This window comes from Cornus florida, unplaced genomic scaffold, assembly GCF_030987335.1.
Source record: "Cornus florida cultivar Cherokee Brave unplaced genomic scaffold, ASM3098733v1 CherokeeBrave_3.0.0_Hap2_Chr05, whole genome shotgun sequence".
Classification (NCBI taxonomy): Eukaryota; Viridiplantae; Streptophyta; class Magnoliopsida; order Cornales; family Cornaceae; genus Cornus; species Cornus florida.
This window is the reverse complement of record NW_026775575.1, coordinates 72,941,607-73,013,695: the sequence shown is the minus strand read 5'-3', so window position 1 is coordinate 73,013,695 and position 72,089 is coordinate 72,941,607. Positions and strand designations below refer to the sequence as shown.

The window sequence follows — 72,089 nt, the reverse complement described above, 5'->3', positions numbered from 1 at the left end:
TTGTGCTTCAAACTCCGAATGACAAACTGTTTGAAGATTTGGAAGGCTGATTTAGAGCTATAAAAACTTTATGTTTTGGTGGAGATCCAATTCTCAAGTCTGGTTGGTCGAAATTGAAGATCAAGCCAGAAACTCATTGCTGCCAGGCAGTTCTAAGCACCTCTAATAAGAAGATCATAACTCTCTGCTCCAAACTCCGAATGACAAACTGCTTAAAGATTTGGAAAGCTGATTCAGAGCTCTAAATCTTTCATGTTATGATGGAAGTCCAGTTCTTGAGTTTGTTAGGTCAAAAATGGCAACAAAAGTCAGGTTCCACTGCTGCCAAGCTTCAGCATTGAGCACTTTGCATTCAAAATTTCATCAAAAACATCATTCTTGCTTCTTTTAAGCCAATGAACCTGAAAATAAACAAAAATGCACAAATGAAGATAATCTGCATAATAAAATCAAATAATGGACTTAACTAATGCAATTTAGGGTGCTTGAATATGCAATATTCGGCGCTTATCAGTGTCTTTGACACTCTTCCCACCACTTCATGGGCTGCCACGGAGCTAGTTAACCGGCGCCTTCATCACATTTGCCAACCCGTTGCCAAGGTCACCTACCCCCATGTGGTGCGGCTCTTCTTCCAGAATCTTAATTGCCCCGAAGAGCCGCCGATCACTCTCACCACATCCATTGATGGCATCCCTTTTTCCTTCACTCTTGCTGACATGGTGGCAGTCTCTGGCTGTCCTCTGGAGTGCCCCGATGACATTGTCAATCGTGAGAATCTCCCTTTATATGAGGAGCTGGATACTTTAACTGTGGAGCAGGTTGTCGCTGCCATTTGCAACGTGGATGACCCTCATCGACCTCGGAGCTTTACCCTCAAATCCACCCTTCCGGAGCAAGTTTGGTTCCTTGACTCCATTCTCAAGCATAATGTTTACCCCTTGGCACACAGCACCGAGCGCCGAGGCCTGATGTTGCAAGCCTTGTATGCCATGGACCAAGGCAAATGGTTCTCTGTCCCAGAACTCATTTGGAACACATTTATGCGATTTTGGGACGAGTATATCAACGCACGGCAGCAGCGTCTTAAAAATCGGCCTTTGCCATTACCATTCTTTGTTATCAAGCTCTTGAAGCACAAAGGCTTTATTGTTCCTCCTCATAAACCAAGGGGCAAAAAGATTCAAACTTTTACTCTCCGCCGGTGGACCAATGTTCTAAGCCATTCTCGGAACCCTCGGCTCGCTGCTCCTCCTTTGCCCCACTCTCCATCTCCTTCTTTTTCTGAGGATGACCCCATGGCGGAAGACGCTGAAAGGGATGAGCCTCCTGTTGATCTTCCGCCAGACCAGGCCTTCATCCGAGCTAGTCTTGCCCGTATTCATGAGCGGATGGATTGTTTTGAGATTTATTTGGCCGACTACACTCGGACTGTGCGTGAGGACTACTTCCGTGCCGAAGAAGACCGTCGTCTTGCTGCAGACGACCGCCGTGTTGCTGCGGAGGACCGTCGCGTGGCACAGGAGAACCGGCGTGAGACTCAATCTCTCCTCAATGCCATCTTTGCCCGTTTTCCCCCGGCCCCGTAGATAGTTGCCAGTGTTGGACTTTATCATTTTGTTTCGTATTTGTGTATGTTTCCTTTCTGTTTTTGTTTTACTTCTCAACTTTAGGATTGTGCTATGCACAAGTTGCTCTGGTTCAACATGATTGACTTTCAATTCCTTTTGTAATTATGTTATTATGAATGAAAATCCTTTAGCACTTCTGTTATCTTCTTTTCAACAATTTTCCGTCCATATTTTACTGTTTGTTACTATTTTTGTCGTTGTTCTGCCTTTCTTCGTGTCCCATTACAGGTGGCACATTTCAAGTTTGGGGGAAGCATTTTGCGCTTTTATATAACTGGAAACCTTTGCCTTCGTCGCTCCACTTGGTATTTTTGTTCCTTTTATCCCCTATGCCCTTTATTTATCCATCTTTGTCTTCCACATTGAGGACAATGTGTACTTCCAGTTTGGGGGTGCAAGTTGCATTGTTGGTTCCATATTTTTGCTAAGTAATGACAGTATAATTTGAAACTTGTCGGAGATAAAGTATATGTTTAATACCGTGTATATAGAAGCAATTGTGAATTTTTTGAAAATAAAGAAAAATGTGAATTTAAAGTGATCACGTGGATTCAAATTAGTCTATATAAATGTCTCAATTAGATTCTCACTGGATTTTACACTCTTTTATGCTTCACAATGCACAGATGCACATTGGAAACTTAACCGTGAGGCATGTAACTTGATTAACCGTGATCTTGACCTAGTTAATCTGAATTGATGAACCTAATAGATGGATACCTTTGGTGTGAAAAAAAGAAGAAGAAGAAGAAGAAGAAGAAAAATAAAATAATGACCAGTTTAAGTTTGTAGCCTTTCCAACTTGAGTTATTAAGTCCTAGGAGTGTCTCTACACTCAGCACCCTAAAGCCATCTGGTTTAGGAGTTGTTGGCCTAACGCTTGCTATATGGGTTGGTCAGAAAGCTTAAAAGACTTAGACATTGCACGGTCATTCAAAAATATTTTTATAAATATGGTTCGTTGGAGTTCGTAGCCTTGCCAATTCGAGCTATTAAGCCCTAGGAGTGTCTCTACACTCAGCACCCTAAAGCCATTTGGTTTGGGAGTTGTTGGCCTAACGCTTGCTATATGGGTTGGTTAGAAAGCTTAAAGGATTTCAGCATTGCACAACCATTTTATGTATCATTTTTGAGTTAAAATAAATTGTCAATAAGCAACAAAGTTGTTTTGTAAATAAATTCATGCCTTAGGGACTTCATTTAAAAGGGAATTCAATGATTTGAAGACTTGTGTCTTGAAATTGGAAAAAGAAAGTAAAAGCCGCATGTTGTGAATCCAATCCACTTTCACTAAAGCTAGAGTTGATTTCCAGTCAAGAGATGACAATTGAGTTATTTATATAGACTAGGATGTTGATGCATGTATATTGAAATGTGTTTAGCCAATTTTTGTATCAATGCTTCATATATGCATGGTAGTCTACTCAATGACCCCGTCTCCAGTCCTGTGTTTGTTTCGAGTTATATTTGAGCTATATTTATATTTCATTTTGCCATAGTTGATTTTGTGATAGCATTCCCATTGTTGTCATTTCATTGAGTATTTCATTTTAATTTTGCTAAGGGACTAGCAAAATGTAAGTTTGGGGGTGTGATAAGCGCTGAATATTGCATATTCAAGCGCCTTTAGCTGCATTAGTTAAATCCATTATTTAATTATTCTTTATAAATTATCTTTATTTGCACATTTTTATATATTTTCAGGTTCATTGGCCAAAAAGGAGCAAAAATGGTGTTTTATTCAATCTTTGAATAGCAATGTGCTCAAGGCTAAGTTCCGGCAGCAGTGGAATCTGACTTTGTTCGCCATTTTTGATTGATCAAACTCGAGAATTGGACTTCTATTAAAACATGACATATTTAGAGCTTTGAATTAACTTTCCAAATCTTCAGACGGTTTGTCAGTTGGAGTTTGGAGCAGAAAGTTATGGCTGTTCTACCAAAGTAGTGCAAAGCAGGTCAAGAGGAAGGAGTATACTGGTCTAACTTCGAGCGCTCGAAGTGCTTAGTTCGAGCGCTCGAACTATGGGCAGACTACTCTCCGGGAACCATCACTTCAGCCCACTTGCACCTTGTTTCCCTCATCTCTGATTTCCATCTTTATGGGTTGGTTGGAGATGTCTTTTGGTGGGGTTTTGAGCTTTGTTTGGTGAAGAGGAATGTCTACAAAAGGATAAAGACCACACATAACATCATATCTCATCTTTGCAAGATTTTTGGAGAGAGAAAGAGGAGAAAAAGATAGAGTTCTTGAAGCCAAAGGAAGGGAGCTCGAAAATGGAGGTTGCAACCAAGCTTTTTCCTTCTTCTAAAGCTTCCATGGATAACTAATCCTCCATCTAGGGAGGTGATGAGGCCCCTCCCTTGTAAGCATATTCTAATTTAGGCTATATTTTGGGGATTACAATGTATATTCTTTGGTCTTTTCATGGTCTAGAGCATTTTGCCTTTTGTAATGGATCTTCATGTAATTAAATGATTAATGTTGAGTCAATTATCTATCTTTGATGGTTTATTCTTTTAATCATGTTGTTTGCACTCTCATGGTGACAATGGTAGTGAGATCATGAAATGGTTTAATGGCATGTTAATAAGGACTTTGATAGATCATTGCTTAGGTGAAACCTTTGATGATTTATGCTTATTTCTTACCTTCATGTGCTTCACCATTTTTTCTAGGGCTTGATAGTCTTTCATTCAAGTAAATGTGGTTAAGCTACACCTTAGTTAGGTAGTCTAAACATGTTAACCTTTGATGGATCATGCTTGCTTCAGATTTAATGAACTTCTTGAGGATATTATAGCAACCAAGTGTTGCTATGTATCATGACCATAGTATTTATTGTTTTTCCCCCAATTTAGCTCTAACCTAGCATGTGTATGGGGATGGAGCCGGATTCACTTCCCTAGTCCTCTTTACTTGTATTTCATCTCCCTTAAACTCTTACAAACTTTTAATTTATGCACCTTAATTTCATAGCTTAAGTGACAACCAACAAATCCTCTATGAACACCCCTATCATTCTAAAAAGACTCTAGACACTTAGGTTGCCATAGATTAGTGCAGTCCCAGTGGTTCGACTTACCCGACCAATAGCCCTATTTTACAATGATTCGTGCTATTACGAATGTTGATTTATAATTGTAATCGACTCAACCGACCAAGGAGTAAGACCGAAAGAGCTCCTTTAAGGGCACCTACTATCGTGATCCTAATTATGAAGTGTACAGCACTGAAACTGATGGGGAGTTGGAAGTAAATGTAGCTGAGCTCAACATAAAAAAGGACAATACTTGTGAGGCTTTGGCAAAACCAAAATCAGCCACGGCTAACTTGCAGGCCGCCTTTAGTTCCAAGTGGAATGGGACAGACCCTTCCAGAAGTTACTCTTTTGACATCTCTAAAGCTGAGCAAATTTTTGATTTGCTCATGGCTGACAAGCAACTGATCTTCACAGCAGGTTATAAGATGCCAACGGCCTCTAAAATAGCCGAGAAAGATTATTGCAAGTTTCACAATTCGTGGAGGCATTCCACTAACAATTGTGTTATTTTCCACAACATTGTGCAGAAGGCAATTGAAGATAGCAGGTTGAAGTTTCCAAAAAAAACAGAAGTCATCGGTGTTGATGGAAGTCCTTTCCCCAAGGTCGTTGCCACAAATGTTACTTCCCTTGCCTCAAAACACCCTAAGAAAAAGGCGGACTTGGCAGATTCAGGGTTCATTGGAAAACTGGAAATTCCAGAGTCTGCAACATTTATGGAGAAAACAGCGGCCGAGTTGGAAAAGCAACTCCGTGAGGCTCAGATAGCCTTAATCCAGTAGGGTTGTTACCCCAAGTGTAAAATTCAGAATGAAAATTGTCCTAGAGAATTTCCAAAAGAAAAACAGAAAGAGAGCCTTTCCAATGGTGACCGATGTCAGAAACGGAAGGTCCATAACCGGCTAACCTTCTAAAAGGTGGAAAACTCAATTATTGTGACCATTCCAGATAAGGAAAGCCGGGTCTATACAGAAAGAAGGGCAATAACAATGAAACCAGAATTCCTTTCAAGAAGCGTGGAAAAGAATAGGGTCCCTTATGAGGCAAGTTTTCGTCCTAGCAGAAAGTATAAAAGTAGCAGATGGCAAGACAGAGATTCTAAAGGTGATAGGCATTCTAGGACAAAATTGGCCTCGGAAGTATGGGTCAGAAAGGGGAATGAATGTCTCAAACCAAGAATGGTTAAGCCTCCTATCATGCAAAGTGATAGGTGGAAGAGGCTTGATCATCCCAAGTTCCCTATTCATGATGATTCATATATGACCCGCACAAAAAGCCAAAGGCGGCAAAGGAAGAAGGCTGATAGAAGGAAATTATGAAAGAAAGACCATGGCTGGTCTAACTAGCCAAAAAAGATGGCTAAACCATCAGACTTATCATAATTTCCAATTAAATGAGGAGTTAGAGATCCTAATGATTTATTGGATTTGGTTTCAGAATTTGGAAATTCCTTGATTACAGACGGCCCACCTACCAAAGATAGAACAGACTTGGAAATCTCCTACAGTTCCAGCAGCAGCAAGAAAATCTATTTTGGGAGCGTTCCAGGTGAATTTACTTGCAATATGGCAGTGGTTCTTCCCTTATTTTTTGAGCCACAGCCAAATCAGCCAAATTCAATGGAAGGAGATGTAGTAGATACAAGTCCTCCCATGGAAAGCTCTGGACAGTCTAGTTCCGGGCCAATCATAATGGAACCGAATAATGGTATCCATATAGAAGAAATTTTCGAAGAAGAAGCTGAGCATCTCCAGAAATTAAAGGGAGTTGTGATTGAAGAAAATAACCCCAAGAAAATAAAGAAAATTGTGTTGGAAAAGCCACCATATGGTATGACTCAGTAGCTCAAACCTTTATATATTAAGGTATTGGTGGAAGGGAGGCCCCTGGCAAGAGTTCTGGTGGATAATGGTTCAGTATTGAATGTTATTCCAGTCAATATTATGCGCATGCTTGAAAAGTCGCCTGAAGACATCATTACAACTGATGTATTTATTAGTGGGTTGATAAGCGCCGAATATTGTATATTCAAGCGCCCTAAATTGCATTAGTTAAGTTCTTTATTTGTGTATTTTATATAGATTATCTCCAATTGTATGTTTTTGCACATTTTCAGGTCCATTGGCCAAAAAGAAGCAAGAAGGATGCTTTGTGGAGTTTTGGCCATCAAAAGGCACAAGGCTGAATTTCTGGCAGCAGTAGATCCTGAACTTTGCTCGCCATTTTGACCTTGAAAACTTGAGAACTGGACTTCCATCATAACATGAAATATTTAGAGCTCTGAATCATCTTTCCAAATCTTCAAATGGTTCATCATTCGGAGTTCAGAGCAGAGAGTTATGGCCTTGTTACCAGAGGTGCGCAGAACTGCCTGGCAGCAATGAAATTCTGCCTTGATCTTCATTTTCGACCAATCATCCTTGAGAATTGGATCTTCACCAAAACATGAAGTATTTAAATCTCTGAATTATCGCTCCAAATCTTCAAACGGTTCATCATTCGGAGTTCGGAACGCAAAGTTATGGCTGTTTTACCAAAGTAGGTCTGGGCAGAGCAAGTGAAGCATGGAGCTTTTTACACTAAATTCGAGTGCTCGAGGCCTTGCTTCGAGTGCTCGAATTTTGGGCAGAATGCCCTTCGGAAATGGCTCATTTCAGCCCACTTGCACCTTGGTTTCTTCATTTTGTTTTCCTCTTTAATGAAGTGGTTGGAGATGTTGGTTGGTAGCCTCTTGGAGTGGATAAGATATCTAATAAAGGGAGGGAGGCCACACATATCATAAGGCTTCATTTTTTTGACAAGAGAGAGAGGAGAAAAGAGAACAAGGAAGAGGGGGTTCTTGAAGCCAAAGGAAGGGAGCTCAAAAATGGCTTATTCTTCCAAGCTTCCTTCTTCCATTTTTGTATCCATGGATAACTAAACCTCCATCTAGGGAGGTGATGAAGCTCTCTCTTGTAAGCATGCTTTAATTTCATCTAATTTGGGGAATGATTCATGTACATGGTAGTTTCATGATTTAGAGCACTTACACTTGTTGTAATGGATTTCAATGCCTATAAATGATCATGTTGAGTTCATTATCTTGTCTTAGATTTTATCCTCTCATGATTATATAACTTACATCTTCATAGTGAGAATGGAAATGAAATTGTGAAATAGGTTTAAAGGCATGTTGTATGAGAAATTTGTTAATCCATAGCTTAAGACTTCCTTTTGATGGATTAATCTTGTATCTTGACTTCATGTGCTATTACCATAGTGATTGAGGGGTTTGATGGTCCCTAGCTTAGTGAGCATGTTATGGTTACACCCTAATCTAGGTAGTTCTAGCACGTGGCTCTTTGAGGGATTATACTTAAATCTTGATACTATGATTTTCTTGAGGATAATGTAGCAATCTAGTATTACTACATATCATTGCCATGTAGTGAAATTGTTTCCCAAGTTAATAGAAATTTAGTATGTTTATAGGATTGGTGGTGAATTCACTTCCCTAGACCTCCTTTTCTAGACTTCTTCCTCTTAAATTCCTTGCATTTATTTCTTTAAGCACATTTCAATTCTAGTGACTAAGTGACAAACCAACAAAACTCTATATACCCCCTCATCATTCTAAAAGTAATCTAGACTCTTAGGTTTCCATAGACTAGCGTAGTCCCAGTGGTTCGACTTACCCGACCAATAGCCCTATTTTACAATGATTCATGCTATTGCGAAGGTTGATGTATAGTCGATCAACCGATCATGGGTTCACGGGAGGAATAGTGAAGACACAAGGCATTCTACCGTTGGAATTAACGGTGGGAGATAGAACTTCCATCATAACCTTCTTTGTTATTGAGTCTACAACGGCCTATAACTTGCTTTTAGGCCGCGAATGGATTCACCCAAACTTTTGCATTCCATCTTCACTTCCATCAAATGCTGATATTTTGGGATGGAGATGAGGTAAAAGTGGTGAAGGCTGATAACCGGCCATTTGTGGCGAGAGTTTACCATGCAGATGCTGAGCTATATAGTGAAGAATTCGTTCCATTCAGATTTATTGGAAATGATAGTAAGGGCCGTCCAAGGAAAGCCACCATGAGGAGAATTCTCACAAAAGAGGATGTAAGGGAGTTTTTCCAAGAAACACCAAGGCCAACAATTCTACCCAAGGCTGGTGTTCAACACTACATTTCAAACAAAAGTTTTTATGGAAGAGAAACCTAAAAAAGATATAATACTTGGCCAGGCGGTTAATTGTTGACTTGCCAGGTTGAAAGCATATCTGGCCGAACTACGGCTTGAAAGGACTGCAGCTGCCAGTACCTCATTTGCTACCAATGTTTTGGAGATTATGGAAGATACGGAAGATAAATTGGATGCTATCCAACTAACAGACTTGAAGGCAGCGCCAATGAATTTGGATGATCTCAAGGCCGAAGTACAAGATCCACTTTTGGAAGTTAATCTTGGAATAGAGCAAGATCCTCGGCCTACCTACATAAGTAAGCTTTTGGAGCCAACCTTTAGAGAAAAATTGATTTCCTTACCTAAAGAATACAAAGATTGTTTTGCATGGACATATGAGGAAATGCCAGGACGTTCCAGAGAGTTGGTAGAGCATAAATTGCCAATCAAGGAAGGTTTCAAGCCTTTCAAGCAGCCTCTAAGAAAGATGTCCCAAGAAGTTGTTCTAAAGGTCAAAGAAGAGATAGAAAGGCTATACAAGGCTGGTTTTATAAGAACCGCCAGGTATGTTGACTGGATTTACAACATAGTTCCAGTTATTAAGAAGAATGACAAGTTAAAGGTATGTGAGGATTTCCGGAATATAAATCATGCAATTCCAAAAGATGAATACCCCATGCCTGTTGCTGACTAGTTAGTAGATTCTGCTGCCAAGAATGAAATTCTTTCATTCATGGATGGATATTCCGGGTATAACTAGATTTATATTGCAGAAGAGGACATTGCTAAGATGGTTTTGTCCATTGGAACCTTTGAATGGACTGTCATGCCATTTGGGCTAAAGAATACTGGACCAACATATCAAAGGGCCATGAATGCCATTTTTCATGACATGATTGGCCATTTTCTGGAAGTATGCATTGATGATGTAGTCATCAAGTCCTCGGTCAAGGTTCAACATCTCTAGAATTTGAAGATGGCTTTTGAAAGAATGAGGTAACACAAGTTGAAGATGAATCCTTTGAAGTGTGCTTTTGGAGTTTCAGCTGGAAACTTCCTGGGTTTCCTGGTCCACCAAAGAGGTATTAAGGTAGACCAAAATAAAGTAAAGGCAATTATTGAAGCAAAGCCACTGGCCACTAAGAAAGAACTACAAAGGTTTCTTCGCCAGGTTGGATATTTAAGGAGGTTCATTACCAACCATGATAGAAAGACTCCTGCTTTCTCCCCATTGCTGAAATTGAAAGGTGCTGAGGAATTCAAGTGGATAGAACAGCACCAGCAAGCCTTTGAAGGTTTGAAAAGCTACCTGGCCAACCCTCTAGTGATGATGCCTCCAATCAAGAAGCAGCCTTTAAGATTATACTTATCGGCCGCTGATGAATCAATTGGAACCCTTCTAGCCCAGAACAATGAATGAGGAAATGTGCAAGCTATCTATTATTTAAGTAGGGTGCTCACTCCAGTGGAATATAGGTATACTTCCATTAAAAAATTGTGTCTTTCCTTATATTATACGGCCATGAAGTTGAGAACCTACATGTTGCCAGTGGCCGTTTATATCATTTCTCAAACAAATTTGATTAAGTATATACTTTCGAGGCCTTTGATCATTTGACGTATTGGAAAATGGTCATTGGCCTTAATGGAGTTTCTTTCAAATATATTCCATAAAAGGCAGTCAAAGGAAAGGCAGTGGTAGAATTTATAGCAGATCATCCTTCCACTAAGATTGATTCAGAAGTATGTGACGAGGTGGATAATCTCTACCTTGACTATACACCTTGGACTCTCATGTTTGATGGATCAAGCACTCATGATGGAGGAGGAGTTGGAATAGTCATTATTTCACCAAATAGAAGAAAAACCACATTTTCTTTCTTCTTGGATTTCAAGTGTACAAATAACCAAGCTGAGTATGAGGCACTGATCATTGGGATGGAAATCATGCTAGAGCTAAAGGTGGATAAGGTCTAGATTATTGGAGATTCCAACTTGATACTTAGCCAACTTTATGAAAAGTATAGATGTCTCAATTGGCATTTAAGGACTTTCCACTATTTAGCCTTGGAATTACTTTGCCAATTTGATAATTTCCAACTTAAATATTGGCCAAGACATTTGAATATGGAGGCTGATGATCTAGCACAACTAGCCTCTCGAATGAAAGTTCCACTGGGTGTAGAAGAGACCTTGATCACGATCAGAAGAAGGACTCTCCCTTCTATAGAGTCACGGCATGAGATGACAAGTCATTTCCAAGCTGACGAACCAGAAAGAATCAAACCTGCTAAAAAGACATGGGAGATTTTCAATGTTGATATAGATGGATTAAACTTGGAAGATTGGAGAACACCAATTATCCATTTCTTGCAGGAGCCTAGTGCTAATGTGGACAAAAGAATTTAGTTTTTGGCACCTTATTATATTTTGACTGATGTAGATCTCTACAGAAAGAGTAAAGAAGATAGACTTTTGTTAAGATGTCTTGGCAGGAATGAGTCAATGAGAGTGACGGCATAATCACACCTTGGAATATGCGGAGCACATCAAGCTGGAATCAAAATGAGGTGGCTTTTGAGAAGGTACAGTTATTATTGAAAAGACATATTGAAATATTGCATAGAGTTTGCAAAGACTTGTATTGCATGTTAGGAACATGGCCCGGTCCAAAGAGTTCCAGCTATCAACATGCAGCCGGTAGTAAAAATATGGCCATTCAGAGGGTGGGCTTTGAACTTTATTGGAAATTTAACACCACCATCTGCAGATGGCCATACTCATATTGTGGTAGCAATAAATTACTTTACAAAATAGGTGGAGGCTATTCCATAAAGACCTGTGAGCAGCTAACAGTGATTGATTTTATCAAGAAGCACATTATTCATAGGTTTGGAATTCCAGAGACTATCACCACTAACAAAGGACTTTCCTTTGTTGGAAACAAAGTTCTTGATTATTTTGCTGAGTGTGGCGTCCAAGTGATCAGTTCCACTCCATATTTTGCCTAATCAAATGGACAGGCTGAAGCTTCCAACCAGGTAATTCTCAACATTCTTGAAAAGATGATTAAGAATCATCCAAACGAATGGCATCACCTACTTTCTAAGGCTCTTTGGGCTTGCATAAATTCAAAAAGATCAAGTACTGGCGTCACACCATATATTCTTACATACGAACATGATGCCGTTCTTCCAATGGAAATGACCATAAGGTCTGCAAGGGTCCAAAACAAGCTCACTCCAGTAGATTACGACCATGCCATGTTGGTAGAATTGAAAAACCTTGATGAAGTTCGTTTTAATGCCTTAAACCATATTATTGCTCTCAATAGAAGAAAGTCATGCGGGCATACAACAAAAAAGGTTAAGGCAAAGACATTTGTTGAAGGAAACCTGGTATAGCAAGTCAGATTTTCACCAGGAGTCAAAGACAAGGAATATGGAAAGTGGACCCCTAATTGGAAGGGTCCTTATTTGGTTGAACGAGTCCTTGGAAAAAGGAGCTTATAGATTAATGGACATAGATGGAGGATCCCACAAGCATCCGGTGAATAGGGTATACTTGAAAGAGTATCACCCTTCCATCTATGAAAACTGGAAATCCATAATCATTTAACCAGCCACATAACATGGCTGGTATCTTCCTTTCCAAGTAGACTGGAAAGTTGAAAAGGAAGGGTAATGGCCATACTTCGGCCATTCCAAGAAGGAAAAACTAAGTACTTGGAAAAGTACATTGGCTAAAGTTATGAAGCAGACCTAGCTGAATTTCCAAGATCAGCTGATTTCCTAAGTATGGAGCATTTCATTGAGAAGAGGCTACATTACATGGTCCATGTTCTATTCATACTAGAAATTACTCATGTTGCCTGTATATACATGCATTTCCATGTTAGCAATTCCAAGTTAAGTCCAGCCATATTGAAAATACTTCAGCAACTTTTTCTTATCCCTTTGCTTTATACAAAACATCTTTTTTCTTTTTCTTTTTTTTTTTTTTTTTCCCCAGTACTTCCAGTTCTTCTTCTTCAATTTCTTTTTCTTCTTCTTCATGATGGCGGAATTCAAATCCCATGCCCTATTATCAAGTTGTTCCACAAGGCATGGAATTTGGGGGGCATATGTTTACTCAATTATTTTTGACCCAATGGAAAGGCGACATGTGGTAAGTTCCAATGGAACTGACCACGCTGGATCGCAACTCTTATGAATTATTATTAGAAGCTATGTAATATTACGTAGTAATTAGACAAGTGGGTCAGTACAATCTTACTATGTGGGGTTTTCTATTTTTAAAGGAAAGAGGCGAGTCCTATTAGAACTTGCCATCTTTAAAGTAAGGGTTCACATATTCTTATTTGGAAAAGGGATTATTTCATGGAAAGACTACCATACATGCAACCTCATACAATTATTCAAGACAAATTCAACCAATTAGCTCTCAACACATGGCGAGTTCTATGGAACTTACCATAGTATATCAATGCTTTTAGAGAATTGTTGTTATGAAAGGTTTATGGGTAAAAATCGTGTATCCCTAAGTAATTGGAGGTTTCCTATTATGGCAAGACCTAAGTTAACTAAGCAAAGAAGAGTCCAAAAGTCCTGCACTTATGACTGGAATTACATGAATTTCTTTACATTCATGTAATGCACTTTCAATATGTTTAATTCAAGTCCTGCACTTATTATTCCTACTTTCCAGCACTTTACTTTAAAGTTCTGCACTTTCAATACTGCTTTCCTTTCCACTAGTCATAGAATAGTCCAAAAGTCATTTTTCAAGGCAAAAAGAATCTCTGAAGGTGGTAATTCAAGTCATTCGTACAATCGCCTGATCCCTACAATCTCCTACTGGATAGTTGTTCGGATATCCACTTTGGAACGACAGCAGTTCCTGGCACGCCCGACATTCACCTTCCTTTCCAAGTGGTTTTTAGGAGTCGAACACATATAATTAATAATTAATAATATTGTAAAAAATAATTATTTAAATATGCAATTCAATATTTAATTAAACATGCAATTTGGTATTTAATTAAACATGTAGAATAATGCAACAAAATTAATATTATTAAAATAAATAACTTGGACCGAGGCTAGTATTTGATAGTATGTCCTTAAAACAATTTACGCGCCGCATGGTGTTGACAGACTCCATGACACTTGTCTTTCAGGATACAATGGTCTATATCCACCAGTAGCAGTACTTCAAACTCATTGATATGGTGAACCTCCTCTGTGTAATACTCTCTCTGACTCAAAAATGCATCTATACTATATAAATAAAGAATTGAGTGCAATCTGAACCAAATGGCTCGGACCAATTTTAATATGGCCCATTCGTATTGTTCTTGGGTCTAAGTGGCTTTGACCACTTGACCTATGGATTGAACCTACACCCATTTGGGTTCGGTTCGTGTTGAAAGAATGTGAGAAGAATGAAAAATGAACGAATTAAAATGGTAGCCAAAAGTGGGTATTTATAGAGTAAATGGTGCCTTTTAGTTATTAGATGTGTCCCTTTATTGGCATCCACGCTTATTCATTTTGGGTTGCAATGGTTCAGACATAAGTTTGGGTTACATTTTTTCCTCTCATGATCTTTTTATCGCACCTTTTAAGTGCAGTACATCCCTTAACAATATGAGTGAATGTTGATTACATTCACAGTTTTTGTCTCAAGGACAATCGAAGTTTTCTTGATAAGTTAACTGTGTAGTTTATTATTGTTCATGTCATTGCGTGTGAGGGACCTTACACAGTTAATATTCACGTTGCAGTATAACGTCACATGCATAGATATATTGAAGACAAGTTTCATTCACATATTCCAACATTAACCAAAAAGTGACACTGTTTGGGCGAGAATGGGAAGAATAGACCATATGATTCTAATATAGAATGCTTCGTGAGGATTTAGGCTTTGAGAAAGGCGTGTGATCATACAATTCCAAGCTTGGTGGAAGATTAGTTGGGCAAAGGATAAGGAAGCTGGGAGAGAAACAACCGTCGAGTGAGTGAGTTTGAAATCGAGGGATGGTTTTGGTATTTGTAAGCAAATGACATGAGCATGGATTTTCTGAAACGTTTTCAGGCTGTTGCATCCATGCCAAAGAGAGAGAATGCAATGAGTTGCTGCAAAGGAGTTCTTCAAATCAAATGTCATAAAAAGAATGCACTAATTATTTTTTAAAATTATAATTATCAACTATCTAATTAGTATTTGTTACTTCAGACTCATTCTGACTTAACTATTTTGATATTTTGAAATTATATAATTTTAAGAAAATATTTTTGTATTATATAATTTTTTAAAAAATATTTAGTATTTTAGAATAAGAACTAATAATGTATTTCTTTAATAATATTTTCTAATGTATTTCTAATTATTTTGTTTAAATCAATTTAATTAAAAAAATAGATAATTTTATTATTTAGGGCTGCTAATGGTAGTTTCCCTTCTTTAGTTTGAATTGTTTCCTTCACTTTTCATAAAACAAAACTAGGCATAAAGAACCAATATTCGGTGTTAACAATCCCCCGCCAAAAACGTCTTCGCGGGAGGGAGGGAGAGAGAGAGAGAGGGAGGGGAAGGGGAGAAAAGAGAGCCACAAGAATCTCTGACAAAGCGGCGAAGTTCTGTGACAGCTCAACGGCTCCGAACTTGTAGGGTTTTCCAAGAATGTCACCTCCAGAGACCAAACGACACCAACAGGCACACAAAACTCACAACGGCTGCGATCAACGACCGCTTCAATTCAGATTTGTTGCGCATCAATCCAATCGTCCGTTTAATTTCCGGCGAATCACCAATTTTCCGGCATTCAACGCCCGTTCCACGACCTTGCCAAAGAAATTCAGTTCTCCATCATTCTTTTACAATCTCGGTAACCTTCACGTGAATGCGCCAAATTTTGGCTTTAAGGTTTGGACAAATGTGGTTCTTGATTCGAAAGCTCAGCCAAAGAAGAAGAAATTCGATGTAGTTGGGGTTTTTATTGTGTAATCGAAATGGTATGTGGGTTCGAACATGACTTTACATTGCTTTCTTGATCTGAAATTTTTCACTATTATATATGAATTGAAAATTTTGTAGATGGGCATTTCATCTTTTTTCCTGTTATCTGATGCATAGAAATTTCAGGGTTTAGTTTAAATATCGTTAATTTAAGTAGAACTTTGTGAAAAAAAAACATCATAGATTATGAAAGAAGACACGAACCACATTCAATCTTGGTAGATAGTATACATAACTCAGCTGTAAAGCCTTTGTTTAACTATTTGGGGTTGGTTCCTAGCTACCTAGATAGTACATACATTACAAAAGAAATTAAGAGAGGAGGTAAAATCAGAGTTTGAGATATAAAATGCACTCGTGAGTGAGATGCATCAAGTATATGAACTTTTTGAAACTTATATAAAGTGAAGATGTTTTTATGTTGGGATGGATTTGTGGAGTGGTTAGTGTTGGTATAAAGTCAATATGTGCAATCGGAAACAAGACGTCGCGCTCCATTCTTCATAGTGTATTATTGTTTGCACAACAATGGTAAATTGAGAATCTCTACATTGACTAACTAGTAACTACCCGTGGCAGTGTGAGAAACTTATAGCAACTGCTACATAAATCCTTATAGCAACTGCTACATAAATCCTTTGTCTAGTAGATGATTGTGATGGTTGCAGAGAATGAGTTTCTTTGTCTAGTAGAAAAAATTTGTCCTTTGAATACTAGGTGTACAGTTTTGATGATATCACCACTAAGAAATCTAAAAGAGGGAATTAACCATTTTCTAACTGAAATTGGAGCCAAGAATCACCAGAAGATACATATTAAATCAGTACAGAAGATGAAATAATTTGTCTTGTGCCTGCGCATAAAAAAAATTTGATGGGTTGGAAATAATTCAGTTCTCAAGAGTATATTTTAATTGTACACAGTCGTCGTTGTTGTTGAGATAAGAAGAACGCAGATTCATTGGAGGTTTGGGGATATATTTGCAACTTCCACTGAAACTTTAGAGATGCCCAATTATAAATTATAATGTATTAGAAGCTTTGCTTTCTCAGTGTTTTGTGGATTCAAATATTGTTCTTGGGTCGTTCCAGTTGAATTTGCAGAATAATATTGATGATAAGATTAAATAACAAAATGCTTTACAAATTTGCTGTCACATAATACCTGATAACTAATTATTAACGTGACTGTTTATAATGAAAATATTAACAACTTTTATAATGTTGATTGTAAATGTACAGTAATTGTCTAATGAAGGAAGCATATATACTTGAGAAAACTTCTATCTAAAGTAGAAGGCAATTGCATTGATGCTTGCTAAGTCTCTGATATTGAATGCTAAATAACATATATAAGATTTAAAAATACTTAAATGCTTATCCACAAATTTAGTACGACCGCATTAACATTAACAAAATAAGAATTCTTTTAGGCTCTGAAAGCAAGAAGAAATAATCTATATAGGATAGTTAACAAAAATAGAAAGGAAAGAAGAAAAAAAATCAAACAAAGTGAAATGTTAGACATCTCAATTTTTTTTTTTTTTTTTTTTGCGTTTCTTGACCAAGCAGATAAATGGATTATAATGACAATATGTCGGTGTTTTCAGAGACGTTGATGCACTATGGATAAGTCTATTGGTTTGCGCTTAGTGTCTTTTCTTTTAATGGCCCAAGCTTAAAAAGGCTCGTGGTAGGCAGACCAGCTTGATGAACTAAAATCTTGAAAATGTAGCAATGAGATACACACATATGTGTGTGTGTGTATATATTGATATTGATGTATTCTGAAAAGGGATTTTGGATAAAACGGATCAGATTTTTTCTATCACTAATATATATATTTATCCTCACCAGTTTAAGCTTTTAATCTGATGTTATATTAAACTGAACTTATATTAAATTATAAATGCAGGGCGCTGCAGTGAATATCATTGTAGGTTCTCATGTTTGGGTTGAAGACCCAGATGTTTCTTGGATTGATGGACAAGTGTCAAAAATTAATGGCGAGGAAGTCGAGATCCATGCTAGTGATGGAAAGACGGTAATTCGAGTTCAGACTCTGTGAAATAACATTCATTTTAAGTGAATTGATTTTTAAATTTATCCGACTTCATGATCGTTTTTCTGGTTATTTTTTTGCGAACTTTGGGTTTCAGAATATATTGGATGGGTGTTTTGTATGGTTCTATATGGTTTATGTCCGTTCCTTTTTTAATGATATTTTTTAGTCAAAAATATAATAACCCAATTGTACAACATGTGATTTTGATGGAGCAAACAAATATATACCATACATGCACTTTTGATTCTTAAATTCCTCATCTTCACAAGAATATCAATACAATTCTTATTGCCTTGTAATCCAGTGGAAAGAGCAAGCGGATGTTTATTTTTGTATCTTGTACATTGATCCATTTGTAGAGAAATAGTGCCATAGTTCTAAAATATGCCTTGGAATTTGATCAAAAGTTTGAATTTTGATTTTGTCATCCTTGTTTTGGGAACTTCCTTCAAGTTTAGACTGGTAAAAGGAATATTGAAAAGAGACTTAAGCCTGCTGTCTGTTTGTTACAATAGGTGTAAGCCTACACCTTTTTTTTTTTGGTTATCACCAAAAGAACCAGGAAGTCTTAAGATCAAAAACTGGAACTCCATAGAGTGACTTTCGAGGGTTTGAGAGACCCAATAATGACTTCACAATCTAATTATGCTAAATTCATTAAGGTAGATGATTAAAAAAATACTCTATTGGATGTAATTATATTAAGGTTATAGAAAACCTACGATCTCACTCTTGGTTTCTCCTATAACTTTTAGTCCTGGCCCTTGATACTACTAAAAAATTCGCACGACTATTTTAAAAGCTTCAGACCTTAATTACAGCATATGAAACTGAATGAAAAGAATGAGCATCCCAAGCTGTTATAATAAACAAAGGCTGTTTTTTAAGTAACTACTCAAAACCAGCCATGGGACCACAATAGGCTCAGTGGGGCAGCTGCCCTCACTCAAATTTTCTATTCTACTTTGATATCTAAGTTTCTCAAAAGTTTTAAAGTTGCCCCCCTTCAGTGTTTTTAAAACCCTCTTTAAGTCTTCGACAATAATTATAGTTTAGTGACTGGGAAATGATACTTTCTCTATTTACCGGAAAAAGAAATGATACTTCCACCTAGAATATGAAATTTAACAATCAGTGATTCAGATTATACTGATACAAATTCTGACACCTATCCTATCTGATAATGGGTAAAATATTCAATTCCCCAGGGGTAGCGGTTATATGATACCCTAGGTCAATGAAAATCCCATCCTTTCCATGATGGTAGGAAATAGTGAATTAGTATTGGCTGAGGGTACTATTTTTCGGGTACCCCCAGGGTACTGAACACCTACTCCTGGTAATGCTAGTCATATAACAAGTGGATTCACCAGTAGTCAGATACAATATGAGAGTCTCTTTTCTCAGTAAAAGTCAATTAGTTTAAGTTATTTCTACTGCAAAGATTTTTAAAGAATTGGATACTTTTTGGGTTTATTGTTATTTTTTTCCTAGTCCATAGTTTGATTCCATGTTGCAGTTTTGGAATTTACTGATGAACTAACACTTATTTTATATTCATAATTCTTGCTAGTTATATATCTGATGTAGTTTGTAAAGTGTGAAGTTCATATATTTCTTTTCGGAACTCCAACAAGAACAGCTTCTGTTTTAAAAAGGTTTATTATCTTCATGAGGACTGATTGTCTTGCTGTCACATGTAACTTAGTCACTGCTTGTTCCTATTATTGGTCTTGTTCTTCTCTGCTTCTTGAGTTTCCCATTCCCGTTATTCACTGGAGAAGTTGCAAATAATTTTGTGCAAGATTTCATATCCTTATTGTTGTAAATGAATGGTTAAATTCTGCCAAAGAGTTGCACAACTTCATTCTCGATTTTTATTTTTATTTTTATTTTTTCGCAGTACGATATAATCAGTTTTCTACTAAGAGTGCATGCTTGGCGTTGCTGTAGCTTGTAATAAGCACTTTTTTTTTTATAAAAATAGAACTGTCAAACATGTGCTGCCTTTGGAAAATCAGATAGTGTTTGGCGACAGAATTTAAAGAACTTTTCATAAATATTATGTTTCCATAAATACATTGTTTATTTTATAATTTTTTTCTTTTTTTGTTACCAAATACAATTAAAAGCACTTTTAGCCCTTCCAATCACAATGCCAACTTGCTCTTAGTCTCTTCTTTTTGCAAAGTTCTATATGTAATAGTTCATATGATTACCCGGTTGACAAATGGAGAAAGAGTACCTCTTCAGATGCAGAATCCTTTGATCATAACAACTTCTCCTGACCATCACTTTGTAAGGATTCACGTGCCTAGCCTTGTCATTGAGTGGAAAATGTAAAACTTAAGACTGATTCCAAAGATTTCATGTTAAATAATGAGTACCTGTGCTACTTGAGGTTAACCTTTGGAATTTGCAAACTAAATATCACGTTTGTTTATACTTATCAAAAAAAAAAAAAAAAATATCACGTATGTTTGATTTTTTTATTTGGCTTCAATCATCTGTTTAAAATATCTCATACTTTTAATTTGGCTAGGTTGTTGCAAATTTATCAAAACTTTACCCCAAGGATGTGGAAGCTCCTGCTAGTGGAGTTGATGACATGACTAAGCTATCATATTTGCATGAGCCAGGAGTTCTCCAGAATTTGGTGACTAGATATCAACTCAATGAAATCTATGTGAGATTATTTTCCCTTCAGATTTATTTCATCAATTAATTCCTGTTCACCCTTGTGAGACAAAGCAATGAATCACTGCAGCTATGGGCGGCTTGTCATAATATTGTATCCTACTTTGACATTATGGCAGACTTATACCGGAAGTATACTTATCGCCATTAATCCATTCCAAAGATTGCCTCATCTGTATGATGCTCACATGATGGAACAGTACAAGGGAGCACCATTTGGAGAACTGAGTCCTCATGTTTTTGCAATTGCTGACGTTTCTTACAGGTGGATGTGTATTACATTTACATTCTACACTGGTTGTCTAAAAGGATGATGCAAATAATGTTTTTGATTTCTTGAAATGACTCAGGGCAATGATCAATGAGGGGAAAAGCAATTCTATCCTGGTAAGTGGTGAAAGCGGGGCTGGTAAGACTGAAACCACCAAAATGCTTATGCAATACCTTGCCTATTTGGGTGGCCGTAAAGTCACTGAAGGACGGACGGTTGAACAACAAGTTCTAGAAGTAAGATGCATTTTCTGACCCTAGTTCTATTCTTTTGAATGTTTTAAAAGGTCAGCGGGGCTTATGTTTTAAGGAGTGGGTCATATAAGGGCTTGAGGCTTGGATCCCAATAAATTTATGAGCTGTGTATTTAAGAATTATGACAGACACATGGCATTGGTGTCTAAGTTGGATACGAATTTTTTATAAGATTACTTCCTAAGGTTAATGTATATTGTTACTTTGAATGTGGACACTGCTTAGAAAGTCCAGTATTTGACGATTAAATAAAGGCAAAATATGGATTTCCTTCCAGCAATGAAGACAATATATTATGGGTGTCGGTCCTACACTAGTGATACTTCAAGTTAGAGGTGGAAATGTGATGAACTCATGAACATGTCTTAGTCATATGAATCATACACTAGAGTTAAGTTTCAGTTATTAGAGTAATGAAATTACCCATCTTGTTTCATTCCATTTAAATTATTATGCTTACCATTTCTTAAATAGAGAAGAAAAATTCATTAATAAAACTAACATTGCATATAGGAGCTAATAGCTATATTGCCGAAGTGGTGTGATGGACACTAGATGGTGAAACTATAAAATGATAGCTATAGGAATATAACAATATAATGCAGTTCCCAGCCAAACTAGGCTTAGATAAATGTTATTTTTTAAAGAAATGGACACCATTCCAACAGGTCGTCTATAACATTGTCTCTCATACAATTCCTCCCATTTTTTTTCTTCTTTTATCTGCATTCTTCAAAATAAGATGATCCACAGTGAGGGCCATTTTCATGGTAGTTGGTTCCTTAAAACCCTTTTAAGGCTTTATTTTGACATTATAAATTCTCAAACTAGATGATGCAGAAGTAAGCTGCACGGCTTGTGTCTCTGATTTTCGAAAACTTACTTCAACTTCTTAGAATGAATATGCACTATCTTTTAGCTGTAATTTAAAGCCTCCTTAATGGTTTTTTCTTTTTTTAACCTAACTTCAACTCATCTGAGACTTTTGTCCTACTTGATGTAAATGCAGTCGAATCCAGTTCTTGAAGCATTTGGCAATGCAAAAACTGTTAGAAATAACAATTCCAGGTATACTGCTGCTAAAGTCATGTTATATCTACTTGTTTAAATGCATTCAAACAATGAAAATTTTGAACTTCGTTTGCTCTAAATGGTGGTCATTTAGATATTTTATTATTGGTGCAGCCGTTTTGGTAAATTTGTCGAGATTCAATTTGATAAGCATGGAAGAATTTCAGGAGCAGCCATTAGAACTTACCTTCTAGAGAGATCTCGTGTTTGCCAAATTTCTGACCCTGAGCGCAACTATCATTGTTTTTACCTTCTTTGTGCAGCACCTCCGGAGGTAGGGTTTTCACCCATTTTAATCTTTCATATTGCATAGCCCTTGCTCAAGATTCCATGAATTTGTAACCACAGCATTCATTTTAACAGTTTCCAAATCTTATCAGGAAATTGAGAAATATAAGTTGGGAAATCCTAAATCATTTCACTATCTCAATCAGTCAAATTGCTATGAACTTGTTGGTGTAAGTGATGCTCATGATTATCTTGCCACTAGGAGGGCTATGGATGTTGTCGGAATAAGTGCGAAAGAACAGGTATAACCTTTGGACTGAACTATGTGTATAGCTTTATGCGGTAGAAAACTGCAAATAACCTCGTCTATCTCTTTCAGGATGCTATTTTCAGAGTTGTGGCTGCAATTCTTCATCTTGGTAATGTTGAATTTGCCAAGGGGGAAGAAATTGACTCATCAGTTATAAAGGATGAAAACTCCAAATTCCATCTTCAAATGACATCAGAACTTCTCATGTGGGTTTAGAGTCTTGATTTTTTCATGGCTTGATATATCCTCTTTGTAGTTGACGACATTTGAAATTGATTTAATGCTTTTTTAGGTGTGATCCTCTTGCACTGGAAGATGCATTAATGAAGCGTGTCATGGTCACCCCAGAAGAAGTTATCAAGAGAAGTCTTGATCCTATTGGTTCAACAGTTAGCAGGGATGGCTTGGCTAAGACAATATACTCCCGCTTGTTTGACTGGTAAGACAAGCACATCCAGGTCATTGTTTTCACTTTCTTGATTATATGTCTGAATAGTTTATTCTGTTCGGGCATAGTACAAAGTAATTTGAGGTGCTGATTCGATGCTAAGGTCAGGAATTTTATTGTATACAGGTTGGTGGATAAGATTAACTTCTCAATAGGGCAAGATCCTAACTCAAAATCTTTGATTGGGGTCCTTGACATCTATGGTTTTGAAAGCTTTAAGACTAATAGGTATTGGTTGATTAATTGAAAAAAATGGGATCAAATAGTGAAATTAGTATTTTTTTTGGCAGATTAGTTATAGTGAGTTAAGTACTTCTAAATCCATCATTGCAGTTTTGAGCAGTTCTGTATTAATTTCACAAATGAGAAACTGCAACAACATTTCAACCAGGTATGGTACGATGTTTATCGTGCTTGACAACATTGTTTTAAATTGTTTTATCAACTTATAATTGAAGCATTTTGATGTCATTCAGCACGTGTTCAAGATGGAGCAAGAGGAGTACACAAAGGAGGAGATAGACTGGAGCTACATAGAATTTGTTGATAATCAAGATGTCCTGGATCTTATTGAGAAGGTTTCTCCTTTTAGTCTAGTAGCTCTTGCTGACATTTATGATTTTCTTTATTCGTCTTTTGCTGTAGGCTGTGGCTATATTTCATTCTTAAAAATTATACTCTAGCCTTAGTCTGTAGGCAAGGAACTTTATATAGAGGGTATCACTGGATAATAATGTGAAACACCTTATGTTGGACTTCATCCCCTTCTATTCTTCCAAAAATTTGCACGTAGTGTGGAGATCACTTGGCCACAAAGGTCAGTGTTATTGAAATTGGTTGGACAACATAAAATATTATTTACATGTTGTATTGTTTAAATTTCTTTTCCTTTTGGTTTCGGATTTTGTGTGTTTCTGTTTATTGTGTATGTATCTATGGTTTTTTAGTTTACATCTACATATATCAATATCTGTATAGTTTCATTTAGCGTCATGAGATTTCTATGTTTTAACGACTTAAAATGAAGGGCATACAGTTTATCAGGAGAAAACCAAAATCTTGTGATATCCTCATTCTGTAGGCAAGTGATTTTTCTAAGAGTATAACACTAGCTACTAATGAGAAAGAGCTTAGGAACTTTATCCTATCCTACTGTTCCCAAGATACAAGTACAGTGAAGAGACCACTAGGCAACAACAGCCAGTGTTCATTTAACTGGGGGAACAACAGAAATTGTTATTTACAAGTTGTATCATTTAGAATTATATTGTTTTCCTTCTTGAAATTGTTATTTAGTGGTATTTTCTGTTTATACTTGTAACTGAAACAATGAACCCAAAATATACTGGCACTTAAGAACAATGATGTGTAAAATTAACCAAGGCATTTGGTTTTGAAACATTTAAACATTTTATTTGTAGTTCTCTTCTTCAAAGTGGAAAAAAAAAATAAAAAATCTAGGAATAACTTCCAAGAGTTATCTAACCTAGAAATATCTAAATATATTACTAAGACAAGATGCCTGAAAGTTTGTATTGAATCGGATTTTACTTTCTAAAAGCAGAGAATATGTTGTTATAGCTGCCACAAGATTTATTTTATTATATTGCAAAGGTTTGGAAGGCCCGCTGGAAAGCTGTTCTCTATTTGATCATTAGGCAGTTGAATCTTATTCCTGGATAAATGGATGTTTGTACCTGATACATGATTTTAAAATTTGATACATTTGCAATGAATTAGTGGCTACACGTACCGCCGTGCAAAGGAAGTGGGATGATAAGCATAGGGTGAAACTTGGGGAAAGTATGTTGCCAAACATACCTTTCTCTAGGCTTTTTATCCTTTTGCGTATTCAAGCTCTCCGAATTGTACTGTTATTTATGTATCTGTTGTAGGTTTATTGTTATGGATAAATGATTTTAGGAGACGATATGTTTCCAAAATTGATTCCCTGATCTGGTCTTGTTTTGCAAGCTACGATACATTTCTTTATAATAGTTGTTGCTACATAAGAATTTATGTATTCTGAATAGATTTAGCATACCACAATTAGTGCATTGTTACTCAGATATCAATTCATCAAAATCTAAAGTAATTTTACAAATAATTTTATTTGTATTACTGTTGCAGAAACCTGGAGGGATCATTGCTCTGCTTGATGAAGCCTGGTAGATAATATTTCCTCACTATTTGTGTATCCATGCATTTAAATATGTACAAATGCATCTCTTTTTTGTATGTGTGCATGTACGACTTTCTATATGCATGATTTCTCATCTGCTTATGTGGTGGATTTGTTCTGTTTCCAGCATGTTTCCAAAGTCAACTCATGAAACATTTTCAACAAAGCTTTATCAGACATTCAAAGCTCACAAACGCTTTATCAAGCCAAAGTTATCTCGCACCGATTTCACCATTGCTCATTATGCTGGAGAAGTGAGTAGATTCTGGAATTTTTTTCTTGACTAAAAAGTTGCTGCTGCAATATAGCATCTTCATTCTGCACAATTTTTTTTTTCCCTCGCCAGGTTTTATATCAATCTGAGCAATTTCTAGACAAAAACAAAGACTATGTTGTTCCTGAACATCAAGATTTGTTGAGTGCTTCCAAATGTTCTTTTGTAGCAGGCCTTTTCCCTCCACTTCCTGAAGAAACAACCAAATCTTCGTCCAAATCTGCTAAATTTGCGTCTATTGGTTCTCGTTTTAAGGTATCTTCTCTTAAATCATGTTTCTAACAGTTCCTGTGAATTTTTGTCAGTAAAGTAGTTATTCAAGGGCACATTAATCAATTTTTGCCAATATCATTAGCATTTTAATGTTCATCACACTGCAAGGTGAAATCTGACGACTAATTTAACTGGCGCAGCTACAACTTCAACAATTAATGGAAACACTAAATTCTACAGAACCCCATTACATTAGATGTGTGAAGCCAAATAATCTTCTTAAACCTTCTATCTTTGAGAATGTCAATGTCATGCAGCAACTACGTTGTGGTGTGAGTACAATTCCGAATTTTCATTTTCTATTAAGTTATTGTATATTTTTTTTTGAATTTCATGGCCATTTTTATCCATGTAGGGTGTTCTAGAGGCAATTAGAATCAGTTGTGCTGGATACCCGACTCGGAAGATTTTTTTCGAATTTTTAAATCGATTTGGCCTACTTGCTCCACAGGTTTTGGAAGGGAAGTAAGTGCTAGTTTACTTTCTGAACTGATTAGAAAAATTATTGCATTTTGTTGAACACTTTTTGGTGCTTTTCAACTTGGGATTCCATCTGATTTGCTGGAGTATCACCGTTAAATTCTTATATGTGGATTTGTCACATATTTGAGCAGCTCTGATGAAAAGGTTGCATGCCAAAAGATTTTGGAAAAGATGGGGCTTATGGGGGCTCAGGTAATACAAAGTTTGTGTTTGCCTCTTTTAAAAAAAGTTCTTGTTATAACCCTTAATCCCTTGTGTTCATGACCATAAAAATCTTATGTAATTTAATTTCTCATACAAGTATTGACATTGACCTGATACTGGCAGTTCAACTAAATTAACTAACAAGGGAACTTACCCTAACATTGACGTATGCTTGCAATCAAGGTTTTAATAGGTGTTTTTTTTTTTTTTTTTTTTTTTCGCTGAAAAGAAAAGGGTTTTAAAAGGTATTTGTTATGCTTGTTTGTGAGGTGGTTATGGAAGACCTTAAGACATAAAATTTGAGCAGTGGCCTTGTAAGGCATAAGCCTGATGGGTCAAGCTTTCACAAAAGTTTTGCCTTTTTCAGTTTTGCTCCTGTTTTCACTTCAACTCATGAGGCCTCATTCTCATGTGACCATTCTTTTCATTTGAGTTATTTATGTTATTATTTCTTTTTCATCTTTAAAGCAGCTGACTAATTATCTTTTTTATGATAATAAATTCTAATCACATTCACAGTTTATTTACTTTTCTGTTGTACTTGACAGTATTCCATTTTTGAGTTATGGTGATCTTCCAGTGGGATAAGTGATCTTCATATTATTTAATCTTGAGTGGTAATAGTGTTATAATTGTTTAATATAGGGTATTATGCTTTAAAATTTCGTACCAGTGTTTAAACATATTTTAAGTTTCCCATTTGCATAGTTTGTCCTGTCTTTTCATTATTTTCATGATTACCTTGATGCTTTTGCATTCTGCCTTCCATTCCTCTGCCGAGGGTTTCCTTGAACCTTGCCTTTTAAAAAATACTGCCTTAAAAACACTGTTTGATACACTACTAACTGTAAGTTATGACATATTGGTTTACATCCTGAGCATTCAAGATTACATCCAATAGGTTCATAATTTGGTTTGCAGATAGGAAAAACAAAGGTTTTCCTAAGAGCTGGTCAGATGGCTGAGCTAGATACGAGGAGAGCAGAAAAACTTAACAATGCAGCCAAGACTATTCAGAGGCAGATTAGGACGCACATTACTCACAAACGATATGTTGCTTTGCGGAAGGCAACTATTTGTTTACAATCGATATTGAGAGGTGTGACAAAATCATTGAAGCATGAATCCATCCCCTCGGTTCCCACAAAAAGCTTTTTTTTTTTCTTTGGGGGATTAACTACCTATACCCTTTCTTATCTATATCATAAGTAAGTTAAAATTTTTCTTTGTTGGTTATGACTTCTAGGAAGACTTGCATGCAAGATATTTGAGAACTTGAGAAGGGAGGCAGGTGCTCTTAAAATTCAGACTAATTTGCGTAGGCACTTGGCAAGAATGGGTTACACCAAAAACAAGTCCTCAGTCCTAATCTTGCAGACAGGAATTCGAGCAATGGCAGCTCGTAATGAGTTTAGATTCAAAAGGCAAACAAAGGCAGCGGTTATTGTTCAGGTTGTTTTTCTTTGGGTATTGCTCGGAAGATCTACTTCGATGCATTTTATGTTTTTGAAGATGATTTTACTTGGAAAGATGCTTGCAGGCTCATTCCCGTGGTCATCGAGCCTCTTTGAACTACAAGAAACTCAGAAGCGCAGCTGTCGTATCACAATGCAGGTGGAGGGGGAGAGTTGCCAGAAAAGAGCTTAGGAAACTAAAGATGGTAGGCATTGGTATTTTAATGCTATTGAAATTTATACAAGTATTTCAGTATTGTAATTATTTAACTTTTGGAGTGTCATTTACAAGCTAAACATTTGTTAGAGTAGGATAAAAAATTGGGGGGTTCAGACTTCAATATTATTGTGGTGTGTGGGCAGGATTTATTGCCATTTGGACATTTGAAGTGACAATGACAAGAATCCATGTGATAAACTGCAATATGCTTATCAATGACAGTTTCACTTGGCAGATGCACCATTACTGCGACAGTGAAAAAAGGAGAGATCATGTATAAAACATACATGTTTAAAGTTGCCATTTGCATATTGTGTAGAAAACACTATGTCATTGTTATCACAAGTCAACACAAAAGTTTGTATTTCCCTAGCAATTGCCTCATATTTTCTCATCCCTAATGTGCATTTGCTTTATTCTTCAGGCTGCAAGAGAAACAGGTGCACTTCAAGAAGCAAAGGATAAGCTTGAGAAACAGGTGGAAGAACTCACATGGCGTTTGCAGTTGGAAAAACGTTTGAGGGTAATATATTTATGTCATTTAGGTCCAAATTAAGTATTTTCAACCATTCTGCAGGAAATTTACATTCTAATTATGTATTTTTCTGTGAGACTGATTGGCAAGGTTCTTATCAACAAAAAAGAAAAAAAGAAAAAGAAAAAAAAACTGTAATACCAGGCCTTTTGATCCATTGTTTTTTTTTTTTATATTATTTATTATTTATTATTATAGGTAAGGCATACACGTAACAGACTCACACATGCACTATTGTCCCAATAGGAACTTGAACCCTCAGCCTCCTATGTTGGGGGAGGAGGAGGAGATACCACTTGGTTAGGTCCATTGTCTTTCTGATTCATTGCAGTAAACTCTTTGGAAGTTTTGTACCATTGCTTGAACTTCTATTGGCAATGACTTGAATGATGATTATGACCATACTGAATTTGAAGAATAGCATTGATAAATGTAGTGCTACTTGGTTATGGCTTCTAAACGAAGTTTAATGTCATGTGATAGACCGACTTAGAAGAGGCAAAAGGGCAGGAGATAACAAAGTTGCAGAACTCCTTGCAAGCTATGCAAAGCAAAGTTGATGAAACAAATGGACTGCTTGTCAAGGAACGCGAGGCTGCACAGAAGGCAATTGAGGAGGCATCTTCTATTATCAAAGAGACCCCAGTTATTGTCCAGGATACTGAAAAGATTGAGACTCTGACTGCAGAAGTGGAAAGCTTGAAGGTAATGTTGGCTGCCTATTATTGTACCTCGCACGTGTGTGCGTGTTATATCATTGCAATGGATAACTATTACCTCTTTCAATTGTGCCATTATTAATTCATGCATTGAACCTTAAATGCCCTCCGTTGTAAATATGATTCCCAATAGAGGGGAAAACTTCATGCTTTAGTTTTTATATGATGGAATTGCTTCAATATTGAGGTTTGGGAACTTGGTGGTAGAATGAGGATGTACAAGCCATCATAAAAACAAGAATGAACATTATAAAATTTGGAAAAAAATAAAAAATAAAATGAAGAAACCCTCAAGGAGCACAAATGTGCAATGAAGGAAGGTAAAAAAATGTATTTTGTGAAGCTATTTCTAAGTCATATGGTGATAATTATTCTAAATAAGGTACGATTATGAAGAATGGGGAGAAGAATACATGACTTGCTATGTTAAGGGAGAGGAAAACTAGAGATTTTAATAGTATGAAGTGCATAAAGAATGAGGATAAAAGAGTCCTAGTAAAACATATGATGAAATTTGAGAAAAGTGAAGAAGTTATTTTGAGAAGCTATTGAATGAAGATCATGTAGAAAGCTTAGGTTTAGAAGAAAAAGTAACATCACAGAAATTAGAGAGAGCAGTCCTTCCCTGCCCTTCCCCCCGCCCGCACAAGATCATGGTGTGGGAAATGAAAAGTTGTTAAAGCAAGATGAAATGAGGATAATACTGGGGGCAATTTAACATTCCTATTGAGACTTAGAAGTGTTTTAAGTGATGCTGTTGTTTTTGGATACAAAATTATTCAATAAGATAGTAATAACTAAGAAAATTTACTGATGAGTAAAAGTTTTTAAGAACCTATATGCAAAACTAAAGGAGATATTCAAAGTTGTATAAATAATCATGTTATAAAATTAGTGAGTCAACTATGAAACTTCAGGAGAGAATTATTGAACAACAACTAAAACGTGAAACTACAGCCGAACAATCAATTTGAATATATGCTGGAAAGTTCAATAATGGAAATTGTTTACCTAGGAGAATAATGGAAAGATATTGAGAAAACCAAAAAGATCTTCATATAGTATCGATGGAAAAAGCCTATCATAGGGTCTGTAGATATAGAATACGCTGGAATTTTTTTTTGTTTATAGGAGGAGTTACAAATAGATATATTGATGTGCTAAAGGATATGCATGATGAATCCGTGATCATAGTACGAACAACTGTGGGAGAAACAATTGAATTTTTAATTATTGTAGGCTTAGACCAGCCATACAAGTGAATTTAACATTCCATGAAATAAGTGAACAGCTATTAGACCAGCCATACTTTGTGGTACCGAATGTTGGGTGGCTATGAAACAAATTTGCATCAAGTGAATGGGGCAGAAATGCGAATGTTGAGATGGATGGGTGGCAAGACTAAAAAGGATAGAATTAGAAATGATGCCATTCGAGAGATGGTTGGAGTAGGACCAATTGGAGACAAAATGAGAGAAAATCGGTTAAGATGGTTTGGACATGTGCGAAGAAGAGCTTTAAGTGTGCCGGTTAGGAAAAGTGACATAGTCCACATTGAGGGTAATGCTAGGGGAAGAGGGAGACCAAAGTTAACGTGGGTAGGGTTAGTAAAGAAAGATATGATAGCATGTGAATTGACTGAGGCTATGGCCTTAAATAGAGCGGAATGGAAACATGGGATTCATGTAACAACCCCAAGTGATTGGGAAAAGGCTTGGTTGTTGTGGTTGTTGTTGTTGTTGTTGCTGTAGGCTTGCATTAAGAATTGGCATTAAATCCATATGTTTTTGCTTTAGTTATAGATGAACTAATAAAACACATTTGGGATAAGGTTTCATAGTGTATGATATTTGTTGATAATGTCGTTTTATATGATGAAAGTGTGACGCTAGAGATTGAATAACTGCTAAATCAGATGTTTGGAGAGAAGTTCCAGAATCAAGAAGGTTTAAAATAATAAAACTATATATGTGGAATGTAAGTAAAAACAGAAGTACAAGTGGGGTTGCAATAATGATCAAGAATCAAGAGATGCCATATAGGAACATTTCGATACCTTGGTTCATTATACACACGGGGAGAATTGGAGGTGGTTTTAATCATAGGATAAAACAGGATGGATTAAATGGTGGAGTGCTTCTGGCGTATTATGTGATTGGTGTTAACTCTAAAATTGAAATGTCAAATTTGTTAATAGTTAATGACTAGGGATACTTTATGGGACACAATGTTGGAAAACTAAGAAACAACTTATTCATAAAATGTCTGAATTGAAAATATTGAGATGTATGTGTGACAACAGAAGAAAGGATAAAATAATAAATTCCATTCTTGAAATGGTTGATGTAACCCAATTGAAGATAAAGATGTGAGAGTAGATTAAAATGGTTTGGCCATTTGCAGTGATATCAATAGCTGCATTGATAAGGACAAATGACATGGTTCTTGTTGAGAGTAATGTTAAGGAAGGAAAGACCAAACGTAATATGGACTGAGACAGTTATGAAAGACATGGTAGCATGTGGTTTAGCTAAGGTTATGGCCTCCAAAAGAGGGAAATGGCAAAACATGATCCAAGTATGATGTAGTAGATCCCAAATTGTTGGGAAAACACTTTATTGAGTTTGGTTGAGTTGAGAATGTGCCTCATTATAAAGAGATACTAGCAATAGTTTCATTGGATAAATTAACGAGTAAAGTGCAAAAAACCCTCCTGAACTATCTTCTCTCTCCCAATAAACCCCCCTGAACTATTTTTTTTAATAGTTAACCCCCTATACTATTAATTTTTTGCAAAATCTCCCAAACCATTACTGTTCCATTCATGCCAGAATGGAAAATCAACCAATTTTATAAAAATGACAATATTACCCTTTAGCATGCCCATATCTGATTGGTTAACCCGTTTTTAATTGGTATCCCCTCCATCCCATCAATAATTCAATATTGTGAGCCCTAACAATTCCCTCTCTCTGCAATCCTGCCATTACGACCATTCAAACAAATTCAAAACCCTAATTTTAATAGGAAAATCAAGATTCTAGTCCGTTAATTTTATCTAAGATAGAAAATTCAAAACCCTAAATTCTCTACTTTAATTCAAACTCCATGAACAACCCTTGCCATCACCGGTTGGCATTTGCTCTTTGGAGCCATGTTTCATAGGAATTGGAACCTCCAAACAAATGATATAGACGAACAAGTCATTGATAGGAACCTGGATTGCTTCTCGTCCTCCTCGACCTCCTCCAAACAGGGGTGCTCTATATTCCCTCCCACATACCGGAAAACTCCTTTACAGAGAAGCCATGTTTTATGGCCTTCTTGACCATGTCCGGCCTGCAAAGTGGGGTCGATTTGACAGTAACAGACTCAGACTCTCCCAGTCTATATCAGGCCGAGCACCGGCCGATGGTTTAGATTGTAAAGGTAGAGATACATACATATATATATGTATATATCACACGCACACACACACACACACGTTTATGGTTCAGAATGCAATGAGAGAAAGAGGTGGGTTGGAATATACATGGGGTTAGATTAGGATGAGAGAGAGAAGAGAGCTGTTTGGGGCGATATATATATATATTTTTTTTGAAAGGAAAGGATCTAACTTGGGTAATTGTTTGGGGCGAAATTTGACAGAAAATAGATGAGTGAATGGGAAAGATTGATGTGCTGTCCATTTTCTATTGGTCATAGGCATTACAATTGCCACATTAGCAGGTGAAGGTTAAAACAAAAGGAAACGACGTCGTTGTATTTAAGGATAAATTGGTAATTTATTGCGTCCGGTAACCGTGACTTGACGACCTATCCTTAAATGTAACTTTTTCATAGTTCGGGGGGGGGGGGGGGGGGGGGGGGGTGGTTTATTAAATCAACTGATAGTTCAGAGTTTTTTTTTGCACTTTACTCTAAATTAAACAATAAGCTATTAGCCCAATGGTATAACCTCCCTACCCTTAAAAGATGAGGGGGGAAGGGTTTGAGCCCAGCGTGGGCAATGTGTGTGAGTACTTACCTGACAAAAAAAAAAAAATTGTTTCATTGGATAGATTGGTAAGGTGTCATCAATAGATGGGTATAAGATTGCTGAAGTATGCATTCAATACAAAAACATAGTTTGGGTCTACAATCAATAAGCTTTGATACTAATTGATAAGTACAGGACACAAACTCGAGGCTCTGATAGAGAAAACAAAAGGCCCAAAAACATTTAGAGGGGGGTAAATAGTTTCTGTCCAATTTAACTAACAATAACTGATACTTCAACTCTAATAATTATTTTCAAAACACAACAACATGAATTAGTTAAATTTTGAGAGCAGAAATAAATAAACCGTGCAACCAAATAAGAACACATGAGTTTTACGTGGAAAACCCAACGCGGAAAAATCACGAGACCTAGTCCAGGCAAACCAAATTCACTATGAGAAAGAAGTTACAACCAAGTTAACAGTTCCCAAACCCTAGTTACCTTTTGACACAAACTGACTCTCCAAACTAATATTCTTAGTTTATCAGTCATAACTAATATATTTTGTTTTTAAAATATTTTGTCAGGAAGTGTTGGTTTCTGTAAACTTATCACAAAAAAAAAGTGTTGGTGTTCGCATTAGTTATGTTATATGGATTCTTCTACATTTTTGAAATACCCTTATTGGACATGACTGAATGTGTATGGGGGGTATGGGATATGCGTCCAACATGTCTTGTTGTCCATGCACCTAACATACATGTTTGCTCTTTAATTATCCACTACCTTTCTTATTAAATCTCTTATGGTATTGATGCCAATAGACATGCCTACGTAGCTGACTGTTATCGGCTTGATAGCAGTGGGATTACGTGGGACGTGCGTTTAGGCGTTCTTTTCAGGATTGGGAGATGGACGAGGTATGTGTTCTTTTGGATAAGTTATATCAGCAGGAGGCAGTTGGCAGAGGTAGTGATGATCTTCTGTGGGTCCCCTCTACCCATGGTAGATTCGATGTCCGGTCCATGTTTCTATGCCTCTTCAACTTCGTTGGCCTTGATTTTCCATGGAAGACCATATTGCGCTCTAAGGCTCCACTTAGAGTGGCATTTTTTGTATGGGACTGCTGTATGGGGTAAGATTTTGAAGCTTGACAACTTGAGGAAGAGAGGCAACAATATTGTTAATTGGTGCTGCCCTTGCAAACAAGATGGTGAGTCTGTGGATCATATCCTCTTGCATTGTCCCGTGGCGTATGACTGTTGGAACCTTATATTTGGCTTATTTGGTATGCTTTGGGTAATGCCTCGATCTTCGAAGGGTCTGATTAACGCGTGGAGGGGATGCCGCGTGAGAAGTAGCATACGCGACTATTGGAGGACAGTTCCACACTATTAGATCCCGGTTCCGTTTTTGTATAAGGGACGCGTTCCCCTTTTGAACGCTTTTTTAATCGATTATTACTTATCAAAAAAAAAAAAAAAAAATTATATGGTTGCTTCATAATGAGTGAAGTGCCAGTTGTAAACAACTTTTACACACCAATTATACATCGACGATTTTATTAAATCTCTAATAGGCTTTTGTATCCTTGGAGATTGGCTTATGTGATTGGATAGATTTTGATATTGTTACATAATGATTTTCTTTTTGATTCTGAGGAGGGGCAATTTAGAGTCTGATTTCTTATTTAGAAGAGGTTTGATATAGAGAATCTTTTAAAGGAGATTGTTTGCGTAGATCTTGTTTTTTGGTTATTCCCTTTGAGATCTCAATAGGATATTTAATGGACCATGTGAGCTCTTAGTTGGATTGGCATTTGTGAATCGTGAGTTATATATTTCAGCTTGCATGTTGTCATGTCATTCCTTGTCATATGTTACAAATTTTTCTTCTTGGCCTTGGCTTCCTCACTTTTTACTTCTTTTATCTTTTACACAGGCTTTGTTGCAATCTGAAAAGCAACGAGCTGATGATTCTGAGCGGAAATGTGCTGAAGCCCAGGAATCTAGTGAAGAAAGTCGTAAGAAGTTGGAGGAAACTGAAAAAAGAGTCTATCAACTTCAGGATTCTTTGAACAGGTAGTAGTAGTGCCTAACCCTTCAAGATAAATATTTTTTTGTTTTGATCTCAAAGAATTTAGATATACTTCTCATCAAAGTCCATCCTCATTTCTCTACAAGATATATTCAAAATTAGCTCAAAATTAGATCTTAAAGGGGTCAGTAAACATCCAGTTGTCCCCAAAATTATTAGGTGTTGGGCCAAATTATGTGTACCATGCTCATCTATCTTCGCTCATGCGTCACCTTTTGCTTGTGAAAAAGGCATACAGACAGACATAATAGAGTAAAAATAGGCAGACAGAATGGGGAAAATCCCAATCGAGAGACTTTAACAGAAGACCTCTCAATAATAAAGCATTGATATCATGTAAGGCAATTGCTTGCTCTAAAAGCTTAGGCTATTAGAGAAGCATCCAAACAATATGTAATGAGCTCTCACATGTTTATGAGCAAGAATTTGGACTTCAATTAAGTCAATGATTTTTTTTTTTTTTTTTTGACCCTGACATCCACAAGATTTGAATGTTAGGACATTGGTTCAGTCTTTTCAAACAAAGAATCTGTGTCAAGCTCCCATTTCTACACATAGCTAAACTTGCCTGCATAAATGAGAAATAATATATCATGTCTATAACTCTTCAAAGTATACCATCGTTTCTTGTCCGTTCACATATTCCTTTATCATATTCTGTTATGACTAGTTTTTGAAACGCATAACAAATATAGTCCTATTTTGAACCATCCAATCCACTATGAAAGGTGTAAATCAAGATTCATACATGTGATCTTGTGAAGAACAAAAGGTCTTAGGTCTTTCTATGTTTTTATTTTTGTTGTTATTTTTTTTGCAAATGAATTTGAACTGTCAATGAGGAATTGGGAGAAAATGACTGGCGAAGTGTCTTACAGGTCTAGGCTCTTCTTATGTTTCCAGAAGTACTGAAGTACTGAAAATCAGGGAAAATATTTCGATTCTAGTCTGTCTTTTAGAATACCAAAATTGAACCATTATAGTGTAATATGAGGTGCTTAAGCTACATTCAGAAATATCAATAATACAGAACTCACCCTATGTAACTCACCTTATGGTTTATATTTCTAGGATAAGTAAGGCTGTGAGGCTTGGAGTTGGAAACAATTCCAGGAAAACTTGATGAGGTCTTACAGAGACAACAAAGTTGAAGTCTTGAAGAAGTTGCGGTTTGGGAAGGAATTTTGTGTTGCACGTACATGGTTGTGCCTCATTGGACACTCTCTTCTACTTATTGAAGAAAAAGAGAGGAGATATTTGGTGAGAAGTTAAGAACTATATGTGAAGGTAGCAGTTAGTACTTTAGGGTGGTGACATGCATTGATTTGTCTTCAATGGCTTGGATGAGTCTTAATGAGCCTCAAGTTGAATAAATTATAGTATGCCCACGCTGCATTGAACAACTTACATGTCTAGTTTGAAGATGAGATTGATGGTGGGGGTAAATTTTATCTTAGGGTGGTTAGTGCTTTGATCGTCTACAATGAGTTGGACAAGTGTTAATGAACCTCAAGTTGAATAAATTATTCTATGCTCATGCTGTGTTGAACAACTTACATATCTAGGTTGAAGACGAGATTGATGATGGGCTAAATCTTATCTTAAAAATCATTTCATTATTCGTGTTAAAAAGGGTTACATTTTAGTAATGATAGTCAGTGAATTAACTGAGTCAAACCCTACCTCTTATTGCTTTATAGTAATCATGTTAACACGCTGACAGTAGCAAGCTTGTCTTTGCCATTTAATTATAAGGTCTCATGATATCATAGAACTGTAAGTAACATGACACCCTATAACTTAAACCAGCCTTTGGTTGAGTTCATGTTTTTCAACTAAGAATCTCGGTGAAGCATCAGTTTGCTACTTGCCGGGCTGTATCAAGTGGAATAACAATCTGACATGGATGATCATATAAGTGGCATGGAGTGAGTTATTGATCAATAATGGATCTGTAGCATAATATGCTCACGAGATGATTCATTGAGGTGAAAAATGTTGGTAGAAAACAGACATTGAATGGTGCCCTCTATCATCTAGTGTCATTATCCGGTGTGGTCCCGGTTAATCAAGGGTGCTGGAAGGGGCAAATTGGACAGAGGCCTAACTTTTGGCATTATTTGCATAAAGTGGTTGCTATCGATAATTTTACAACTGCTACAGGCAATGACCCCTATACCTAACTGAAATATAATTTGTGCAAAACTAGGATGTTGCTTTTCCTTCTTTTCCTCATTAGAGAGATTATATTTGGAGAATTTAAAATCCCAATCTTTTTGAAACTATTTTATTTTTCAAAATTTCCAAACTAATAGAGCCTTAATTTTTCTAACTTTAGTACGTCGCAAGCATTGTTTTGAGACTCGTCCAAGTCTCTGCATATCGGCCAAGTTATAATGGACTTGGCCGAGCCGGAGTCAGATACGCACTGATATATCAGTGGGAATCGGGAAATTTTAATCCACCAGCCTTGTTCGAGTCCCTAGTGACTTGGCCGAGTCTATTCCTACTAGGCAGAGCCAGCATTCGAAAGTGCAAGGTCGAGAAAATTTCATCACTGCAGTTTCTGATACCATTACGTTACACCTGTTGCACTCTGCGTCCATTACACCAGACTGCATCCACAACTTAAGATTATGGTTGTAAGGGAGTTGTGAACAGATTGCTCTCTCATTTTTCTCTCATCAAGCTTTTACAGTTCTTTGGTACCTTTGGTTTACGGTAAGCTCCTAATTCTGTTGCAAATTCCTTGGCAATCTGATGTTGATGGGGCAAGAGGTTTATTTGAGGCAACAAAGGGTAAAGTTAATAATATTCTAAAGGCAGATTTTTTCTTGCTTTTCTGACACTAGACAAAGGTCAGCATTCTGGACTTCATATATTTGTAAAAATTTTGGATATAAGAACTGAACTTTGGTAGGATAAGGTGATCCTAGCAATATAGTTTTGCTTCTAGAAAAAATTTATGGAATGTGAATATCATATTGTACCATCATAGAAATGATTAACTTGCTGATGTTTCTGAAAATCTCTCTCACTCTCACTCACACTCTCAGAGGTGTACAATGGAAATGTCACCTCTTTGAAGTTGAATAACGAGTCCCTGTCATAACAATTTTGCAAAGTAAATTGTGAGGGAATCTTTTGATTTGATCTCTTTATCTTTCCTCCTTGGCTGTCCATATCTTTTTCCCCTCCCTCCCACCCAAATGGCGAAAAGAGAGTGTCTTCTTAATTATTCATAGATAAATATTAATGAACAGATTACTTATCAAAAAAAAAAAAAAATTATTAATGAACCGATCAGTAATTGAAACTTTACCTATAGTTTCAGCAGAGGAAACATCTCACAGTCAAGACCATAATGTCCATGGCTACTCTAGCATCAAGTTTGTATAGTGAGGCAACTAGAAAGAAAATTGAACAAATTTATCAGTAAGAAAATGAAGAACATGTATATCAAGCTCTCACATGATATAATATAGATTTTTGTAATTAGTTATAGGAGTTACATCTCAAGATGTTCTACTTGAACTAGTACCCATATGCCAATTGACTAATACTAGATATGATCTAGTGTGTCTCAGGATGATAAACTGCATGTCAGACCAAGTTTCAGAGCTGAAAATGATCTTGTCTTCCTCATCCAACTCGAGTTTAACTTCAGGACTTGTTGCTAGAGATGATCGGGTTGATGCGTTGTCCACTTCTTCTGATAGTACATCCACTGATTCCGATTTTACATTTCCAGCTCCCACTTCGACTCCAGCAAACTTCTCTTCCTTCAATCCCAATGCTTTCCAGCTGATAGTTCAGGATCTTTCAGCAGCTGAAATCTCAGGTCAGTCTAGTTTTCTTAGTGTCTCCTGTCTGCACTTAAACTCTGTTGCTAGTTGATACTGAGAACATGATCCATCAGCTTGTTGTCTACTTGACATCAAAGCTAATTCAAGCGTGAATGTAATTTATTCATCAAAGGATTCTCACTATCTGGCATGAGACTCTTTCTGTTTCAGACCATCCATTCCATTTTAGTGTAGTTCTCTCCCATCACTCCTTAGCTAGTGTTAGTAATGTTCCTAAGTTATATGCCAGTTTTGTTTAAGTAGGATGCGTTGAAAGTAACTGTATTATATATATTTTTTCTCTTGATGGTTGCATTGTGCAGGATCCGAAAACTGGGAAAGTGAGCGGGAGGGGGCATTCGATGACTTCTTCTGATGGAATTTGCTCATTTTAGCCTCTTGTATTTGTTTTTCCACTAGGTAGATATTAGTTTAATGTGGCATTTTGGCATTATATATAGTGGGTACCTCAACTCAAATTGATTATTATTTTTGATTCATACAAAATTGAGAGGTATAATACTGGGACAGTTATATAGTTCCCTGGTGTCAATTACGAATTACTTTTCCTTCTTATCTAACAAATCATTTGAGTTTTCAAGTTTACTGGACTTCTTGAGTTGATGCACACTTTGTTTGGAGCCCTTACAATATGATTTTGGAGACAATGTTTCAGTTGTTTTTTTATTTTTTTATTTTTTCCCTTTGTTGATTTCTTCATTAAGCGAATTTCTATTGTATGTGGTCTTCTCTCATATTCTTTACAAAATATTTGGGACTTTGTGCCTATTCAATTTGGCTGTTAACAATGGTGATAATATCTTTTATTGGGAAAGTAACATCTTACATATGGTTATGGGAGAATCTTGAGAAAGTGTTTTTGTTTTTGGCAAATCTTTTATAGGGAGAAATAAAAATGTTAAAAGTTTGGCAATGGATGAGCTCAAGAATGAAACCTGTTTAGGATTCTTATGATGAGTTCAAACAATCCCTTTTTGTTGTAATTTTTCTTTGTAGCATCCTTATGTGCCATCCACCAAAAATATTGCACCTTATAATTACATCCCTTCCTCACCATCAGTGTTGACTTGTCTATATTGATTAATCTTCATTCTGTTGTTGAGTTTGGAATAAGATTTTAATTATTTGATTTTGATCCTTCTGAATCTATATGTTCCTGGGCGTATTGAATTTCTGAGTATCAGTTTTCTCGAGTTATCCTCAAATTGCTTTGTAAGTCTGTCTCCATAGAAGAAAGATGTTATTCCCCCTCCCACACCAGTACCAGTGGAAGGCCAGCATAAAGCAGCATCGTTGATTCGTTTTTGTCAGGTTCTGATCCTCCAATTCTTCTACTTTTGTTAGACTTCGTTTTTTTGGTTTTGGTCTATTCTACCAAGTAGACATTAATCTTATAGTTTATACTCTTCTTGTCTTCTCTTCAACTTCTATGATTTTGTTTTATATTAATCTAAATAGGTTGTCAAGTGGTTGTATTAGGTGAAGGCCTTGAGTGAGAAGCTGAAAATTAACAAAGAAGCATATATTCACCAGGAAGTTCTTTTAAACAATGTAGGATTCAAAATTTACATGGAAGTGCAAGTGAATATCAAGTCAAATGGTACTTTTTACTAGCATACTCTAAAGCTAAGCTGATGGAGGATAGATCCCATTGTCATGGCGACTTTGATGGCTCATTGTCAGAAATGTTATGTCCGTGCAATTATTAATTTAGAAACAACTCCATATGATTGAATTATCATCCAATCACTCCTTTGTACTCCCTAGATCATCAAACTAGTAATCCCCTATTCAGTACATGAATTTTAGAACATTTATTTGGCTTAAGGATTTGAAAAGTGGTTATCACCTTAGAGTATGGAAATGTTTCAAGGAGTTACCTTTGAAGAATAATTTTCTTTCTAAGAATTCTATGTATCATATTCCTTTGTGTAACCTTTGACAAATTTTAAAAAGTAAATAAAGAAGTAAAGAAAGTAGTAAGTGAGGCAAAACATAGAGCATATGACGATTTCTATTCTAAACTAGGCAATGGGGAGAAGAATATATATAAACTTGCTAAACTAATGGATAGGAAAACTAAAGATTTTAGCCATATTAAATGCATTAAGAGTGAAAATTTATGGGGTTTAGTAAAAGACGATGAAATTAAAGAAGGATGGACAAGTTATTTTGAGAAATTGCTAAATGAAAACCACTAGGCTTGGATGAATATGTTAGAGATAACATATTTTTCTATAGGGTCAAGGAGTGGGAGGTTAGAAATGCCTTAAGGAAGATGAATTCTGGAAGGGCGTTAGGACCCGATGACATTCCTATTGAGGTGAGGAAGTGTTTAGGAGAAGTTGGCTTGTCTTGGCTAACAATATTGTTTAATAAAATAATAACAACTAAAAGGATGCCGGATGAGTGGCGCCAAATATTCTAGTACCTATATATAATAATAAAGGGGACGTACAAAGTGGTAATAATTGTCGTGGTATTAAAATTAATGAGTCACACTATGAAACTTACGAGAGAGTGATTGAACAACGCCTAAGACGAGAGACGGAAGTGTCGGAGAATCAATTTGGATTCATTCCGGGTAGGTCAACGAGGAGACTAATGGAAAGATATAGAGAGAAGAAGAGAGATCTCCATATGGTTTTTTTTGATTTGGAGAAAGCCTATGATAGGGTTCCTAGAGACCTAATATGGAGGGTTTTAGAAAATAAAGGAGTCACAAAGGGATACATTGATGTAATAAAGGACATGCATGATGGTTGTAAGACGTAATTAGAACAACTTTAGAGGAAACAAGTGAATTCCTAATTATTGTAGGCTTACACCAAGGTTCAGCATTAAATCCATACCTTTTTGCCTTGGTTATGGATGAGCTAACAAGACACATCCAAGATGAGATTCCGTAGTGTATGTGTTGGAAATTGTGTCTCAAATTCCTATTCTAATTAGGATTCTATTTTAGAGTTGTATTCTATTAGGTAATTTCTTATTTGGCAAGTCTTGGCCTCTAAGGAATTGTAATCCTTGTCCAACAAGGAATTATGTTTGTAACTCTATAAATAGGTACACATGTTGTGGGTTGGGACTTAAGAGATTGAGGTAGAGAGACTCTGGAATTCATACAGAAATAGAGTGAGGGGCTGAAATCTTGTAATCTCTGAACCACGTACAAATCTTTGTGTTCTTTGTGTGGTGTGTTTACTTTTCTGTCGTGATTCTTGATTCAACTTGGGTTCGTTGTGTTTGTTATAACAAACTGGTATCAGAGCTTTCGGTTCGAAGCAGGGATGTTGTCCAAGTTTCTGAAAATCGAGAAGTTTAACGGTAGAAACGATTTCAAATTGTAGCGGGTTAGGATGCAGGCTTTGTTGGTTCAACAAGGGTTATCCAAGGCGCTGAAGGGGAAGGATGCACTGCCAGAAAAGATCAAGGACAAAGATGAGGTTATGGAGAAAGCACACAGTACGATTTTGTTGTGCTTGAGTAACGAGGTTCTGCGAGAGGTTGCTGGAGAGACTATGGCGGATGGGCTGTGGCAGAAGTTGGAGTCCCGGTATATGACGAAATCTTTTGCAAATCGCTTACTTTTCAGATGCACGAAGGTTCGTCTCTGAAAGACCATCTTGACGAGGTAAATAGTATCATCATGGACTTGAATAATATTGATGTCAAGATAGAGGATGAAGATCAGGCTATTATTCTGTTGTGTTCTCTACCACCCTCGTATGAGAACTTTGTCGATACAATGATGTATGGCAGAATTGCCTTGTCCACGGAAGACATGAAGGCAGCTTTGAATTCTAAGGAGTTGCAGAAAAAGGGCGTTTGAGGGCAAAACATAGAGTTCGGCAGAGGGGTTATTTGTTAGAGGGAGAACGAATTAGAAGGGAGGGTCTGGCAGCAAAGGTCGTTCTATGTCTAAGAACAAAACGAAGGTGTTGAGATGCTTCATCTGTTACAAGGAAGGGCACTTCAAAAAGGATTTTCGGAGCGTAAGAAGGGAAAGGTAAAATCCTCTGAAATTGAAAGTGTGGCTATTGCAGAGGGTAATGATTCAGATGGTGGTAATGTCCTCACAATTTCAGTTGGCAGCTCTTGCAATGAGTGGATTCTTGATTCGGGTTGCTCGTTTTATGCTTGTCCAAACAGGGACTGGTTTACCTCTTATCGATCTATTGATGGAGGGGAAGTTCTGATGGGAAATGATGCGGTGTGTAAGGTTATAGGTATCGGTATAGTTTGAATCAAGATGTATGATGGCATAGTGAGAACATTGACTGATGTCAGGCATGTACCAGAACTAAGAAATAATTTGATTTCCCTGCGTACGCTGGATTCCATCGGGTGTACTTATAAGGCCGGAGGTGGAGTCATTCGGGTTTCCAAGGGTGCTCTTGCGGTGATGAAGAGACTGAAGAAGCATGGTTTATATGCTCTGCAGGGTAGCACAATCACGGGTTCAGTTGATGTATCGTCCTCGAATCCGGATTCAGATGCTACCAGATTGTGGCATATGCGGCTTGGGCATATGAGTGAGAGGGGGATGGATGTTTTGAGTAAGCAGGGTTTGCTTGGTGGTCAGAAAACTGGGAAGCTGGATTTCTGTGAGCATTGTGTCTTTGGGAAGCAGTGCAGAGTGAAGTTTAGTACAAGAATTCACAGGACCAAAGATATGGTGGATTATATTTGTTAGAATGTTACATATATATATGTATATATAGATGTTGGGTCATTATGTAATTGCATATAGTTGGTAGGCCCTTGTTTTATTAAGTAAACCTTGTATCCTTTATATAAGCCTACATAGGCTTATTAGGTTTTTTGAAGTGTTGATATACAAGATAACTGCTTATTCTCTCTCTCTCTCTCTCTCTCTCTCTCTCTCATGATTTAGAACATGGTATTAGAGCATACGAATTCATGGGTGTGAGAGTCTGTAATTGTGTTGTTCTTGTATAAGATCGGAATTGTGTTCGGGTCGGATCTGGGCAAACGGGCCATGAAGCTGGTAGCTTATATTACTTTGATTTGGAACCTTATCCTGTGGCTCTTCAGTCTTCTCTGTCTCTATTCCAGTGGCACTGTCGTCTTGGTCACCCGTCACTTCAAGTTTTGCAGCGTCAAGTTCCTAGTCTTAGTCATTTGAAATTCTTATCATGTGAAGTTTGTCAACTTAGTAAGCACCATCGTGTGTCTTTCAAGTCTAGGGTTAATAATCGTGTCTCTAGTCCTTTTCATTTGGTTCATTTAGATGTATAGGGTCCAATAAAGCATTCTTCAATCAATAAATTTCATTATTTTGTGACATTTGTGGATGATTATTCTTGCCTGACTTGGTTGTTTCTAATGAAAGATCGTTCTGAGTTATTTTTAATTTTTCAAATATTTCAAAAAGAAATCAAAACTCAGTTTGGATGCCCAATTCGTATTCTACGTTCTGATAATGCTAAGGAATATTCTTCAACCCCCTTTGATACATATCTTAGTGATAAAGGAATTATTCATCAAAATTCATGTGTTTATACTCAACAAAATGGAGTTGTAGAACGTAAGAATTGACACCTTTTAGAAGTAACCCGAGCTCTTTTGTTTCATATGCGTATGCCTAAACGGTTTTGGGGTGATGCTGTTCTTACTGCCTGCCATCTTATTAACCGTAAGCCGTCATCTGTATTAAATGGCAAATCTCCATATTCTATTTTATTTCCTGATTCTCCCATGTTTTCTCTTACTCCTAGAGTTTTTGGATGTGTATGTTATGTCCACAATCTTGGTCCTGGTTTTGATAAACTAGACCCCCGTGCCACAAAGTGTTTTTTTTTTTAGCTACTCTCGTTTTTATAAAGGTTATCGTTGCTATAGTCCTGATTCTCAATGGTACTTTATTAGTGCGGATGTAACCTTTCGTGAGTCCATCCCATATTTTTCAGATACTGATTTACTTCTTGATATCACTCCTGAGTTGTCTTTTCCTACGGTTCCTCTTCCCTCACTGTCCCTTCAACCTAGATCTCCTTCGCCTGCCCCATTACAGGTGTACACTCGAAGACCAAAGCCATCTGCTGTCGTGCCACCTCCATCGTCTTCAGAGTCTTTGGATCCAACACAATCCACTGTGTCTGATTCCTTGCCTATTGCATTTCGTAAAGGTATTCGCTCGTGTGTCACTAATCATCCCATTGCTTATTATGTCTCTTATAATTATTTATCGCCATCCTTCTCATGTTTTTCCTCTCAGTTGTCTACTACATTTGTTCCTAAGACTGTGCAGGATGCTTTGTTTGATTCGGGCTGGAGGAAAGCAATGCAAGATGAAATGGATGCTTTGCATCAGAATGACACGTGGAATCTTGTTCCATTACCTCCAGGTGCCAAACCTGTTGGTTGTCGCTGGGATACTGTGAAGTATCTTCCAGATGGGTCTGTTGAGCTTTTTAAAGCACGTCTTGTTGCCAAAGGTTATACCCAGACTTATGGTATTGACTATGATGAGACGTTTGCCCCCGTTGCTAAGATTTCATCTATTCGTGTTTTGATTTTTCTTGCAGCTAATAGACATTGGCCTCTGTTTCAGTTAGATGTTAAAATTGCCTTTTTGCATGGTGACTTAGCAGAAGAGGTTTATATGGAGCAACCACTTGGGTTTTGTTGCTCAGGAGGAGTATCTTCACACTGTTTGTCACCTTAAAAAGGCCCTGTATGGATTGAAACAATCTCCACGGGCTTGGTTTGGAAAATTGTCTGAGGCGGCATTAAAATTTGGTCTTAACAGATGTCAGACCGACCATTCGGTGTTTCACCAGCGCATTAAAGCCGGTTTCATATTTCTTGTGGTGTATGTAGATGATATTGTGATCACAGGTGATGATTCTGAAGGCATTGCTAAGTTGAAGTTGTTTCTGCAATATCGATTCCACACTAAAGACTTGGGTAAACTTAGGTATTTCTTGGGTATTGAAGTTGCTAGATCTAAGAAGGGTATAAGTTTATCCCAACGAAAATATGTGTTGGACTTATTAGAAGAAACAGGTATATTGGGTGGTCGTCCGGTTGATGCTCCTATGGATTCAAATACAAAACTTGTGTCTGATGAGAGTGATCTATTTAATGACCAGACAGATTTCGTCGCCTTATTGGGAAATTAATTTATCTCACTCTCACTTGACCTGATATTTCATATGCTGTTAATGTTGTAAGTCAGTTCATGGGAGCCCCTAGAATGCCACATTGGATTGCTGGTTTTCGGATTATCTGATATCTCAAGCAAGCTCCAGGTTTTGGGTTATTATATAAATTAAATGGTCATCTCAGGGTGGAAGGTTTTACAGATGCTGACTGGGCTGGTTCTCCTTTAGATAGGAGATCTACTACAGGCTACTGCACATTTGTAGGAGGAAATCTTGTTACATGGTGAAGTAAAAAGCAAACGGTGGTAGCTCGGTCTAGTGCTGAAGCTGAGTATAGGGCAATGGCTCATACCACTAGTGAGTTGACATGGATACAACATTTTCTATAAGAACTTGGGTTAACAGTTGAAGCTCCTACTCCATTGTTCTGTGATAATCAAGCAGCAGTTCACATTGCATTAAATCCTGTGTTTCATGAGAGGACCAAACATATTGAAGTTGATTGTCACTTCATTCGAGAAAAAATATTACATGGGAGCATCTCTACTCCATTCGTGAAGTCTGAAGATCAATTAGCTGATATGTTTACCAAAGCGTTGGGTCATAACCGATTAAGAACTATCTGTTCCAAGCTGGGATTATTTGATATATATTCTCCAGTTTGAGGGGGAGTGTTAGAATGTTACACATACATATATATATATATATATACATAGATGTTGGGTCATTATGTAATTACATATAGTTGGTAGGCCCTTGTGTTATTAAGTAAACCTTGTATCCTTTATATAAGCCTACATAGGCTTATTAGGTTTTTTGAAGTGTTGACATACAAGATGACTGCTTGCTCTCTCTCTCTCTCTCTCTCATGATTTAGAACAATATTCATTTTGATCTTTGGGGTCTCTCTCAGGTTACTTCACATGGTGGTAGATATATGATGACGCTGATTGATGACTTTTCTCAGAAAGTTTGGGTTTATATTATGAAGCACAAGAATGAGGCTTTTGTTACATTCAAGCAGTGGAAGACCTTGATTGAGAAGTAGACAGGAAAACAGGTCAAGCGCTTGAGGACATACAATGGCTTGGAATTTTGTGATGGAGAATTTAATGAGTTTTGCAAGACTCACGGGATTGTGAGATACCATACAGTGAGGAAGACTCCGCAGCAGAATGGAGTTGCAGAACGGATGAACAGAGCGCTATTGGAGAGGGCACGGTGTATGTTGTCCAATGCAGGGTTAGACAAAGTGTTTTGGACTGAAGCTGTTTCTATAGCTAGTTACTTGGTGAACCGGTCTCCATCGACTGCTATCGATTGTAAGACTCCAGAGGAGGTATGGTCTGGTTCTTCTGCTAGTTACAGTAATATGAGAATATTTGGGTGTCCAGTGTATGCTCATGTGAATGAGGGGTAGCTTGAACCGAGGGCTAAGAAATGCATATTTCTTGGTTATCAGCCTGGGGTCAAGGAATATAAATTATGGTGCCTAAAGGCTTCGGGAAAGAAGATACTTGTTAGCAGGGATGTGACCTTTCATGAGTCTACGATGCTTACTCCGCAGAAGAAGGTAGTTGATTCAGGGAAAACTTGGGGTGTCAGTGAGTAGGTGGAGCATGTAGAGGTTCAGTTAGAGGATAGTCTTGTTCGGTTGACTCACAAGCAGGTGCAATTTCGGGGTGAAGGAGATGCACAGTTGCAACAGTATAGTGTGGCTAGAGACAGGCCTAGGAGGTATATTAGGCCACCTGAGAAGTATGGGTTTTCACATGCTGATTCGGTTGCTTATGCACTTAGTGTGGCAGAGGATATTGATGAGCCGTGTATTTATCACGAGGCCATCATAGATGGAGAGTCAGCACAGTAGTCTGTCGCCATGAGTGAGGAGATTGAGTCTCTTTATAAGAACCAGACTTGGGAGCTAGTTAAGAAGCCTAAGGGCCAGAAGATTGTGGGTTGTAAATGGGTCTTCAAGAAGAAGGAAGGAATTCCAGGGGTAGAAGATGTGAGGTACAAGGCACGCTTGGTGGTGAATGGCTATACACAGAGGGAAAGGGTGGACTTTAATGAAGTGTTTTCTCCTGTGGTGAAACATAGCTCAATCTGGGTGTTACTTGCTATGGTTGCTTTGTATGACTTGGAGCTTGAGCAGCTTGATGTCAAGACTGCTTTCTTGCATGGTAAGTTGGAAGAGCAGATTTATATGCATTAGCTTGAGGGGTTTGAGATTCTGGGAAAGGAAGATCATGTTTGCCTATTGAAGAAGTCCTTGTATGGGTTGAAGCAGTCTCCTAGACAGTGGTACAAGCGATTTGACACCTTTATGGTTGGCAATGGCTACTGTAGGAGTAAGTTTGACAGTTGTGTGTATCACAGGAAGCTTTTAGATGGTTCGTATTTGCACTTGTTGCTGTATGTTGATGACATGTTGATAGCTTGCAAGAACATGTCTGAAATCAATATGTTGAAGGCTCAGCTTAGTGGTGAATTTGAGATGAAGGATCTTGGTGCTGCGAAGAGGATATTGGGAATGGAAATTCATAGGGACAAAGGAGCGGGCATATTGTATTTGTCACAGAAGAAATACATTAAGAAGTTGCTTACATTGAGAAGTTGCTGGAACGCTTTGGTATGCAGGCATCAAAACCTGTGAATACTCTATTGGCTTCCTATTTTAGACTTTCAGCACGATTGTCACCACAGACCGAGGAGGAGGTGGAGCACATGTCTCGTGTTCCTTATTCTAGTGCAGTTGGTAGCCTTATGTATGCTATGGTGTGCACTAGGCCAGACATTTCACATGCAGTTAGTGTAGCGAGCAGATACATGGATAGACCTGGGAAGGTCCATTAATAGGTTGTGAAGTGGATATTACGATACTTGCGAGGCATTGCAAATGTTGGGTTAGTCTATAACAGAGGCAGCGACATGTGTGGGAGTGTTACTGGATATGTTGATTCGGATTATGTTGGAGATCTTGATAGGAGAAGGTCCTTGATAGGGTATGTTTTCACTCTTTGTGGGAGTGTGATCAGTTGGAAGGCGACTTTGCAGCCCGTAGTTGCATTGTCTACTACTGAGGCTGAGTACATAGTAGCTACAGAGGCAGTGAAGGAAGCTATATGGTTGAGAGGCTTGGTTGGTGATTTGGGCTTGTAGCAGGATGATTTGACTGTGTTTTGCGACAGCCAGAGTGCCATACATTTAATTAAAAATCAGATGTTCCATGAGAGGACCAAGCACATTGATGTCAGGTTTCACTTCACCAGAGATGTGGTTACACAGGGTGCTATTGCAGTGAGTAAGATTGGACAAGAGAGAATCCGGTTGATATGATGACTAAAGGTCATTCCTACACTCAAGTTCAGATATTGTCTGGACTTGATTGGTACATGCAGTTACTGAGGCCCTTAAGGGCATGTGGAGGCGGCGAAAGGAGTAGCTGGATGGAAATTAAGCCAAGGTGGAGATTGTTGAAAATTGTGTCTCAAATTCCTATTCTAATTAGGATTCTATTCTAAAGTTGTATTCTATTAGGTAATTTCTTATTTGGCAAGCTTTGGCCTCTAAGGAATTGTAATCCTTGTCCAACAAGGAATTATGTTTGTAACTCTATAAATAGGTACATATGTTGTGGGTTGAGACTTAACTCTTAAGAGATTGAGGTAGAGAGACTCTGGAATTTGTACAGAAATAGAGTGGGCTGAAATCTTGTAATCTCCGATACTACACATAGTGAAAACTTTCGCCGGATCCCGAACGTGGACGTAGGCGGTTGCCGAACCACGTACAAATCTTTGTGTGGTGTGTTTATTTTTCTGTCGCGATTCTTGATTCAACTTGGGTTTGTTGCGTTTGTCATAACAGTATGTTATTTGCCGATAATATTATTTTAGTTGATGAAACTAAAGGAGTTAATGGTAAATTGGAGGTTTGGAGAGAAGCTTTAGAACTAAAAGCGTTAAAGATAAGTAAAATAAAATTGAATATATGGAGTATAACTTTAGTAAATTTAGAAACACAAATGAGGATGTAGTGAGGATTGAGAATCAAGAGGTACAAAAAAGTGAACATTTTTGTTTTTTTAGTGTGGTAACCTATGTGGGTGGGTGTGAATAGGCACGGGGTGAGCTACAGGTTGCACAATCCCACATCTCCTGGGTAAAGTGAAGGTGAAGTGCTTATATCTGGTGGTTCCATCTCCATATGGTATGAGGCCTTTTAGGGTAAAACTTAAGAACAAAACTGTGCAGGCTCGGGTTCAAAGTGGACAATATTATACCATGTGGTGGAGTGGGTCGTTACCAAATGGTATGAGAGCCGAAGCCCAGCCGGAAGAATGACGTTGGGCCCCTGGGGGAAGGGGGGGTAGGGGATTGTGGCAACCTATGTGGGCGGGTGTGAATAGGCACTGGGCGAGCCATAGGTTGCATAATCCCATCGCCTCGGTAAGGTGAAGGTGAAGTGCTTATATGTGGTGGTCCCATCTCTAAATGGTATAAGACTTTTTGGGGTAAAACCCAAGAACAAAACCGTACGGGTTGGGGCCCAAAACGGACAATATCATACTATGTGGTGGAATGAGTCGTTACATTTAGGCTCAATTATTTATAATGAGGGAGAAATTGGTGATTACATTAATCATAGAATCAAGACAAGATGGGTTAACTGGAGTAGTGCATCTAGTATATTGTGTGATAAGGGTATCTCCTTACGATGGAAAGGGAAGTTCTATGAAACACCTATTAGCCAGCCCTACTTTATGGTACTGAATGTTGGGAAGCTAGAAAACAACATTTGCATAAACATAGTGTGAAAAAAATGCGAATGTTGAGACGGATGTGCAATAAGACTAGAAAAGGACAGAATTAGAAATGATCACATTCGAGAGATGGTTGCAGTAGCACCATTTGGAAATAAAATGAGAGAAAATCGGGTAAAATGGTTTGGACATGTGCAAAGAAGACTTTTAAGGGCGCTGGCTAGGAAGAGTGACATAGTCTACAATGAGGGTAATACTAGGGGAAGAGGAAGACCAAAGTTAAGGTGGGTGGAGTTAGTAAGAAAGATATGATAGCATGTGGATTGACTGAGCCTATGGCCTTCTATAAAGCGGAATGGAAACATGGGATTCATGTAGGAGACCCTAATTAATTGACAAAAGGCTTGGCTGCTATTGTTGTATATTCCTTTGTCTACGCATGTGGTTGTGGATCCGTCTTGCTCACTAAGGAATATTGAAGGATTATATTAATAAAGCAGTTGAAAATTTGCTATTGAAGTGTTCTTTTGGATTGTTGACCTATTATTAGAGATGCATTTTGAGTCGGGAAACTTGAGCTACTAATTAAGAATAATTTTGATCATGTGGAGGAGGCACGTAAATAATTACAGAAAATAGCTCTATTAAAGGGGAAAATTTGAGTGAGAACAACTAACGTGAGTTAATTATTTTCAACCTAGTTTATGTACTTTACATTGGAGTGGAAATTTCGCAGCACTTTGTATATGGTAGCTCCTTTTGTGAAATTTTGAATTGTCGGCTTTTTGATACATAGCTCAATTATTATAACAATGTTATTGGTTTGTTCTTCTGCCCTTGACCATAATTGAACTTTAAAAGATTTCATGGGCTTGACCAATTTTTAAGTACATTGCTAATAACAAAATTAAATGCGACAAAATTGCCTGAACTGTTTGTTAGAAGTTATATATATAATAGTGGGTCGTTATGTAATTATGTTTAGTTAATAGGCTGTTTGTGTTATTATGTAAACCTTGTAACATATATAAGCCTACATAGGCTTATTAGGTTTTGTAAGTTGTTTTTTATATACAAAGAGAATACGATTTTGCTCTCTCTCTCTTTCTTTCGTGATTTAGAACATGGTATCAGAGCACAATGATCATGAGTGTGAGAGTTAGTAGGTGGGTTGGTGGTGAATCACGATTCCAATCGTGATTTAAATCGTGATTCAGATCGTGAATGTGGTTTTGATGTCTCTGTCGGCAATTTCTTGTTCACCGTAATCAGATCTGAAGTGTGTTCGTTGTTTCTGCCTTCTTCATCGTCACCGGCAGCTCCTCTTTGGTGGTCGTCGTCTCTGCCTTCTTCGTCGTCGCTAGCAGAAGCTTCTTCGTCTCGATATGCAGAGGTGAGATTGGTTTTCGGCCGGAAGTTGATTTGGCCGCTGCTTGTTGATTCGGCCGCTGCTCGTGGTTGGGTTGCAGTCGCCTCCGCCTCCGCCGTATTGTTTACCGGAGTTTGTGACAGAGTGAAGAAGAAGACCCGTGTTTGGCAACACGGTTGTGCTATTCCAATCCCGGTTTACTAAACCAGGGATAGTCCAGATCCGGTCCGGTTCCAAGATCCGACCCATATCAGGACCCGACCCGTTTGAGGATCCGATCTGTTTCAGGACCCGGCCCGTACCAGGATCCGACCCGGTTTCAGAATCCGACCCATTACAGACCTGCTTTCAGGTTCGGCCAGAATACAGAAATTTTGTTTTCTCTCCTTTTTCTTCTCTGTTTTGCTGGATTCAACATGGCCTCAAGTTCAAGTTCAGATTTGCTTTCACCCACGAATAGTCTTAATTCTCCCATGACTTCAGTTAAGCTCAATGGGAAGAATTACATATTGTGGGCCAAATCTGTTGCCATTTTTTTCAAAGGCAGAGGTCTTGGTTCTCATTTAACTAAAGAGAAACTCAAGGCAACTGATATTTCCTTTGATGCATGGGAAAAGGAAGATGCTCAGATCATCTCTGTGATGATAAACAGTATTGAACCCCAAATTAGTTCAACGTTACTATATTTGGATACAGCCAAGGAGATATGGGATAGATTGCAGCAGTTATATTCTGGGACAGGTAATATCACCCGTGTTTATGAGCTATGTAAACAGTACTTCAATCTTGAACAAGGTACTGAAAGTATAGAAGAGTATTATTCCAAAGTTATGGGAGTCTGTGAAGAGCTGAATATGTATCGGCCCATCACTGCTGATGTTCGTAGTATGCAACAACAGCGTGCGGACTTTAATGTTGTCCGTTTTCTTACTAGTTTATCATCAGCATATGAGCCTTTTCGTGCACAGATTATGAGCAGTCCAACACTTCCATCTCTTGCTGAGGTGTTTTCTCGACTTCAGCGTGCTACACTAGCAAGTGATACCTCAAATTTGAATACTGGAAAGAGTGGTGAGCGTTCAGCATTGGTAGTTTCAAAGGGTGAACATAATACTTACTGTGGAGGTTGTGGGGGACGCTCCGCACGTGGTGGTCGTGATTCACGTGGAGGACGTGGCCGTGGCAGGGAATTAAGAAAGTGTACTCATTGTGTTCTTTTTAATTATACTGTGAACTTTTGTCGGGACCTTCATGGGAAACCATCTAGTTATGCAAATCAAGTTTCCTCTTCTTCGAATGATGTCGCTTCTGGATCGCACAATGTAGCTAAATCAGATATAGTTCATGTTCCTTGGGATGAGTATACTTAGTTTTTGTCTTATAAGCAAGCATCTAATTCATCTTCCACGGCTACCTTTGCCCAGTCAGGGACTGCACACATATGTCTATTGTCTTCCACTCGCAGTCCTTGGATCATAGACACTAGAGCATCTGATCATATGACCGGATGTTCTTCTCTTCTATCTGATTTTCATTCTGTACCTACTTCTCAAATTGTTACTCTTGCTAATGGTTCATCCATTCAGGTTTCAGGTTTGGGGACAACTCAACTTAGTGATTCATTGTCTTTCTCGTCTGTTTTACATGTTCCGCAGTTTCCCTTTAACTTAATGTCTATTAGTAAGCTTACTAAATCTCTCCAGTGCTCTGTTATATTTGATCCTACTTCTTGTGTGTTTCAGGATCTCAAGACGAAGAAGAAGATTGGTACGGGACATAAAGCCGGTGGCTTATATTATTTTGATTTCGAACCTTCTCCTGTGGCTCTTCAGTCTTCTCTGTCTCCATTCCAGTGGCACTGTCGCCTTGGTCACCCGTCACTTCAAGTTTTGAAGCGTCAAGTTCCTAGTCTTAGTTAATTGAAATTCTTGTCATGTGAAGTTTGTCAACTTAGTAAGCACCATCGGGTGTCTTTCAAGTCTAAGGTTAATAATCGTGTTTCTAGTCCTTTTCATTTGGTTCATTCAGATGTATGGGGTCCAATAAAACATTCTTCAATCAATAAATTTCATTATTTTGTGATATTTGTGGATGATTATTCTCGCTTGACTTGGTTGTTTCTAATGAAAGATCGTTCTGAGTTATTTTTAATTTTTCAAAAATTTCGCAAAGAAATCAAAACTCAGTTTGGATGTCCAATTCGTATTCTACGTTCTGATAATGCTAAGGAATATTCTTCAACTCCCTTTGATACATATCTTAGTGATAAAGGAATTATTCATCAAAATTCATATGTTTATACTCTATAACAAAATGGAGTTGCAAAACGTAAGAATCGACATCTCTTAGAAGTAACTCGTGCTCTTTTGTTTCATATGCGTATGCCTAAACGGTTTTGGGGTGATGCTGTTCTTACAGCTTGTCATCTTATTAACCGTATGCCGTCATCTGTATTAAATGGCAAATCTTCACATTCTATTTTATTTCCTGATTCTCCGTTGTTTTCTCTTCCTCCTAGGGTTTTTGGATGTGTATGTTATGTCCACAATCTTAGTCCTGGTTTTGATAAACTAGACCCACGTGCCACAAAGTGTGTATTTCTTGGCTACTCTCGCTCTCATAAAGGTTATCGCTGCTATAGTCCTGTTTCTCAACGGTACTTTATTAGCGCGGATGTCACATTTTCTGAGTCCATCCCGTATTTTTCAGATACTGATTCACTTCTTGATATCAATCTTGAGTCGCCTCCTTCTGCAGTTCCCCTTCCCTCACCTTCTCTTCAATCTCAATCTCTGGTTCCTTCATCTGCCCCGTTACAGGTGTACAAACGAAGACCAAAGCCATCTGCTGTCGTGCCTCCTCCATCATCTTCAGAGTCTTTGGATCCGACAAATTCCACTGTGTCTGATTACTTGCCGATTGCACTTCGTAAAGCTCCTCACTCGTGTGCTACTGAACATCCCATTGCTCATTATGTTTCTTATAATTCCTTATCACCATCATTCTCATGTTTTCCCTCTCAATTGTCTACTACATTTGTTCCTAAGACTGTGCAGGATGCTTTGTTTGATTCGGGTTGGAGGAAAGCAATGCAGGATGAAATGGATGTTTTGCATACGAATGGCACGTGGACTCTTGTTCCATTACCTCTAGGTGTCAAACCTGTTGGTTGTCGCTGGGTATATACTGTGAAGTATCTTCCGAATGGGTCCGTTGAGCGTTTAAAAGCACGTCTTGTTGCCAAAGGTTATACCCAGACTTATGGTATTGACTATGATGAGACATTTGCACCTGTTGCTAAGATTTCCTCTATTCGTGTTTTGATTTCTCTTGCTGCTAATAGGCATTGGCCTCTGTTTCAGTTAGACGTTAAAAATGCCTTTTTGCATGGTGACTTAGTAGAAGAGGTTTATATGGAGCAACCACCTAGGTTTGTTGCTCAGGGGGAGTATTTTCACACTATTTGTCGCCTTAAAAAGGCTCTATATGGCTTGAAACAATCTCCACGGGCTTGGTTTGGAAAATTCTTTGAGGCGGCATTAAAGTTTGGTCTTCAGAGGTGTCAGACTGACCATTTGGTGTTTCACCAGCGCACTAAAGCTGGTTTCATAATTCTTGTGGTGTATGTTGATGATATTGTGATCACAGGTGATGATTCTGAAGGCATTGCTAAGTTGAAGTTGTTTCTGCAATATCGATTCCACACTAAAGACTTGGGTAAACTTAGGTATTTCTTGGGTATTGAAGTAGCTAGATCCAAGACAGGTATAAGTTTATCCCAACGAAAGTATGTGTTGGACTTATTAGAAGAAACAGGTATGTTAGGTGGTCGTCCGGTTGATACTCCTATGGATTCAAATACAAAACTTGTAGCTGATGTGGGTGATCTATTTAGTGACCTGGGTAGATTTCTTCGCCTTGTTGGGAAATTAATTTATTTCACTATCACTCGACCTGATATTTCATATGCTGTTAGTGTTGTAAGTCAGTTCATGGGAGCCCCTAGAATGCCACACTGGATTGCTGTTCTTCGGATTCTCCGATATCTCAAGCAAGCTCCAGGTTTTGGGTTACTATATAAACCAAATGGTCATCTCAGGGTGGAAGGTTTTACAGATGCCGACTGGGCCGGTTCTCCTTCAGATAGGAGATCTACTACCGGCTACTGCACATTTGTAGGAGGAAATCTAGTTACATGGCGAAGTAAAAAGCAAACGGTGGTAGCTCGATCTAGTGCTGAAGCTGAGTATAGGGCAATGGCCCATATCACTAGTGAGTTGACATGGATACAACATTTTCTAAAAGAACTTGGGTTGACAGTTGAAGCTCCTACTCCATTGTTCTGTGATAATCAAGTAGCAGTTCACATTGCATCAAATCCTGTGTTTCATGAGAGGACCAAACATATTGAAGTTGATTGTCACTTTATTTGAGAAAAAATATTACGTGGGAGCATCTCTACTCTATTCGTGAAGTCTGAAGATCAATTACCAAAGCATTGGGTCATAATCGATTAAGAACTATCTATTCCAAGCTGGGATTATTTGATATATATTCTCCAGCTTGAGGGGGAGTGTTAGAAGTTATATATATAACAGTGGGTCGTTATGTAATTATGTTTAGTTAATAGGCTGTTTGTGTTATTATGTAAACCTTGTAACATATATAAGCCTACATAGGCTTGTTAGGTTTTGTAAGTTGTTTTTTATGTACAAAGAGAATACGATTTTGCTCTCTCTCTTTCTCTCTTGATTTAGAACACTGTCAAACTACTTTCCTCACATTCTACATCTTGTCTGTTGATTTAGAACAATTCTGTCTATGGTGAGTGTTTATGGTGGCATCTAAGGCTATGGGTTAGTTGTAGATTTTGCGCTCAGAAAGGTAAAATAGAGGCTGTGTCGTTTGTAGAAGGGAAAAGGGTCGGAATTAGCTTAGTTTGGAAGTTTTCTTTTTTTATTTTTAATAATAAGTTAGCTTAGTTTGGAAGGTTAGGTTGATTCCAGGGAATTAATTGCCAGAAACTCTGGATAATAACTAATTATGGGTTTTGAAGTCTTAAATAAAGGGGATGGATTAGAAAAAGGGTAGGGCTACAAATTTAACTATTTGAATGGAAAATTAGTGAAAACAAGCCCTGATTGAATTTGAAATAGCAAAATTTGATTGTACAAGAGGACAAAAAGAAAGATGACAAGAAAACAATAAGCCTCTAGAAATCTCACTTAGAATTTCTAAGGCTTCAGCCTCTAAGGTTAAGTTGCGTTATACATCATAAAATTCAAAACTCAACACTTTTATGGAATTGAATTCATACCTAGATATTTATTGATTGGACTATTACATAATTAGGATATCAAAACTGAGAAGTTTGAAACTTTTGAGCACTGAGGATATTCTAGACATACTAAAGGCTATGCATCCAATAACTTTTCTTCTTTCTTGGCCAGAGTAAGACCCATAGACCATTTCTACAGCACTGTCAAACAAATTTGAGATTACCGGAATCCTTTTATTCTTAAGTATAATAAAATATAAATAAAATTATTCTAGCAGCATACTTATATATCATAAACATAAATTAAGACTTGATTTACATGATGGACACTTTCCTTTGGACCTAAGTCTTCTAGTTTCAGGCCTGTGATCTTAGATTTAGGCTTCCATAGTGAATATGTATTCTCCAAATAAGCTACAGATTACCACATCACCTGTTTATCATTTAGTAATAGTGTCTGTCAATAAGTCAGTAATATACATTTGGATCTGCCAATAATATCTCTTTGCTGAAAAACCAGTCTGCTGTAGTATTGGTGAGAGTTTTTAGCCTGGTTCCTAGTGCCAACTCGTTTCTACTTCATTTGAGAAAGTTTGATGATTTCTTTCCATCTTGACTCCTCTATACCAAGATACATATTTCTTCAAGTTTTTCTGTAGTTGTTCCTTCAAATTCTCCTCCGTTTTCGCAATCCACCTCTCATCCCCCCATTAAAAAATCATAACAATGTCATCCTTTGAATACCGACATGTCTCCGTGGACAGATAAGATTGATTGAGCTACTTTGTTTAACAAGACTTGTACCTAGGTGTGCTTGTTAAATTATGCCCACTGTAACTGTTATTTCTAAACTGCAGTTTGTTATTTCTTCACATGCAACCCTTCTTGTAATTCTCACTGCAGAAGTTTATTGCATTGTGGTGGAAACAAGACTAATTAGCTGAAGATATCTCAATGTTGTTTTTGATTTCTTGGACTCATTGGGTCCATAGGTTTCTGTTTTGTTTTTGTAAATGGGACACGTTCCCCTTTTGAATGCTTTCTATTGATTTTTTACTGTTAAAAAAAAAAAAAAAAACTAGTCCAAAGCGATTGACGGTCTAATAATCAATGCCATAATGTTGTTTTTGCCCTTGCAAATTTAAACCAATAGTCAACACAACAATGCATCCTTACTCTTTTATTCCCCTGGGCTAGTGCATGGGGAGGGAGTGGGAATGAAAGATCAGCTATCTTAAAAATCCTCAAGGTCCAGACAATAGAGAAAAAATATAAATGTATGCTTCTTTTGATAAATGAAAAGAATATAAATATAGCCATACGAATATGTTCTGTAATTATTTGTTAGTGAACAAATGTGTCTGTAAATACGTAAGTTGTTTTATTTTTGTCTTTTATAGGTATTTTTATGAGTAACAAATTTTATCATGTAGAATATAATATATTACTCATTTCTAGAATATTAATGTCTCAGTTGTATGTCTGCTGCCATATTTAGAGGTGTGCTCACCCATCATCCCATAAAAGAAGCTGATGGGTTCAACGCCTCTCATCTACATTTAAATATTTGCCAACAAATTTCAGCAAAGAAGAAAGGATAGGTCACCAAATGGGCACTTGCCTATATATAGAAATAGATGAGCTGTGAAGAAATTTATTTGACAGGTGCTCGTCTAAGGTTTAGTATGTGGATGTTGTAGAATTCTCTCTCTGACATCGTCTTAACTCTGGGTTGATGCACTGAAAGCGTCAATCCATTGACTGATTTACTTAGTGCCACTTAGGGCACTTTGGTCCAGCCATATCTCTCAGCATTCCTACCTCCGGTGGCATCAACCAAATCTTACTATGCGAAAAACAGGAGATTACAAGTTTCAGCCCCCAAAACCATAGCTCTCTCTCTCTCTCTCTCTCTCTCTCTGTGTGTGATATTCAGTGTTTTTCTCGTTACCCACTCGAAAGCCTAAATGCCGTAATATGTTAGGCTGCAAGAGAGTTCTAAACAAGGTCCACAACTTGCAAGAGAAAATGGGTCAAAAAAATTTCAGGGCGAAGCTAGGAGAAACTCTCGTGGAGGGTCCACACAAAGCCCGTTTTCAGATCAAAATTGGGTCGCGTTTCTGGAAAAAATTCGGACCACAACGTCACAAAATCTCCACAGTATTAGATACTCATTTCACCTCCTCCACATGCCCCTAAGGGCCTTGGCAACTGCAAACTCCAATCAAGTCCAAACAATGTTTGAAATTGATAGTAGGAATGACCTTAGTCATCATATCCACTGGATTCATTGAGAGGAATGGACTTACCTATCCTTACTAGTCATTTTATAATGACGAATTTATCCCTTTGATACTTTATATTAACAATAACACTTTAATTAAGTAGATTAAATATATAACTCATAGATTAGAATATAACTCATATATTAACGTAGTTTATTATATTAAATCATTATTTAAATATATGTTTAATACTGTATTTAAATAGATTAAATATATAACTTGTATGTTAACATACTTTATTCTCTACAATACGGTTAGAAATTATATACATATTTGATGGACATATTAAATATAATTTTTTTGCAAACTGTACTTATTAATATTGTTTATTTCATATAATATAAATTATTTAATAAAATATACATTTTATTTGCAAATTTTAAAATTTAATCTCTCTCCACCAACTCAACCACCGCCCACCTCCACACCACTGTCTACTGCTCTCCCTCTCTCTCTCTCTCTCCCCCTCACATCGAAATAGACTGGAATTCTCCGAGTGTCGAACTCGAACATCATCGCAATGACATCTTTGTAGCACTCAATGTAGACGAGGCGAGAGTCCGAGGCATTTGATCTTGTTTACTCTCTCTCTCTCTCTCTCTCTCTCTCTCTTTCTTTGGGTTCTCCTATGTTAACTATATTCCTCTCCAACAACCATCGCCACCCAATGATGAGACCTTTGAGAACAGCTTTATTGATGGCAAGATGGGAACCATGGGACTAGGGTATGCTTCATGAGCTAGAAGAGATTAGTTTACTTACTGGTTCTGTAATCTTGCTACCCCATTTCTCTCTACTTCCCTGTAGTCTAGTATGTGCTCTATTTCTCTCCGCAGTCTAGTCTGTACAACGAGCACATATTTTATTCATTTGTTCTCTTATTTAATATTCTCTTTCCTTTTTGTCCTCTTAGGAATACAAGGAATGTATCAGAACTAATCTTGTGAGTCTCATGTAGTGTGGCTATTTTAGTACTTCTACCTTCTTTTAGTGAAAGGGGAACTGTGTAAAGTGAGCATATATTCCCATTTCATCTTCTTCTCAAGTATTGTTGTTTACCTTGTCTCCTCTTTAGAGTACAAAAATATGCATTAGAAAATTTCTTTTGAGTCCCATTCATTGATGTATAATAAAGAAATTAATTCTCTTTAAGGGACTTAAATTGTATTTCAATAGGTTATCCTTTTCTATAGGGTGGTAGTGATTGAAATTTGGTTTACTTCAAGTGGAGGCAACCAATATGGTCTTGGACAAATATCTTTAGGATGTTTTGTACTGTTCATTGCCCCTTGTATCATTAGTCTTGTTGTTGATGTTGTTGTTATTGTTGTTATTTATTTATTTTTATAATTGTTATTATTATTATTATTATTATTATTATTATTATCATAACTATTATTTTTCTTTCTTTTGGTAAACCTACCATTGATTGAGGTGTACAACTTCCTAGTTCTCTGAACTCTTGTCGCTTTTATGGCAGCTTCACTCGTAACTTTATGCAATTACGAATTCTCTGCCAATGCACTCCTCAATTACTGTATATCAAAATTTTCTTAGTATCCTTAGCACCAATACCTTCCAACTTTTCCGGGGTAACACCAAAGACTAATTACTATTAATGGCCCGCTATCTCTCTATAGAACATTTTAAGTACATAAACACCTTTTTGAATCTCTTGAACTGTTCCATTGCCAAGTGGCCTTTGAACTTTGAACATATTCACAATATTACTAGAGATGTAATATAACGGCACTGTAGTGGATCTTCTGCATCTGGCATGGATGAGAATGTTAAGTTTTAGGTTGTTGTTGACATTGTTTAGGTACTAGTTCATTTATGGAAGTTTGAAATTTAGTTACCATTTTATGAGGTCTCTATTTGGAGAAATCTTTATGTTTTCAGCTATAGCATTTAGATACTTTTCACTTTTGCCATACAAACTTTTCACTTTCCGGCATAATTAGCTAGCTCTGTAGTCACCTTTTATTATCATTTTTTTTTTTCCTTTTTCAGGTACTAAGTTTCCATTAAAGATTATTTATTTATTTATTTTTTAAAATGTAAGCTTGCAATATCTAAGAAAACGGGAAGCATTAATAATCTTATGACAGTCCTTTAGATTAGCTGGCTTAATAATACTTGATTGGAGGTAAGGCAACTGAAGTATTGCTGAACATTTGGTTCATCATTTTAAGATCAAGAACGCGGCAAATGGTTCATCATTTTATGATCAAAAATCATTGTGTGGTTGTAAACTTGTACTACAGCTTGGATTTGGTCATTATGGAAATTACAATAATTGTAGATGTATGGAGCATGGCTAAATGCATTAGGCCTTTGATCAGATCGAATCATATCCAAACCTATTCTCCTGAGGAAACATTTGAATCTAAATCCAGTAGGTATTTCACTTCAGCTTTTGATTTGATCTGTTACCCTGTCATCAAGTATGGAGGGATTGGATTTCAACTCACGGGAATTTCTTTGTTGAGTTTATGAGATGGAAATCATAAGTTGTCGACCATTACATATTGAAATCAATGAATGGAATGCTTGACAGGTTTTTTGTTAACTGAATTCTATCTCCTTTTTTAATGTGGGGGGGAAAAAAATGATTCAGTCACTTAGTTCATCCTAATATTGGGCATTTGTTGCTTTATGGAGCATTGAGGAGCGTAAACCTTAGGCTTCCTCAGCTTTCTTTTCTGTCTATTCTACCTCAATCATTTCTGACCAAGGACAGTTTGTTGGAATAACTCGAGAACATCATTATTGAGCTGCCTGCCAATGGCTAATCACCAAATTTTTTTTTTTTTTGGCAAGTATCAAAAATAAAAAATGTTTATCCGTAAATGAATTTATTTTATATTTTTTTTTTTTTGAAAAGATATACATAGGTATCTTTCTATGTATCAATATTATTCCCCAAATCAATACACAACTTTTTCGTGAATCAATAAAACAAAATTATTGATAAATACATTTACAAAAATAATGTATTTTGTACTTGAAAAATGGCCATTTCCACTGTTCTCCATTTGCGTAGGGTGTAGTTAAAATTCTTGTACTTCTGAAACCAGGCTTGAAGAGAAGCTCACCAACTTAGAGTCAGAAAATAAAGTTTTTCGTCAGCAAGCCCTAACCACAGCACAAAATAATAAGCTTCTCTCTGGACGATCTAGATCAGTTATTCAGGTAATTCTAGGACAGAGTCATGCATATTGAATTGTGAGATGTTATCAGTTTGCTTACATCTTTTTTGGTTTTACTTTTGTCTGACATTTGGCAGAGGGCTGAAAGTTCCAAAAGCAATACAGTAAGTCAAATTTCTTGCAAAATTACAATTCTTAGTCATTTTTTTTTTTTTTGCTGCACTCTTGCATTATTATTGATCACCTTTTGTAAATGTAATAGGATCTGCATAGTGCTTCAACAAACTTAAGGGATCAATTGGAGGTAGAGGATAGACCACAAAAATCACTTAATGAGAAACAGCAGGAGTATCAGGACTTGCTTATCCGATGTGTTGCGCAGCATCTTGGCTTCAGTAATGGTAGGCCTATTGCTGCCTGCATCATATACAAATGCCTTCGGCAGTGGAGATCATTTGAAGTTGAACGAACCAGCATATTTGACCGGATAATTCAAACTATAGGCACTGCTATTGAGGTATGTATTGCGAAGTTAGATGCTTATATGGTGCAATGTTAATTTGTCTTTTTATATCCAAAGGGCTCTATAACTTTAGAATTACTTTGTGAATTGAAGACTCAGGACAACAATGATATCTTGGCGTATTGGCTATCCAATGCATCAACTCTATTGTTGCTGCTGCAACGCACACTAAAAGCAGCTGGTGCAACTGGCATGACTCCACAACACCGACGATCCTCATCTACTCTATTTGGAAGAATGACACAGGTAAAACAAAAATGTTCTTTTTCCATATGAAAACTTATCCTGTTTGGCATATATAATAAAGGCTGCTCTTTTTTATTCTTAAGAGTTTTCGTGGAACTCCACAAGGAGTCGATCTTTCTTTTGCCGATGGTGAGTTGACTGGCAGAGTGGATACCTTACGCCAAGTTGAAGCCAAATACCCTGCTTTGCTGTTTAAACAGCAGCTGACGGCATATGTAGAAAAGATATATGGGATGATCCGAGATAATTTGAAAAAAGAGATTTCTCCACTGCTAGGGTTGTGCATCCAGGTACTTGAATGTACTTATTTACATATATATATATATATATATATAAAATCAACTGTTTTGGGAATATGCAACTGTCGTAGTTATTATTTTCTTTCCCTGTTAAACACTTCAAATTTTAATATGGATGTGCAAATTGATTAGGCACCAAGAATATCCAGAGCAAGCATACTCAAGGGGACAGGCCGCATGCTTGCAAATGCTGCTGCTCAGGAGATTTTGATTGCTCACTGGCAAGGGATTGTAAAGAGACTTGGAAATTTCTTGGACACATTGAAAGCCAATCATGTAAGCATATTATCATTGTTTCTCCTTCATTTGTTTTCTTTACATGGTTTATGACATGATATTTTTCAATGACATGGTTGGCCACTCTTGTCATTTTAAGTCTGTCTCCAACTTTGCTTAGCACTGGTTAACTCAGAATATTGTCATTCCATGAGCTGGAATTAATTGAAGCAATTCTCTCTGGAAGCAATCTGGAGCTTTATCATTCATTCTCTCATGAATTGTCAACAATTTATTTAAAAAATTGGTACTTTTATCATGGGTGAAGACCTATATTAAAAGCACTAAAATTGTCCATAGTAGCAATGCTTCCCCTACTTGCTCATGAACTAAACGGTATAATCATACTATTTCCTGTGAATGAAACATTATGTCGGAAAATAATAACTACAATCCAGTTTTATACATTATTTCATGGACTGTTCAGTTGTCACTTATCACCATGATAATTTTGAAACATTGTCAAATTTTATGGTTATGTTGGTTTCACTATCTGTTTTTTCTCGAATCAAGAGCCAACATATCAATAATCATCAAAATTGTTAATATGGTACCATTTTCCCACTTGTTTATAACCTCTTTCATGGACTATGCAATAATCACCATAATACCTTTGAAACATGGTAAAAAAGTGTTCATGATTAGTTAAATTTTCATAATTCATTATCATGAATTACCCTGTTTGGTTCCCATGTGTTATTGAACAAAATTTGCAACTTTTGTTGCAAGGGCCAAGAATAAAATAATAAGGGCGTGTAACGTTTTGCATTAAACAAGCCCCCCCACCCACCCCACCACCACCAAATTAGCCTAGGGGGTTTACTTTAAGGAGACAATTACTAAATCCCACCAAGAAAAGGTATTTTTTTTGCAATTCACCCAACTGTGTGAATATTGTTAAAAGAATTTTTTTTTTTTTTTTTTTTTTTTTTTCTCTTTTCTTTCTTTTAATAATAAGAATTGAAAACCAACAGGCCAATGGCCTAGCAGTACCAGACCCCTACTTCCCAAAGGGAGGTTAGGGGTTCGAGCCTCAGTGGAGGCATGTGTGTGTGAGTACAGACTAAGAAAAAAAAAAAGAAAAAGGAATTGAACTTTATATTTTTTGTTACATGCATTGCCATACTTTTAATTAAAGAAAAGCATAAAAAAAAAAAAAAATTAAAAGTAAAATTCATAGTTATGAGTGCAATTACATGTTATTTCTTTAGCATATGTCTAGCATAGTTAAATCCTGCAATATCCTTTCCCCCCTTTTTATATATTTATTTTTATTCACAAACAAAAATGAAAGAAAAACCTACTACATTTTCTTTTGTTTACATGAGAGAAAAGCCTACTATATTAAAAAGTTAAATTATAAAAGTTCATGTGGTCTGTCTTGTTGAATCAAGTTAATACTTTACATCAATGATCTATTATAAAGTTTACAATCCTCTATTTTATTTTTCTTTTCATTTTTATTTTTTATTTATTATTATTATTATTATTATTTTTACTATAAAAACAAATGCACACACACACATATACATATTTACATATATATGGTACAATAAAGTTAAAGTAGTGTAAGATTAATAGCTATTTGATGCCTTTCAATTACTTTTTGTAATTAAGATTCATTTTAGTCGATCTAATTGTGTGATCAAATGTCCATCTCATGTACTTACATATATGCGCATTGTATAAAATATAAAATATAATAATAGTATATCTAATATGTAACATGAGTAAACAAAAATGAAAAAAGAAATGCAACCTCCCTTGAATTGGTGGGTAAATCTAGTAATTGTCCCTTTAAAGTAAGCCCCCTCGATTATTATTATTATTATTATTATTTTTGGGGGGGGGGGGAGGGGAGTGGGGTTGTTGGGGGTGTTGTGTTTTTTGCAATTTGTCCAAATAACAATAACATTAATATAATGACCATTCTTAACTTCTTTAAGACTATGAAATTTACTATCATATTATTTTTCTCTGAAATGAGACTTTTGCCATTGTTGGGAACTGGTTGTAATTGTTAAAGATTTAAAATTGTAACTATTATATAGTTTTCCAAAATTGTTCCAAGGACTGTCCAGCTATTATCTTTGTACTTCTAAAATTTAGCCAGATATCATGGTGGCTGAAGGTTTTGTCATCTTTTTTCTTTAATTATCCTGCGTGGCCCAGCTTTGTTTAATTGTGGGCACCATCTAATTTTGCAGATTTCAGATTTATGAGTAGGTTTTGTTGCATGATACGTCAATTTGTTTTCTTGAATTGCATTTAACTTGAAATATTCTCTCTATGAAATTTGCTTTCAGGCGCCCCCATTTTTAGTTCGCAAAGTGTTCACACAAGTATTTTCTTTCATCAATGTGCAAATGTTCAACAGGTTTGGAGGCTAGAACACTCCTTTTTTTTTGTATACTTGTGAGACTCTTTTGTGGATTAAAGTTCTTTCTGTTACAGCCTACTATTGAGACGAGAATGCTGCTCTTTTAGTAATGGTGAATACGTCAAAGCTGGATTGGCTGAACTGGAACATTGGTGCGATAAAGCAACAGATGAGGTATTTAATTTTTTCTCATTCAGTAATTATTTGTTCTTTTGTTTTTCCTGACTAAATAAAAAAGAAATTCCAGTATGCAGGTTCAGCTTGGGAAGAGCTCAGGCATATAAGACAGGCTATTGGATTCTTGGTATTGCATTTTGTTCTCTGTTCAGTGCTTAAAAGCTTCCGACATTTCTTCTTGTGGTATTATATGAAACAATGTGTATACATCGCTTGTGTTTTCCTGTTTCCTGATTTAGGTCATACATCAAAAGCCTCAGAAGACGCTGGATGAAATAAGTCATGACCTGTGCCCAGTAAGTTGTGACTAACTAAGATTTTTCTAAAAGAACTATTTATTTAACCTCCTTTGTTTTAAATCAGTCCCATTTGTTTATCATCTGCAGGTGCTTAGTATTCAACAACTCTACAGAATCAGCACAATGTATTGGGATGACAAGTACGGGACGCACAGCCTTTCACCAGATGTAAGTCTCTGTTGAGGCCTCTTAACTAGGTTTAGCACTTTGGCCTCTGATCATTATACTGGATAATATTTTTTTCAATGTACATATGCCTTTGGTATTGCTGGAAGTAGATATGAGAGTTGGTAAACTCCTCTGGACATATGTGGAGTCCATAATGGAAACGTCGTTGAATACTGTACAGGTTCCAATAAATAGGGTCAATATAAGTCCTTTAGTAATACTTGCAGAGAAAAATTGAACTCCTTTCAATTTTTGTTGGAGTGATTTTGCATATATGACTTGGTGCATGGTAAAAGTTCAGTCTAATACGTCTCAGATTATTGGCTTGAGTCTGAGATCAATCATTCTAATTATGCAAAATAATGTCAAATGTTAGGTTTGTCGCCAATCTACTTCTTTGACCTCCTCATAGATGGATCATCACTAGGTAGGCCTTCCAGAAATGAAGGGACCATTTTTTGGTGCAATGATAAGTGCTGGCATATCAATTATGAAGATGTCAGATGTGAATTTGAGTCTAAGAGTAGCCACTTTGTCTAAGGTAGTGCAAAAAGTTAGGTCTATCTTTAGTCTTTTTCTCCTAACACTCAGGTTAAAGCCTTGTCTGTTGGGGAAAAACTTATGCTTTGAGTGAGAGGTCACACTTTAGTTATTGGCAATAGTGGATAAGCTGGTGCTTATGCAGACATGGTTGTCTGGAGCATTAATTAATGACTGCCTCCCCTTGATACAAAGTGTCTCCATGTGCACTTTGAGGATGAAGTTGGCATAGACATCTAGGTGCATAGAGATGCTCTGGTGGCTATCTTCTATGGTAAGTTTTTGGCAGTGCAATGAGAGACTTTCTTTGCATCTTCATGGAGGGGTTGTGGCTCATCCAAAGGGGTCTGGTTGGTCTCCTCTGGCTAAGAATTAGATCGGAGTGTGATGGCTTTCTATAAGAGCACTTTGATGTGCTCCCCAATCTTAGCCTCCGCACAACATACTCTTTATTATGTTGTAGAGTTGTGTCAAGACACCTCATTTTGAGGTGGGATGTTCATGGGCCTTGTTAGAGCTGTGTTTGTACCTTGAAAGGGGTTATGACCTGTCAGCTGTGCACTCATCAATAAGCATCCTTGCAGACTCGCTGTCCGAGGTACATTAGGGTGCCTTCAATGTCATTTCATTTATAGATTCGGAGAATTCCGAGATCAATCATGGAGGTGTAAGATAATGCAGAGCTCTCACTGCTTTTGGGTAATGTACGAGGTCCTTCTCTTTCAAGAAGTATTGTTTGTGTTTGTTAAGGATCAAGAGGCCCCTTAAGGAGATATATCTTGTAGAGGCTTTGCGACTTTGGCCCATCTATAGCTAGGGCTATGTAGTGAGTCGACCCGAGTTTTAAGTTGTTTGGGCTTGACTGGTGTTTGGATGAGCTTGGGGCTCGGCTTGTACTTGTTTAGCCAAGCTTGAGCTCCTGTTCGGCTCAAGTACCGCTACCATAATTACAGCTATGCCAGTGTTGCAGTGGCCGTTAATAGAGATTTGCTCTAGCTATGGGGCTTGCAGATCTTACTCTCTAATGTCGTGACAAAGATGATAGAGAAGAGTGACATAGAGATAAGAGTGAAGATCATCCATTGATCCCAAAATTAGAGATGATAAAGAGATTCGAGTGATATAATGAGATAGAGAGAGCTGCTAGGGTATCCAAGAGAAAGAGGGTGGGCGGTGGCTACGTAGGGTTTGGAAGAGATGTAGGCAAGATTTCTTGCATCTTATGGTACACATTTGATGGGCTTAAATGAATGCCTTATCAAGAAAACAAGATGGGGTTTTTTATTGGAAAAGTATATGTTTCGTTAAAAGCCTTTTTTTGGTCATTAGAATTGGGCCTTGTTCATATAACCTTGTTGAACAATAATATTATAAATCCGAGTTTCTTATGTGAGCTTGGTGAGCCGACAACTTCTTTCTAAAACAGCTTAATATTCGAGCTCGAGCTTGTCTCTTTTTCTAACCAAACTAGCTCAGTTACAAGCCTGGCCCGAATTGTTCATGAACATCTTAGTTCACTTGCGGCATTATCTGCAGTTTAACTGTCTCCTTTTTGGAGTTTAATGTCACCGTTGGTCCTTCACATTGAGCTCGGTGATAGGTCTGTCTGTTATAGTGGAGATAGGTGAATCCTGTCAATTTTGTATTAAATTGTCAATAATGTGGTTTCATGATAATAATTCAATAATCGAGGCCATAAAAATGTTTAGTTGATCTGACTAGTCTTTTGCTATGTGATATTTTCATTGACAGGTCATATCCAACATGAGGGTGCTAATGACCGAAGATTCAAATAATGCGGTCAGCAGTTCTTTCCTGCTGGACGATGATTCGAGGTTAAAGATGAGATTAAATCTATTTTTTTTTTTTTTTTGAACACACACCTACTATATATTTTTGCCGCCATTGGGGCTCAAACACTCAACCTCCCCGAAGGGGAGGAGAGCTTATACCATCTACGCAGAGCCTATTATTGGTGATGAGATTAAATCTTGTTATTGTATATTTCTGCATTTGCTTTTCTTTTCTTCTGTTTTGTTAGTATTACCATTTCATGGGAAATCTTTTGTTCCATTGGTCACTGAGTTTTCTCCCTCCCTCATGATGCAGCATACCATTTTCGGTGGATGATCTCTCCAAATCAATGGATCAAATTGACATATCGGACATTGAACCACCACCGCTTATTCGTGAAAATTCAGGCTTCAGTTTCTTGTTGCCGCGTGCTGACTGATCACACTTCGTGGCAGTTCTTTCTAGTTGCTTGCTAATACATACTCTTCAATTTGAGGACGACTATACGAAGGTAGGTCTCTGATTTATCAATCAAGTTCAATCAACCCACTCATTTTCAAGATTTTAACCTGAAACTGTTTTTCTAATTCTTATTCACAGTTCATGGACCCATACTCAATTCATCAGATCACTTCACACATCAACATTCTTTCTGGCTATCTTGAACTTGCACTAGCTAGTGTATGTTGTAACATAAAAAATAGCACTTTCTACGAGTAAGTCCATAGTACCCCGGGATTCCGGGGAAATACTACCCCGACCAATGTTAATTAACTATTCCTACAATCCACAGAAGGATAGAATTTTCATTGGCGGGGTATTTCATAACCGCTACCCCTGGGATATTAAAGATTTTTCCCCTTTCTACCCCCAAAAAAACATCTAAACATCCATCTTTCCATACAATCCAATCATTTTGGTGATAGGCTAAAGAAATTCTTGAAGCTATACGGTGTCGTTCCATTTGGTGTATTTATGTTCTGTCCAAGCTATGGGTCTATTTTTCCTTTTGAGTCGATAGTTATTTTCAACTCAAATGTTGTAATTTGTGTCAACTACAGCTTTCCTTTTAATATAATTCTCTCTTTTTATATTATCAGTTTGTTTAGATCTTGACTTATTTTGAATTTTTTAATTCATTTTTATATTTATTTATTTGTTTTGATTGATTACGACCTCATATTAGGATCGTGTATGATTAAAAAAGTTGCCATGGTTTTTAACAAAGTTAACTACATGTGGACGGTAATTCTACACGTCTTCTTCCAAGTTCCAATGCTATATTTATATTTGCATGATGTATTCAATTTTATGGTGTGATTTTAATATATTTGTAAATCATGTGGACATTAATGTAGGTCAAGTATAGAACACTTTTCTTCATGTCACACACACACAAGTATGTCAATTTGGGTAATGAAAGGGCGCACGTCACTGAAAATAAATAAGTTGAGGACAAATAATTTAATAAATTAGCTCTAAGTTTTTCTCCAAAAGAAGTATAATTTTTTGTAACAACATATTTCACGTGAACGAATTATCTTCTGAACATATTATGATATTTATTACTTAAAGTTCTACGTAATCATGAAAATTCATAATTAAATGGCAAAGATAGGCTTGTTACTTTCAGCATTTTATATTTATTAACTACGTAGTCCTGTATAAAGCAATGAGAGGTAGTGTTTGGTCTCAGTTAATTCGCTAACTGTCATTATTAAAATGTAGTACTTTTCAACACGAATGCTGGAACGATTCTTAAGGTAAGATTTAGCATATCATCAATCCCGTCTTCAAACTGCACATGTAAGTTGTCCAATGCACTATGACACACCAGAGAAGTCCTGGAATTAATAAAAATGGGCAATACTGAGCCAAATCTTGTTTTTCGAAAACAAACTAAGG

The 72,089-nt window shown here is 37.1% G+C and overlaps 1 protein-coding gene across 1 annotated transcript; it reads left to right on the top strand.

The window, feature by feature from the left end:
- Positions 1 to 15,421: 15,421 nt before the first annotated feature.
- Positions 15,422 to 71,292, top strand: LOC132306832 (myosin-9-like). Its single transcript, XM_059804400.1, has 39 exons — positions 15,422 to 15,867; positions 17,786 to 17,914; positions 20,478 to 20,621; positions 20,752 to 20,897; positions 20,983 to 21,139; positions 22,167 to 22,225; positions 22,343 to 22,502; positions 22,609 to 22,758; positions 22,836 to 22,972; positions 23,059 to 23,205; positions 23,341 to 23,442; positions 23,548 to 23,605; positions 23,691 to 23,792; positions 25,345 to 25,382; positions 25,524 to 25,650; positions 25,743 to 25,925; positions 26,084 to 26,215; positions 26,299 to 26,408; positions 26,558 to 26,618; positions 27,552 to 27,729; positions 27,877 to 28,082; positions 28,171 to 28,290; positions 28,729 to 28,827; positions 29,323 to 29,544; positions 35,482 to 35,621; positions 63,411 to 63,525; positions 63,620 to 63,646; positions 63,745 to 63,999; positions 64,099 to 64,251; positions 64,335 to 64,541; positions 64,683 to 64,826; positions 67,133 to 67,203; positions 67,281 to 67,380; positions 67,454 to 67,510; positions 67,623 to 67,679; positions 67,770 to 67,850; positions 70,143 to 70,225; positions 70,500 to 70,695; positions 70,785 to 71,292. The coding sequence occupies exons 1-38, from the start codon at positions 15,865 to 15,867 to the stop codon at positions 70,621 to 70,623; spliced, it is 4,584 nt and encodes a 1,527-aa protein (XP_059660383.1). The 5' UTR covers positions 15,422 to 15,864; the 3' UTR covers positions 70,624 to 70,695; positions 70,785 to 71,292.
- The last annotated feature ends 797 nt before the right edge of the window (positions 71,293 to 72,089 follow it).

Excerpts from the sequence above, each read along its gene's own strand:
- LOC132306832 (XM_059804400.1), top strand. Across the intron at positions 22,226-22,342 it reads GTTAGAAATAACAATTCCAG|CCGTTTTGGTAAATTTGTCG; the intron begins GTATACTGCTGC and ends TTATTGGTGCAG. Across the intron at positions 26,619-27,551 it reads TGGGGCTTATGGGGGCTCAG|ATAGGAAAAACAAAGGTTTT; the intron begins GTAATACAAAGT and ends TTTGGTTTGCAG.